A 72,089-nucleotide genomic window follows, 5' to 3' on the forward strand; every position below is an offset into this window, starting at 1 on the left:
ATAATATTTATTGAGGTATTCAGAACATACAGAAACAAAATCAAATACAAAACATGGCAACACACCTATAGACATACAGCCAGACTCAAACATATAATACATAGGCATGTCTTAGAACCTTGAACATCAGTAGATTCTCATCGGGAGAATATGCACAAAGCCATGTGTGGTACCTCATTTTATGTATAGACATGTTAGCTTGGACAAGTAAAAAATAACTGGATACATGTGAATTCTGAGACCTGGCTTTTGTAGATAGGTTTTGAACACGAACATGTAGGTCCTTATGAGTCCACATCATTTAACTTCAGATATCATAGAAAACATCCCTCTAAAATATAAAAAGGGCACATACCCCATTAAAGGGATAAGTGGTGAGGACTACAGGGAGAGGGTGTTAAGTTTAGTTTCTCCATATACCCTTAAGGTTACTATAGGCTTATGTAAAGCCTCAAATTGAGCAAAGACCGGCTGCAAATCTTCCAGCCTGTGTCGGTTGTGGCGTGAGATGAGTTTGTCACTAGTAAGGTAGAATCGGCGTGGCATCTTCAATCTCAGTCTAGGATGAGGGGTTGCGGATGGCGCCAAGTAGTTAGGCATCCCTATTTTAACCGTCTTCCCAGCCTTATTGCATACTGCAGTCTCACCACGTTCCGCTGCAGCGATCATACCCATTACCCTCTCTTTGTCTTCCTCTAGAGGGCCGGCCACATCCCCCTGGGACACAATAGAAGGTAGAGCTCTTTTGCCGGGCTGGAAGCAGATCTGATCTTCCTTCGCAGAAGGGGCAGGTCGCCGTTCTATGGCCACTTCTTGTGGCTCCGCACCAGTCTCTGCTTCATATGTAGCTGCCGCTGCACCTGAGTGGGTATGCTCCATGAGGGACAAAATGTGGTCAAATCTAGCGCACATTGTGCGCTCAAAAGAGTGCATTAGGTCCTGTAGGGTCGCACAAAAATCCTCCATTTTCAATAAGGGTGTTAGGCAGTTAGATAGAGGGTGTCAATACTCTCTGTTCACCCGGTTTCCCGGGGGGGAGCTGAGCTCTCTCTTCTTAGAGGCCCCCAGAGACACTCAGCGGTCCAGTCTGGGAAGACCTGTTGCGATATGAACACAGATTTTTTTTATATGGTTCCTTTCAGCAAAATGTCCTCTGTGTCATAGATTATAAATCTGGAAGAGATTATAATCTCTTCCAGATTACAGGGGGAATGTATTTCTGGATTGCAGAGCTCCCAGTTTTGCGGCCATCTTGGACCATAGCCCGGACACGCCCCATATTATCTTGTTTTATAGTAGTGTAAGTGTACATTTTAAAACTAAAATAACTATTTTGACATGTGAAACATAAGTCTGCTTTTTTGTGTCAGGCTCACAGCGTATACTGTGCCCACTTGTCCAGTGCCACCACTCACATTATCTTGTTTAATAGTAGTGTAAGTGTACATTTTAAAAATAAAAAAACTATTTTGACTGTGAAACATCAGTCTGCTTTTTTTGTGTCAGGCTCACAGCGTATACTGTGCCCACTTGTCCAGTGCCACCACTCACATTATCTTGTTTAATAGTAGTGTAAGTGTACATTTTAAAAATAAAAAAACTATTTTGACTGTGAAACATAAGTCTGCTTTTTTGTGTCAGGCTCACAGCGTATACTGTGCCCACTTGCCCAGTGCCACCACTCATATTATCTTGTTTAATAGTAGTGTCAGTGTACATTTAAAAAAAAAAAATACATTTTTGACTGTGAAACATCAGTCTGGTTTTTTGTGTCAGACTCACAGTGTATACTGTGCCCACTCACAGTAGCTTGCACGTATAGTAGCACTAATTGAAAAAAAATGACAGGCAGAGGCAGGCCAACCCACAGGGGCCGTCGTGGTCATGGTGCTGTGATTCCCTTTGGCCATAGAATAATGCCCAGTGTTAGGCCACGTACCATGAACACGAAAAGTTCTGATGAAATAGTTGACTTTATAACACAGGACACCCAATCTTCTACAGCTTCTGCTCGTAACCTTGACGCACCATCTTCCTCTAGCTTAGCTTCGGGCACCTCTCAACTTACAACTCGCCCGCCTGCCGCCAACACCGACACTAGCACCACAGCCGCCTCACTTGATCTGTCAGAGGAGTTATGTACACCTCAGTGTGAAGAAATGAGTGATGCACAACCATCATTGACAGAGGATGTAGATAACTGTGATATGTCTCAGTCAGGCAGCATTACAGACATGGACGACGCACGGTGTGATGATGATGATGATGTTGTACCCGCTGTTGCTTCCATTGTTGAGTTGTCTGATACAAGTGAAGGGGTTGATGATGACGATGCATCAGTGGATGCCACGTGGGCGCCTGGTAGAAGAGAAGAACAGGTGGAAAGTTCAGATGGGGAGACAGAGAGGAGCAGGAGGAGGAGACGAGTTGGAAGCAGGGGGAGGTCGTCGCAAGGAGCTAGTGGCACAGTCAGACAGCATGCATCGGCGCCCGGCGTCAGCCAGACAGCACGCCAATCAACGCATGCTGTTGCCACCACCAGAATGCCGTCATCGCAGAGCTCAGCAGTGTGGCATTTTTTTTATGTGTCTGCCTCTGACAACAGCAATGCCATTTGCAACCTGTGCCAAAAGAAACTGAGTCGTGGGAAGTCCAACACCCACCTAGGTACAACTGCTTTGCGAAGGCACATGATCTCACATCACAAACGCCTATGGGATGAACACATGAGGACAAGCAGCACACAAACTCAAAGCTGCCATCCTCCTCCTGGTCCAGCATCTTCAGCTATGTCAACCACGTCAACCACTGCTGTGCTCCTTGCCCCCTCTCAACCATCTGCCAATCCATCTCTCTTCCGGAGCAGTTCCTGCTCATCTGCCCACAGTCAGGTGTCTTTCAAGGACATGTTTGAGCGTAAGAAGCCAATGTCACCAAGTCACTCCCTTGTCCGGCGTCTGACTGCTGGCTTGTCTGAACTGTTAGCCCGCCAGCTTTTACCATACAAGCTGGTGGAGTCTGAGGCGTTCAAAAATTTTTTAGCTATTGGGACACCCCAGTGGAAGGTACCCGGGCGAAATTTCTTTGCACAAAAGGCAATCCCCAACCTGTACTCGATTGTGCGAAAGGAAGTAATGGCATGTCTGGCACACAGCGTTGGGGCAAGGGTCCATCTGACCACTGATAGCTGGTCTGCAAAGCATGGTCAGGGCAGGTATATCACCTACACTGCGCATTGGGTAAACCTGCTGACGGCTGCTAAGCATGGAATGCCTGGCTCTGCAGAGGAGTTGGTGACACCGCCACGACTTGCAGGCAGGTCTGCTGCCACCTCCTCTACTCCTCCTACTCCATCCTCTTCCATAACCTCCTCGGCTGAGTCCTCTTCTGCTGCTGCTTCTTTCTCCACATCAACGGCACCCCCCCCCAGCTCCCCAGGTACTATTCCACATCCCGGATACGGCAGTGTCACGCCATCTTGGGGTTGACTTGCCTGAAAGCAGAGAGTCACACCGAAGCAGCACTCCTGTCCGCCCTGAACGCACAGGTGGATCAGTGACTGACTCCGCACCAACTGGAGATCGGCAAAGTGGTTTCTGACAATGGAAGTAATTTGGTGGTGGCATTGAAATTGGGCAAGTTGACACATGTGACGTGCATGGCACATGTGTGTAATCTAATTGTGCAACGATTTGTCCATAAGTACCCAGGCTTACAGGACGTCCTGAAGCAGGCCAGGAAGGTGTGTGGCCATTTCAGGCGTTCCTACACGGCCATGGCGCACTTGTCAGATATCCAGCGGCGAAACAACCTGCCAGTGAGGCGCTTGATTTGCTTGACAGCCCAACACGTTGGAATTCAACATTCCTAATGTTCGACCGCCTGCTCCAACAAGAAAAAGCTGTTAATGAGTATTTGTATGACCGGGGTGCTAGGACAGCCTCTGGGGAGCAGGGGATTTTTTTGCCACGTTACTGGACGCTCATGCGCAATGCCTGTAGGCTCATGCGTCCTTTTATAGAGGTGACAAACCTAGTCATTGGCACCGAAGGCACCATCAGCGACATCATACCATTTGTTTTCTTCCTGGAGCGTGCCCTGCGAAGAGTGCTGGATCAGGCCGTAGATGAGCGTGAAGAGGAAGAGTTGTGGTCTCCATCACCACCAGAAACAGCCTTATCAGCATCGCTTGCAGGACCAGTGGCAACGCAGGAAGAGGATTGTGAGGAAGAGAAGTCAAAGGAGGAATGTGGCTTTGAGGAGGAGGATGAAGACCAAGCACAACAGGCATCCCAGGGTGCTCGTTGTTGTCACCTATCTGGTACCCGTGGTGTTGTACGTGGCTGGGGGGAAGAAGATACCTTCAGTGAGATCAGTGAGGACGAGGAATGGGACATGAGTAGCTCGGCATCCAACCTTGTGCAAATGGGGTCTTTCATGCTGTCGTGCCTGTTGAGGGACACTCGTATAAAAAAGCTGAAGGAGAACAAACTGTACTGGGTGTCCACGCTACTAGACCCCCCGGTATATAAATAAAGTGACTGAAATGTTACTGAACTCCCGCAAGTCGGAAAGGATGGAGCAGTTCAAAAATAAATTAAAAAGTATGCTTTACACAGCGTATAAGGGTGATGTCACAGCACAACGGGAATCTAACAGGGGAAGAGATGAAAGTAATACTCCTCCTCCCATGACCACGCCGGCAAGGACAGGACGCTTTCCAGACGTGTTGTTGATGGAGGACATGCAGACCTTTTTAACTCCTATGCATCGCCACAGCCCTTCGGGATCCAGCCTCAGAGAACGACTCAACCGACAGGTAGCAGACTACCTTGCATTAACTGCGGATCTCGACACTCTGAGGAGCGATGAACCCATTGACTACTGGGTGTGCAGGCTTGACCTGTGGCCTGAGCTATCCCAATTTGCAATCAAACTTCTGGCCTGCCCCGCTTCAAGTGTCCTGTCAGAAAGGACCTTCAGTGCAGCAGGAGGTATTTTCACTGAGAAGAGAAGTCGCCTAGGTAAAAAAAGTCTTGATTATCTCACCTTTATTAAAATGAATGAGGGATGGATCCCGAAGGGACTGACATTGGGCGATACATTTGAGTAAAAAAGGCCTGATGAGATGAGCTGCCTTGGGCTAAAAATAGTCCACACGCTGCTGTATTTTATCTTCGAATGCCGGATGACTTGCGTGACTTATCCGCCAACAACTAGGGTTCAAGCTGCAATGTTTTAGGGCACTTTCTAACTGTCAAACAAATATAAATTTTTCTGGCCGCTGCTATAGCAGCGGTTGCAACAATACCTAATTTTTCAGGCATGTGTACATGCCTAATTTTTCTGACCTCTGGTGCTGCACTGTGGCTTCAAAACCCAAAACAAAAAAAGACACATAACAGGGATTAAACTGCTAAGAATAGTACTACTTAGCACACCACTCATATCTGGTGGCACAGTAGATTGCACGCGCAGTGCCCCAAATTTGAAATAGGAGGACCGACCAAGCATCTTTTTCCATCTCCCGGTTCCTAAAAATAATCTCCAGGTTCCTAAAAATGATGCCATACCTGTACTCGATTGTGCAAAAAGAAGTCATCGCATATGGGGTCTTTCATGCTGTCGTGCCTGTTGAGGGTCGGGGACCCTCGTATAAAAAGGCTGAAGGAGAACGACCTGTACTGGGTGTCCAAGCATCTTTTTCCATCTCCCGGTTCCTAAAAATTATCTCTGGGTTCCTAAAATCGATGCCATACCTGTACTCGATTGTGCAAAAGGAAGTCATGGCATATGGGGTCTTTCATGCTGTCATGCCTGTTGAGGGTTGGGGACCCTCGTATAAAAAGGCTGAAGGAGAACGACCTGTACTGGGTGTCCAAGCATCTTTTTCCATCTCCCGGTTCCTAAAAATGATCTCCGGGTTCCTAAAATCGATGCCATACCTGTACTCGATTGTGCAAAAGGAAGTCATGGCATATGGGGTCTTTCATGCTGTCGTGCCTGTTGAGGGTCGGGGACCCTCGTATAAAAAGGCTGAAGGAGAACGACCTGTACTGGGTGTCCAAGCATCTTTTTCTATCTCCCGGTTCCTAAAATCCATGCCATACACACGTCCCCTGATAGGGGACACCACAGTGGAAGGTACCCAGCCACAATTTCTTTGCACAAAAGGCAATCCCCAACCTGTACTCGATTGTGCAAAAGGAAGTAACCTTACCATGGGTCCCAGAACGCACGTCTTGTAATTCTCTGTCTGGTAAATTATATATCTATCAAATCTATCTATTTATCTATCAAATCTATCTAACTATCAATCGTATCTATCAAATGTATATTGCATCTATTGATCTATGTAATTTGTATCTATCAAATATATATTGCATCTATTGATCTATGTAATTTGTATCTATCAAATGTACAGGGAGAGCAGAATTATTAGGCAAGTTGTATTTTTGAGGATTAATTTTATTATTGAACAACAACCATGTTCTCAATGAACCCAAAAAACTCATTAATATCAAAGCTGAATAGTTTTGGAAGTAGTTTTTAGTTTGTTTTTAGTTATAGCTATTTTAGGGGGATATCTGTGTGTGCAGGTGACTATTACTGTGCATAATTATTAGGCAACTTAACAAAAAACAAATATATACCCATTTCAATTATTTATTTTTACCAGTGAAACCAATATAACATCTCAACATTCACAAATATACATTTCTGACATTCAAAAACAAAACAAAAACAAATTAGTGACCAATATAGCCACCTTTCTTTGCAAGGACACTCAAAAGCCTGCCATCCAATGGATTCTGTCAGTGTTTTGATCTGTTCACCATCAACATTGCGTGCAGCAGCAACCACAGCCTCTCAGACACTGTTCAGAGAGGTGTACTGTTTTCCCTCCTTGTAAATCTCACATTTGATGATGGATCACAGGTTCTCAATGGGGTTCAGATCAGGTGAACAAGGAGGTCATGTCATTAGATTTTCTTCTTTTATACCCTTTCTTGCCAGCCACGCTGTGGAGTACTTGGACGCGTGTGATGGAGCATTGTCCTGCATGAAAATCATGTTTTTCTTGAAGGATGCAGACTTCTTCCTGTACCACTGCTTGAAGAAGGTGTCTTCCAGAAACTGGCACTAGGACTGGGAGTTGAGCTTGACTCCATCCTCAACCCGAAAAGGCCCCACAAGCTCATCTTTGATGATACCAGCCCAAACCAGTACTCCACCTCCACCTTGCTGGCGTCTGAGTCGGACTGGAGCTCTCTGCCCTTTACCAATCCAGCCACGGGCCCATCCATCTGGCCCATCAAGACTCACTCTCATTTCATCAGTCCATAAAACCTTAGAAAAATCAGTCTTGAGATATTTCTTGGCCCAGTCTTGACGTTTCAGCTTGTGTGTCTAGTTCAGTGGTGGTCGTCTTTCAGCCTTTCTTACCTTGGCCATGTCTCTGAGTATTGCACACCTTGTGCTTTTGGGCACTCCAGTGATGTTGCAGCTCTGTAATATGGCCAAACTTGTGGCAAGTGGCATCTTGGCAGCTGCACGCTTGACTTTTCTCAGTTCATGGGCAGTTATTTTGCGCCTTGGTTTTTCCACACGCTTCTTGCGACCCTGTTGACTATTTTGAATGAAACGCTTGATTGTTCGATGATCACGCTTCAGAGCGTGATCATCTCTCTGCAAGATATCTCACTATTTTTGACTTTTCTGAGCCTGTCAAGTCCTTCTTTTGACCCATTTTGCCAAAGGAAAGGAAGTTGCCTAATAATTATGGGGTGTTGATGTCATTAGACCACACCCCTTCTCATTACAGAGATGCACATCACCTAATATGCTTAATTGGTAGTAGGCTTTCGAGCCTATACAGCTTGGAGTAAGACAATATGCATAAAGAGGATGATGTGGTAAAAATACTCATTTGCCTAATAATTCTGCTCTCCCTGTATATTGCATCTATTGATCTATGTAATTCGTATCTATCAAATGTATATTGCATCTATTGATCTATGTAATTTGTATCTATCAAATGTATATTGCATCTGTTGATCTATGTAATCTATGTATCTATCTATCAAATCTATCTATCTCGTGGCCGGACTGTTTTGTGACAGCCACTTGCGTTTCGGCCAAATTTGAAGTAGGAGGACCAACCAAGCATCTTTTTCCATCTCCCGGTTCCTAAAATCCATGCCATATACACCTCCCCCGATAGGGGGAGTAACAGGTATTAAACTGATCAGAATAGTACTACTTAACACACCACTCATATCTGGTGGCACAATAGATTGCACGCGCAGTGCCCCAAATTTGAAGCAGGAGGACCAGCCAAGCATCTTTTCCATCTCCCGGTTCCTAAAATCCATGCCATATACACGTCCCCTGGCGCCACAACTGCCTCTGGGAACCTTACCATGGGTAAAGTCCAAAGAGTATCAGTCAGCACCTGAACCACTTGCACGCCATATAGGGGTACCACCAAACCCTACTCACAACATAGTAGAAATCTAAGAAGTATGGCAGCAATCAGTGGTTTAAACAAATGGTTTTTATTTTGGAGCACAGCAAACAAAGCGACGTTTCGGGAGCTTCCTCCCTTTGTCAAGCATAAAACATTGTGGTCACAAGCCTCTTAATATACCCACCACCACTAGGTGGCAGCAATGAGTAATTTCCTCCTGTATAGGATACATTTTAACTAGTTCATATCCTAAGCACATTACAAAGAGTTTAACCACATCAATATGTTACAAAGATACAGTATACAAATTAAAAATTAAAAAGTATATATATTTTAAATTGTCTCAAAATACACAATCAAAATTGATACATAATTTAACTATATATATACAAAGTGCAAGAATCATTCCTTATAAACTAAGGTGCATTATTATTGGAGATGCAAAAATTGCATTGCAAGAGTAGTTACAAAAATAAAAATAAATTCAGCAAAGAACATCTGTACAGAGAACTGATCCAAATTTATTTATTCTATGTATTCTATAGGAACACAGACAGGTCCCAATCCTTGTTAAGACCTATAGGTTGGAGGGTATTTAATTGAAAGATCCAAAATTTCTCTCTTTGATGGAGCAATAGCTCCCTATTACCTCCTCTCCTAGGAATAGGGACATGATCAATTACTTGAAATCGTAATTGGTTAATAGCATGTCCTGCTGAGTTAAAGTGACAAGCCACAGGGGATTTTTCATTCTTTATTCTAATGGAGCTCTTATGTTCCACAATTCTATCCCTAATGGGCCTAGTGGTCTCGCCCACATAGCTCCGCCCACAGGGACACTTGATTAGATAGATAACGAATTTTGAGTGACAGGTGTAGAAGTTCTTAATGTGGTATTTTTTGCCTGAGCTGGGATGATAAAAAGTAGATCCCTTAATCATATTACCACAGCAAGAGCATCCCAGGCATGGAAAACAACCTTTATTCCTGTCAGTCAAAAATCTATGACCATCCCCACTCCTAGAGCTACCAATGTCAGCTCTAATCAATTTTTGTTGAAGATTATGGCCTCTTTTAAATGCAGGCATTGGGTTCTCCATAAACTCAGAAATATTAGGATAACATTTGGACAATAAAGGCCAATGCTTCCTAATGATATTATTAATCCTATAGCTCTGACAGTTGTATTCTGATACAAAAACCATTCTTTTGGATTCAACCCTTCTTTTTTCTTTATTTTTAGGGGATATATGGTTTTTTGATTCAGTAGACAACAATGAAGCCCTAGGAATAAGAGAAACAGATTGAGCCTCTTTCTCCAACAATGTTTTGGGGTAACCACGCTCTAAGAAGCGATTCATCATTTCCCCTAGCCTCAAATCAAACAGCTTTTGATCAGTAACAATCCTACGAACCCTTAACAACTGGCTCCTGGGTAGAGCTTTTAACAAGGAAAGGGGATGAGCACTATCAAAGTGCAAGATACTATTACGGTCAGTAGGTTTTCTAAATAAATCGATAGTTAAAGATCCCCCTGTATTGACGACTCTAGTATCCAGAAATACAATTTCTTCTTCACTAAAAGATAACTTAAATTTTAAATGTACTGTTGAACTGTTTAAATCATTAATGAAGGTCCTTCATTAATGATTTAAACAGTTCAACAGTACATTTAAAATTTAAGTTATCTTTTAGTCTTGTAATTCTCTGTCTGGGAAATTATATGTCTATCAAATCTATCTATTTATCTATCAAATCTATCTAACTATCAATTGTATCTATCAAATGTATATTGCATCTATTGATCTATGTAATTCGTATCTATCAAATGTATATTGCATCTATTGATCTATGTAATTCGTATCTATCAAATGTATATTGCATCTATTGATCTATGTAATCTATGTATCTATCTATCAAATCCATCTATCTCATGGCCGGACTGTTTTGTAACAGCCACTGGTGTTTCGGACAAATGTCCGTCGGCTAAAAGTCCGGCCATGATTGCACACGCAGTGCCCCAAATTTGAAGTAGGAGGACCGACCAAGCATCTTTTTTCCATCTCCTGGTTCCTAAAATCCATGCCATATACACCTCCCCTGGCGCCGCAACTGCCTCTGGGAACCTTACCATGGGTCCCAGACCGCACGTCTTGTAATTCTCTGTCTGGGAAATTATATATTTATCAAATCTATCTATTTATCTATCAAATCTATCTAACTATCAATCGTATCTATCAAATGTATATTGCATCTATTGATCTATGTAATCTATGTATCTATCTATCTATCAAATCTATCTATCTTGTGGTTGTGCAAATGGACTGTTTGCGGTTGTTTGCAGTGCGTTACACGGGGAGTTTGGTCTGTCACTGTGAAGCAGGCGTAACCCTTACACTACCTGATCGTTACAACATCATACCTGATGTTTTAAAGCATGTTATTCCAAACAATTTAGGAATGTTAGGTGATATATGCCCTTTATGGCTTAAAACCAGACTCTGCATCAACTATGTAATTTTCCGTGGGAGTTTTGCTATGGATCCCCCTCCGGCATGCCACAGTCCAGGTGTTAGTCCCCTTGAAACAACTTTTCCATCACTATTGTGGCCAGAAAGAGTCCCTGTTGGTTTTAAAGTTCGCCTGCCTATTGAAGTCAATGACGGTTCGCCCGGTTCGCGAACAGTTGTGGAAGTTCGAGTCCGCAGTTCGCGAATCGAAATTTTTAGGTTCGCAACATCACTAATTATCAATTGTGACTTTTTTTCTCTAATAATGAAAATATTATAGTTTCTCATAAATGCTTGGGTAAATCATAGCATTGAATTTTAATTAAAAAAAAAATATTCTAAATACAGACATGGTTTCATGTCATTTATTTACACAAGAGCATTATGTGCAAATTCTGACAAGTGTCTAAATGTGACAGAACAAAGGCACCTGTCAGATAACACATTTGAAAAAGCAATGTTGTAGAACATTTTAATAGGAGAATCTGAAAATAGGCTTTAAACAGAAAATTGAAGGGGAAGAAAATGTACATCAGTTAACTGTATGATGACTCATTGCATTATAAAAAGAAAAACAGCCATAAAAATGCTATTTTATTTATTTAAAGTAGTAATTGTAACAAAATGATAGTTTACATTTAAGCTGGATATACAGCCAGATCTATATGTAACATGCTTCAAGCAATTTCCATACGAGTTTTCAGTTAGAAATGTCTCCATTTAAATGTAAAGTGTATCCTGATATTTGACTGTAAAACATTTTGTTTATATATTTTAATGAGCTGGTTCACTTTCCATCAATATTATCTGCACACATCTAAATGATTGCACAAGCAAAGGTAATACAAGGCATTGGGGGATATCTTTCAAGCCGTCAACCGCAAATACGCCGGAATTGTTGCGAGCTTGATCCAACCTAGTTATCAAAGCCTACAGACCTGCAAAAGTTGACATCTGTGACGTAACATACGATCCGCCGGTCTCAATCCGACACAGATCAATGCTTACGTCATTACAGATGTTCCGAATAAACATTCATCACTATTTGACACTTTTTCAAAGTTATCAAATAGTTAACAGGTACGCTCGCGGCTTTTCCGGCCCAGCGTACTTGGTATTCAATCCGCCACCCTGGAGGCCGCAGATGCCATAGGAATCAATGGGAGTCTGAAAACAGCGAAAGCTTATGTTCGATGCTGCCAGATATCCCATTGATTTATATGGTTGAAAACAAGTAACGTTTACACCTAACACCCTAACATAAGCCCCGAGTCTAAACACCCCTAATCTGCCGCCCCTGGCATTGCCACCACCTACATAATGTTATTAACCCCTATCCCGCCGCTTCCAGACCCCGCCGCAACCTAAATAAAGTTATCAACCCCTATCCCACCGCTACTAAATAAACGTATTAACCCTTAAACCTCTGGCCTCCCACATCACTACCACTAACTTAACCTATTAACCCCTAAACCACCAGCCTACCACATCGCCATAAACTAAATTAAGCTATTAACCCCTAAACCTAACAAGCAGCTAACTTTAAATTAAAATTACAACATCCCTATCTTCAAATAAATTTAAACTTACCTATAGAATTAAAATAAACTATTTTTAAACTATTAATTAACCTACCCTAACTATTATACTACACTTAAATTAAACTACCTATCAAATTAACTAAATTACATATTAAAAAAACCTAACCCTACTCAAATGATTTAAATATACTTTTAAACCTTATTAACAATTATTAAATTACAAAAAAAATCCGCTAAATTACAAAAAATAAAATCATTAAATTACCACATTATCAAAATAAAAAAGAATTACACCTAATCTAATAGCCCTATCAAAATAAAAAAGCCCCCCCAAATAAAACCATAGCCAACAATAAACTACTAATGGCCCTTAAAAGGGCCTTTTGTGGGGCATTGCCCCAAAGAAATCAGCTCTTTTACCTGTAAACAAAAATACAAACACCCCCCAACAGTAAAACCCGCCATCCCCCCAAATAAAAACCCTATCTAAAATAACCTTAGCTCCCCATTTCCCTGGAAAGGGCATTTGTATGGGCATTGCCCTTAAAAAGGCATTTAGCTCTATTACCCTCCCAGACCCTACTCTAAAAATAAAACCCAGCCAAAAAACCCTTAAATAAACCTAACACTAACCCCCGACGATCCACTTACAGTTCTTGAAGTCCCGCTTGAAGGATCCATCCAGCCGGGAAGAAGTCTTCATCCGGGCGGCCTCTTCCATCTTTATCCAGCCGGTGAAGTCTTCATCTCGACAGCATCTTCTATCTTCATCCATTCAACGCGGAGCGGGTCCATCCTGAAGACATCCAGCGTGGAGCTCCTCTTCAATACGGTTGCCGCCGTAAACTGGAACTTGAATGCAAGTGACGTCATCCAAGATGTCGTCCCTTGCATTCCTATTGGCTGAAAGGTTCCAATCAGCCAATAGGATTTGAGCAGCTCTCATCCTATTGGCTGTTCCAATCAGCCAATAGGATTGAGCTCTTATATCTATATATATATATATATATATATATATATATATATATATATTTTTATAAAAAATTTTAGGTTTTCTGCATTGTATTATTCCCCCTTACCCCCAAACACTCCTGATCCCCCCCAAACAGCTCTCTAAGCCTCCCCCCTCTACCTATTTGCTGCCATCTTAGGTACTGGCAGCTGTCTGCCAGTACACAGTTTGCAGCAAATTAGGCATTTACAAAAAATATATATATATATCTTTTTTTCTGTAGTGTAGCTGCCCCCCCTCATTACCCTAACCCCCTCACATATCTCTTTGCCTCAATGGAACCCACATAGGATCCCCCTCATTACCCTTCCTCCCTCCTTCCCCTTCACTTCCTGGTGTAACTGTCCCTTTTTTTTTTTGCATGGCGCAGCAGTCCCACCCACTCCTGCCCTCCTCCCGCCTCCTCCAGTGATGGGTCGCCCACCCACCTCCCTCATTACACTCCCACCCACCAAAGATCGGCACCACCGCTGTGCGATGCATCGACAACTCTGGAACTCTATTTCTGCAGTGCCCCACTCATGAAATAACACAATATTACTATTTTGAACGAGATTGCGGCAGAGAGAAGCCCAGGACTGAAGCGACGTACAGGGTATGTCACTGGTCCTTAAGGGCATAACAACCAGCGTGGTACAGGGTACGGCGCGGGTCATTAAGGGGTTAAGAAAAGTTTACAAATTACATCTATTATCAAATTCGCTTCTTTTCCATGATATTCTGTTTTGAAGAGAAACCTAGGTAGGCATTTGGAGCACTACATAGCAGAAAGTAGTGCTGCCATCTAGTGCTCTTGCAAATGGATAACATTCTTGCTAAACTGCCGCCATATAGTGCTCCAAAAATATGTTGGCTCCTAATCTTACGCCCCTGCTTTTCAACAAAAGATACCAAGAGAATGAAGAAACATCGATAAGAGAAGTAAATTAGAAAGTTGTTTAAAATCACATGCTCTATCTGAACCATGAAAGAAAAAAGGGTGAAAAAGGTGCCTGAGGTTTACTCAAAAAAGCTGCCAAATTATAATTAAAAAGAGCACGGGGTCATGGACTCTCCATGTCCGGAAAGAATTTATCAGGTAAGCATAAATTTGCTTTCTTTCCTAAGACATGGAGAGTCCACAACGTCATTCCAATTACTATTGGGAACCAATAACCAAGCTAGAGGACACGGAATGAACAGGGAGGATGAAAAAAAGCCAGGAGGACCTAAACAGAAGGCACTACCGCTTGAAGAACCTTTTTCCCAAAAGAAGCCTCAGCCAAGGCAAAAGTATCAAATTTGTAGAATTTGAATAAAGTATGCAAAGAGGACCACATTGCTGCCTTGCAAATCTGTTCCACAGAAGCTTCTGTTTTGAAAGCCCAAGAAGAGGACACAGCTCTAATGGAATGAGCTATAATTCTCTCAGGAGGCTGCTGTCCAGCAGTCTTTTAAAGCCAAACGAATCATACTTCTTAACCAGAGGGAAAGAGTAGTAGAAGTGGCCTTTTGACCCTTATGCTTTCCAGAGAAAATAAAAAGGGCAGAAGATTGCCTAAAATCTTTAGTAGCTTGAAGGTAAAATTTTAGAGCACGCACAACTTTCAAGTTGTGCAAAAGACGTTCCTTATGACAAAAAGAAAGAACTACAATTTCCTGATTAATGTTTCGATCCGACACCACCTTAGGGAGAAAACTTAATTTAGTACGAAGGATCACCTTATCTGCATGAAGGATAAGGTACGGAGAATCACACTGCAAAGCTGAGAGTTCAGAAACTTTGTGAGCGGAAGAAATAGCAAGGAGAAACAAAACCTTCCAAGATAACTTTATATCTACAACATGCATCGGCTCAAGTGGAGCCTGTTGCAAAACTTTAAGAACTAGGAGGCGCAACAGGTTTAAAAACAGGCCTGATTCTGACCAGGGCCTGAACAAAAGCTTGAACATCCGGCAACTCTGCCAGATGTTTGTGCAAAAAGATAGACAGAGCAGATATCTGACTTTTTAGAGTACTGACTTACAAACTTTTCTCCAGGTCATCCTGAAGAAAGGATAACATTCTTGGAATCCTCACCCGACTTCAATAAAAACCTTTAGCTTCACACTAAAAAAGACATCTACTCTATACCTTATGGTAAATCTTAGAGTAACAGGTTTACGAGCCTGAAGCATAGTATCAATGACTGCCTTCGAAAAAACGCATATAGATAGGACTAGGCGTTCATTCTCCAAGCAGTCAGCTTCAGAGAATATAGATTTGGATGGAGGAATGGACCCTGAATGAGAAGGTCCTTCCACAGAGGTAACTTTCAAGGAGGAAGAAATTACACCTTCACCAGGTCTGCAAACCAGGTTCTACAAGGCCAGGCAGGTGTTATTAGGACACAGAAGCTCTTTCCCGCTTGATACGAGCAATGACCCGAGGCAGGAGAGCAAATGGAGGTAACAGGTAAGCTAGCCTGAAATCCCAAGGAACCACCAGGGCATCTATCAGGGTGGCCTCCCAATTATCCTCTTCTGGAATGAGGATGGCAGATAGCAGACAATCGTGAGCTTCTGCCCACTGCAGAATGCGAATCACCTCCTTCATGGCCAAGGAACTCCGAGTCCCTCCCTGGTGGTTGATGTAAGCCACTGAGGTGATGTTGTCTGACTGGAATCGGATAAACCAGACTAAAGATAATTGAGGCCAAGCTGTCAAGGCATTGAAGATTGCTCTCAACTCCAAGATGTTTAGTGGAAGAGAGGACTCTTCCCGAGACCACAGGCCCTGAGCCTTTAGAGCAGTGATTTTTAACCTTTTTTTTTTGCGTGGCACACTTTTTTACATTAAAAAATCCTGTGGCACACCACCATCCCAAAACTTTAAAAAAATCACACATTGTAGCCTAATACAGCATGGATATATACACATACACACAAACACACACATACTGTATGTATTGTGCTGTTATGCCATGCCTCCTACAAACTACCCCTGCACTGGGAGTAAAAAACAAGCAAAGTTTAAAAAATATGTCACACTGTTGTCAGTCTGCCGTGGCACACCTGAGGATCTCTCACGGCACACTAGTGTGCCACGGCACACTGGTTGAAAAACACTGCTTTAGAGAACCGCAAACAACTCCCCGTCTGACAGGCTGGCATCCGTAGTCACAATCAACCAGGACGGTTTAAGGAAACAAGTTCCCCGAGATAAGTTTTCCTGGGAAATCCACCATTAAAGACAGTCTCTTGATAGGGGGTCCAGATTTATCCTCTGTGATAAATCTGAATGATCTTCGTTCCATTGATGGAGCATGAAAAGCTGCAGTGGTCCAGTGGTCGCAGATGGAACAGAGCAAAAGGAATGACGTCCATAGAAGCCACCATCAGACCAATCACCTCCATACATTGAGCCACTGATGGGCGAAAGGCAGACTGGAGGGAAAGGCAAGAAGCCAGAAGTTTGGATTTTCTGACGTCTGTCAGGAAAATATTCATGGACAGAGAATCTATTGGGTAGATTACGAGTTGTGCGTTAGGGTAAAAAAGCAGCGTTAAGAGGTCCTAACGCTGCTTTTTTTATGCCCGCGGGTATTACGAGTCTTGCAGGTTTAGGGTGACCGCACCCTTCTTTGGCCTTACCGCAAAACGACTTACGTAAACTTTGTAAAGTCTTTTTCCTATGGGACTTCAATAGTGCCAGTATTACGAGTCTGTTCTGGGAGACCAAAAAGTGAGCGGTACCACCCATAAACTACCTATTAACCCCTAAACCGAGGCCCTCCCGCATCGCAAATACTAAAATACAAATTTTAACCCCTAATCTGCTACTCCGGACACTGCCACCACCTACATTATATTTATGAAACCCTAATCTGCTGCCCCCAATATTGCCGACACCTACATTATATTTATTAACCTCTAATATGACGCACCCAATGTTGCCGCCACCTACCTACACTTATTAACCCCTAATCTGCCATCCCCAATGTCGCCGCCACTATAATAAACATATTAACCCCTAAACCGCCGCACTCCTGCTTCGCAAACATTAGTTAAATATTATCTACCGTCCCTAACAGCGCCGCCACCTACATTTATTAACCCCTAATCTGCCGCCCCCAACGTCGCCGCCACTATATTAAAGTTATTAACCCCTAATCAGCCAATAGAATGCAAACTCAATCCTATTGGCTGATTGGATTAGAATTCTATCAGCCAATCTGAATCTAAGGGATGCCATCTTGGATGACGTCACTTAAAGGTACCTTCATTGTGATTTAGTCGTCGCCAGAAGAGGATGCTCTGCGTCGGATGTCTTGAAGATGGACCCGCGGTCTGGATGAAGACTTCTGCCCGTCTGGAGGACCACTTCGCCCGACTTGGATGAAGACGTCTCCCAGTAAGTCGATCTTCAGGGGGTTAGTGTTAGGCTTTTTTTTTTTTTTACTTGTGTATTGGGTGGATTTTATTTTTTAGATTAGGGATTGGGCGGCAAGAGCTAACTGCCCTTTTAAGGGCAATGCCCATCCAAATACCATTTTCAGGGCAATGGGGAGTTTAGGTTTTTTTAGTTAGTATTTTATTTGGGGGGTTTTGTTGTGTGGGTGGTGGGTTTTACTGTTAGGGGGGTTGTTTGTATTATTTATTTTTTTTTTTAGATAAAAGAGCTGATTTCTTTGGGGCAATGCCCCAAAAAAAGGCCCTTTTAAGGGCTATTGCTAGTTTAGGCTAAGGTTTTTTTTATTTTGGGGGGGGCTTTTTTATTTTAATAAGGCTATTAGATTAGGTGTAATTAGTTTAAATTTCTGTAATTTGTTTATTATTTTCTGTAATTTAGTGTTTGTGGGTTTTTTTTTTACTTTAGCTAATTTAATTTTGATAATTATATTTAATTTATTTAATGATAGTGTAGCGTTAGTGTAACTTAGGTTAGGTTTTATTTTACAGGTAAATTTGTATTTATTTTAGCTAGGTAGTTAGTAAATAGTTAATAACAATTAATACAAACTTGCCTGTAAAATAAAAATAAACCCTAAGCTAGATACAATGTAACTATTAGTTATATTGTAGCTAGCTTAGGGTTTATTTTATAGGTAAGTTTTAGTTTTAAATAGGAATAATTTAGTTAATGATAGGAATATTTATTTAAATTATATTTAAGTTAGTGGGGTTTAGGGGTTAATAACTTTACTATAGTGGCAGCGACATTAGGGTGCAGCGGATTAGGGGTTAATAAATATAATGTAGGTGGCGGCGATGTTGGGGGCAGCAGATTAGGGGTTCATAGGGATAGTGGCGGCGGTGTCCAGAGCGGCAGATCAGGGGTTAATAAATATAATAGGTGAATGCAGAATTATAGCGCTAATAACCAAAGTAGACCTAGGCCACTCTAAGAACAATCACCCCTAGATTGTCACAAGTATACAAAAGTAGAAAAAATAAGAGGGCGCTGAAGCTAAGATCCCACCACACTTAGTTAAAATATTAAAGACAATGGTTGAAAAATAAATCACTTTACTTAACATATAATCATATAATACAAGATAAAGATAAAAGGACAAGAGAAAAAAGGGACGTCTCCCTTAATAAAATAGGAAATAAAATAAATTGAATTGCCACCTTTAAAAGATAAAATGTGTGCTAGAGTTAGTAAAAATATTTACTTATATTCAATGAGCGTTATTCATCCACTGATGATGGCTACAATTTAATGAGTAGCTACTTTTTGGAAACAATGTTCATTATATGAGCCGATCAGAGAGGAAGACTTGTTGCTGTCCATAAAACAGTTATAACATAGAAAAATTTGTATTATTATTCCTTGTGTGACTCTCTGTGTTATAGTTCAAACGGTCAGAATACACACCTTGAAGTAAAGATGATTAGCGATCTTTTATAAAAACTCACACTTTCGGATGTATAGCAGGTAAGCGATTTCCTCCAATGTTGTTTTGATTTTTCACTTGCTGGAGCTGAACCAGGTCAGCGTGTATGGAAACTGCTTGTCAGTGCAATGTGCTTAGCTGTTTGTTTCCGAAGGTGAGAAATGAAATCCACAGACCCGCACTTAGCGTGAATCACGCGCGGGTTAAAAAAATTCTTCTAGGTACCTAGATAAGAGATATGATAACAGTCCTTTGTGGGGAACAACTGGAGATCAGTCTACGCGTTTCGCCCGTTAACAGGGCTTTATCAAGATCGGGCGAAACGCGTAGACTGATCTCCAGTTGTTCCCCACAAAGGACTGTTATCATATCTCTTATCTAGGTACCTAGAAGAATTTTTTTAACCCGCGCGTGATTCACGCTAAGTGCGGGTCTGTGGATTTCATTTCTCACCTTCGGAAACAAACAGCTAAGCACATTGCACTGACAAGCAGTTTCCATACACGCTGACCTGGTTCAGCTCCAGCAAGTGAAAAATCAAAACAACATTGGAGGAAATCGCTTACCTGCTATACATCCGAAAGTGTGAGTTTTTATAAAAGATCGCTAATCATCTTTACTTCAAGGTGTGTATTCTGACCGTTTGAACTATAACACAGAGAGTCACACAAGGAATAATAATACAAATTTTTCTATGTTATAACTGTTTTATGGACAGCAACAAGTCTTCCTCTCTGATCGGCTCATATAATGAACATTGTTTCCAAAAAGTAGCTACTCATTAAAATGTAGCCATCATCAGTGGATGAATAACGCTCATTGAATATAAGTAAATATTTTTACTAACTCTAGCACACATTTTATCTTTTAAAGGTGGCAATTCAATTTATTTTATTTCCTATTTTATTAAGGGAGACGTCCCTTTTTTCTCTTGTCCTTTTATCTTGTATTATATGATTATATGTTAAATAAAGTGATTTATTTTTCAACCATTGTCTTTAATATTTTAACTAAGTGTGGTGGGATCTTAGCTTCAGCGCCCTCTTATTTTTTCTACTTTTGTACGTTAATAAATATAATGTTGGGGGCAGTAGATTAGGGGTTCATAGGGATAATGTAGGTGGCGGGGGTGTCCGCAGCGGCAGATTAGGGGTTAATAAGTAAGATTAAAGGTGTTTAGACTCTGGGTTCATGTTAGGGTGTTAGGTGTAAACATAACTTATTTCCCCATAGGAATCAATGGGGCTGCGTTAAGGAGTTTTATGCTGCTTTTTTGCGGGTGTTAGACTTTTTTTCAGCCGGCTCTCCCCATTGATTCCTATGGGGAAATCGTGCACGAGCACGTTACACCAGCTCACCGCTAACTTAAGCAGCGCTGGTATTGGAGTGCGGTAATGAGCAAAATTTTGCTCAACGTTCACTTCTTGTCTTTTAACAACGGGTTTCTGAAAACTCGTAATACCAGCGCTGCATGCAATTGAGCGGTGAGGGAAAATTGCTCATTAGCACCGCACAGCCTCTAACGCAAAACTCATAATCTAGGTGTCTGATTGTCCCTAGGAAAATCACTCTTGTAGATGGAACTAGAGAACTCTTTTCCAGATTTACTTTCCATCCGTGGGAACGAAGAAAAGACAACAACATCTCTGTATGAGATTTTGCTAGTTGCAATGATGATGCCTGAACCAAGATGTCGTCTAGGTAAGGTGCCACCGCAATTCCTTGGGATCTGATCACTGCCAAAAGAGTTCTCAGAACTTTTGTAAATACTCAGATCTGTGGCAAGACCAAACGGAAGAGCAATAAACTGGAAATGCTTGTCCAGAAAAGCAAATCTCAAGAACTGGTAATGATGCCTGTGAATGGGAACGTGTAAATACGCGTCCTGCAGGTCTATGGTCATCATGAACTGACCTTCCTGAACCAATGGAAGAATGGAACGAATAGTTTCGATCTTGGAGGACGGAACCCTGAGGAATTTGTTGAGGCACTTGAAATCTAGGATTGGTCGAAAAGTTCCCTCCTTTTTGGGAACCACAAATATATTTGAATAGAATCCTAGACTCCCAGGGAGAATAGGTCCTTTACGCAATTTATGAAGGCCTCCCTCTTTACCTGGTTTGAAGATAGCCTTGATAGGAGAAATCTGCCCTTTGGAGGACGAGACTTGAATCCTATTTGTAACCCTGGGGAACTATGTCCACAGCCCATGGATCGCGCATCCAAGCCTATCTAAAACGAGAAAGTCTGCCCCCACCTGATCCAGAAATGGATCTGGGGCAGACCTTTCATGCGGATTTAGAATCAGCGGAAGGCTTCTTGTTATGTTTGCCCTTATTCCAGAGCTGGCTGGATTTCCAAGAGGACATGGATTGGTTTGGTTTGAAAGAAGAGGACTTCTGTCCTTTAAAATTCCAAAAGGAATGATCCCTTAGGCCTATTCTTCTTGTCCTGAGGTAGAAAAGATCCCTTTCCACCTGTAATCTCTGAAATAATCTCCGCCAGACCAGGTCCAAAGTCTTACCCTTATAGGCTAAAGCCAAAAGCTTGGCCTTTGAAGAAACATCAGCTGACCAAGATTTTAACCATTGAGCTCTGTAAGCTAAAACAGAGAAGCTAGATATCTAAGCTCCCTGTCTAATTACCTGCATGTTGGCATCACAGATAAAGGTATCGGACAGTTTAAGAGCCTTGATGCTGTCTTGGATCTCCTCTACTGTAGCCTCTTCTGAAATCAGATCGGACAGGGCCTCACACCATTAAGATGCTGCTCCTGCAACCGTGGCAATACTTTCCACAGGTTGCCACTGTAAACCCTGATGGACATACATCTTTTTTAAATAAGTCTCCAGCTTTTTATCCATAGGATCATTAAAAGAACAACTATCCTTTATAGGAATGGTAGGTCTCTTAGCTAGAGTAGAAATGGCACCTTCTACCTTAGGAATGGTGCGCCATGAGTCTCGAATAGAAGTAACTGAAGATGTTCAAGCTTAAATCTAAAATTAACCTCTTCAGATTCTGAAGATTTTACCGCCAAGGAGTCAGTCTGAAATGTCATCTTCAGAAGCTACTGAAGTATTTTCCTCATCAGACAATAGAGAAATGTTGACCAGCGCACATTTAGAGGGGTCAGAAGCCTTACTAGTGGAAAAATGTTTAGATTTTCTCTTACGCTTACTCGAAGAAGGGAAAGCTCACAAAGCCGCTGTTACTGCAAATGTAATCTGAGCAGCAAAATCCCCAGGTAAACACCCCCCAGGAGGTTGAGTGGACACAGAAGGTACAATATTAGAAACAATTAAAGCTTGGGATGTTTGAGGAGAAACCTGAGGCATGTCACGCCCAGCATTATCCTGAGAGACACTTGACTCATGCTTATAAGCATGAGGAACAAAATTGCATTGGCAAGACAATTTGAGCCTCTAAACATAATAAGAATTTGTCTATAGATATGGACTGATCTAATTCTGAATCCATTACCGTAGTCATAGCCACAGAAAGCAGATGCCATTTTTTGTAAAAAATTATTGAACATTAAAATAATTTCAAATTAATAAAAATAAGAGGTTGAACATTTTATTAACACAAACAAATAACCCCTAATAAACTACCTCAGATAGCCTGAGGCTCCTACAGTACAGGAGAAAACACCCCACTAGTAAGAGGAAGGCAGACTCTACTGACGATACAAACCGCTCTTCTCCTCTTAACGAAAAAACGTTCTGTTAGCTGAAGAGAAGGATCCAACACTGAATCTCAATGTGGGGCAACTCCTACGCACTACAAACTCACTGAGCTCCGTTCCGATATAGCAGAAGTGCGGGCATCATGTGAGCTTTAAAGAAAAACAACTACGTCACTAAAAGCGTGGGAGAGAAAAACGGCTTAAAATTAAGACTGTTAAGTAAACTCTCTAAAAACTGTCCCAATATGTTAAAAAAGCTCAGAATCCATGCCAATGATTAAAGTAGTAGCTTAAAATAAAACCGCTAAGCAAACTTTCAGAAATCCTATGCAAAGTATTGGTTCTGTGCAGTCACAATAAAGCTATAATCCCTCAGCCAAGTGAAAGTCTTACTGTCAACGTTGTGTAATCAAATGTTAAGCACTTAATATAAATGATCTGTCCAATAAACGTACACTTAAATAAAAAAGACCAACTTGTCCCAAAAAAGGATTCATGAGGATTAACCTCTTAAGTGCTGCTGTCCTTCAGTACCTAGAAGGCAAAAGCACTTATCTTAGATCCTGCACCTTAGGTGTGGCAGGTAATTACACTCGCTGTCATGGACCTGTAGGAAATAAAAGAACAGAGTAACCAACACTGGCTTTCTGCAAAGGGGTAGCAAATTGTTAAAAGTAAAGCAAAGACTACCTCGCCACCTTTTAACTGCTAAAAGCCACCACTACTCTTACTAAAGAGATTGATGTGGACGCAGCTAGACCCCAATCCTTGCTGGACCCATAAAAGGAATAAATATCTTCAGACACCAACATCCTCCATTGACAGAGTCAAAAAGAATGACTGGGTATCATGCCCTTTGCCTCCTCCTGCTGGCCAGGAGTTGAATATCCCACTAGCAATGACGTTGTGAACTCTCCATGTCTAAGGAAAGAAATAACATTTTCTGAAATAATTTTTAGTCATTAATTTTTTACTCTATATGAACATAGTGTTTAAAGACGGTTAAAATTTGCTTACATCTTTTTTTTTTTTATATGTCTGATACTCAAAGTGCTCCATCAATGTAAGTAAGTATATAAATTAAAAATACATAGATGAAACATTGCATGGTCAGGGCATTAGAGCCAAGGTAAGCCTTTAAACTTTGTGAGTAGATATAAAAATATCCATATACATAAAAGGTGAGAATGCTTTCCACAATTTCTCATATACCTCTAAGCAACTTATTTTTATATCGGAAAGAATATGGTCAAGCACTTCCCAACACAACCTAGAAATATAGTTTTATTAGAACAGCCTTTTTTTCAATCAACAGTGACAGAAATTATTCAGTGCTGACGAACCTGACGACAAAAAAACGAGTTCCAGTTGAAGATGTTTCCAAACAAACATTTAAAAATCTGGAGGGAGAGTTTGGAAAGGGTCAAACCACCACATACATAAACACATACATATGTTTTAGATTATTCATTACTGTAGGATATAAGGCCACAAATTCCTTAAAGGTAGATAAAACAATCATTTTAAACTGGATCCCATCCTGCTCCTACATTCCCCTTACCTCCAATTTTGCACATATATGCCTCATGTTATCTGCTCACCCAATGCATTCAGTTAGCTTCCACAGTAGTGCAATGCTGCTTTTTCAACAAAGGATACCAAGAGAAAGCAAACTTGTTAAGTAAATAAGAAGGTTGTTTAAAATTGTATGTTCTATCAGAATCATTAAAGAAAATTGTTGGGTTTTGTGTCCATTTAAAGAAGCTCACAAACAGGGAACTGAATTAGCAAGACGATAAATAAAATGATTTGTAAAGGTATATAGGAATAGCACAGTACCCATCAGCTCCACAAAAGGATCCAAAAAGCAAGAATGTAAAAGACAAAGTTTTAACTAGAGAGGGAGGTAATAGAACAGCTCTTGAGGAAAAGTGGTTTTGGAAAGGCTTAGACGCATTGACTGATGTGATGATGAACATGAAAGGCAGGGAAATAAGCACATTGGCAAGGAATCTTAGACATCACCCTTAAAAAGAGAGACAATTGTCCTCAACCACAATAATAAAACAGTCATGGACCATAAATGGAATTAATAACTGGAATCCAGAGTATAACTGAGGCATCAGGTACTTATAGGTATGGCTGAAATCCAGCCAAGTATTTGTTCACCAAGATCCTGGCTGCGTAAGATAATAGTTTAACTACAAAAGAAAGAGAAGGCTCCTCTTTATGCACTCATGTGATTTAAACTGATTGAAAGCCCATAGCGAAAAAGGAGTTTGTCTTCTTTAGTTCTCTTACAGAAAGACTTTATAAGAAACTCAGAAAAGAATTCCAGATTACAAGGGTTAATATTGCGGTGGATGCCAGTACTAACACATTACAGCATGTACATAGCCATTCTCATGATAATTTACACTGAGCTTTTGTTCATTGCAGGAAAAGTAATGCCCTTACAAAAGAAGGTGTAGATGGAGAGGAAGATTGATAAATCCAACTATAAAACAGTGTAGATTGCTTGAAATAGAGCACAGGCCAACCTTGCATTTTAAATTAATGGCCCGTTAGATTTAGCTACTTACAAGAAATGGTCAAAGCACTCAAGACGCAGTTTAAATCCATTTTGGGCCTAAACAAGGGAGATTAAGTGACCATTCTTTTAGAAGATGGCACTTAAAAAGGGACATAAAAAAACTAAATGTTTCTCGCCTCCTCTAGTCATGGATGCCACCAATTTGAAATCAAGCCTTCACTGCATTCCAGTGCTAAGTTACAAAAATGGCAGCATCCATAATTAGAGGGAGATGCATGAAATGTATTTACTGTTTAATTGATATCCCTTTAACAAACTGCATGGAGAATATTTCACTTCAGAAATATAAACTATGGTAAAAAGGACAGGAATCTGAATGATTGATTTAAAAAAAAAAAAGAAAGAAAGTATTTTTTTTATTTGTTTCAGGGAATAGACAGCATGGTTCTCCCTAGAACTAGAAATCAGACCAACTGAATATAAAGTGTATTTAGAAACAGCAGCTTAGAAGTCATAGTTTTAATGAAGGGAGGATACATAGCACATCAGCTACAGATGTTGAACCTTGAAGTATGTAAGGCATATACACAAACTTGTGGACTGTGGGATTGTAGAGAACCTGAAATAACACCTGAGATTCTGACGGCTTTTGTGTTTTTGTGGTTGTGTTTTGTAAGACAGAAGTTGCATGTCACAATAAATAACTAAAAAGTCACCACTTGAAGCAGACATTTCTTATCTGAAAGATTTTATGAATTTTGGGAAACACAATTGCCCTCAGTCATGTCACAACAAAATGTATAGGTTTCTAACCTTGCTTATGGGACAGTATTGTGATGACAACTGTTTCTTTATCTGGTATATAAAAAAAAAAAGTCAGGAGAAGTAAGGGATTTAGATTCCAATATTTGATGTTTCTTCCTTTCACCAAGTGGTAGCATAATATTAACTCAATAATTAATAGTCACCTACAACAAATGTGATAATGACAGTGGGAAAAAAGAGCATCTTTATTAAGTACAAACAAAAAATAAGAAGACTATAGATGAAACAAGGGGGGGGGGGGTAGAAAAAAAAAGTATTTAATTTTCCTTGAGAATATCCTGTTCTCTTTCTGCTCTCAGATAATTAAAATAGTTGACATGGACATTCAGATTTCACCTTTTGTATCTCCCCGTTTGCAAAATGAAAAATCTTGTCCACACTACACAAAAAATGTAGATGTAATGCACCCTTCTATACAGTAATTAAAACATTTGCAAATTTCTAATAACCCATGACACTATTATACACAGCACTGTGTATTACACTAAAACATTATGTAGCAATAAATCCTGTCTGGTATAGAAAAAACAAAAATCTTCAAGAACCACCAAAACCCTTTGAACACATTTTCTTTAAAAACGAATAAACATTTGTATTAGTAGTGACTTGAGACTTCAAAAAAGGTAAAACATGAATTACAAGATAATAGGACATGTACTTTAAAATAAAATTCAATATAGAATACAAATGACATGAATCTGCTTTCCAAAACATGTAGATCACTTATCAAATTGTCTAACTGAATAAAAATATAAATAAGTCTTTTTGGACCATGTCTATTTTTTAGCATAAGTAATTTTCATAGCATGAGATGGCGTAATCTTGAATCCTTGAAGTGCATCACGTGCAGATCCAGCCTGCGTTTCATCCTCAAACTCTACAAAGGCAATATCATGTCTACCAGGTACCAAACGTACTTCTTTGAAACCAGGGAACCTATTAAAAAACAAAAAATTACATATTTTTTTAGTTGCACATTTATAAATTAAAATACTAGAAACCTACCACCTTCGAGTTTTTTTGTTTTTTTTTTAATTTAGAGAAAACTGTTCTGCGACACCTAGTGGCTGTAAGGTGGAAATAAATGGAGTTCTGAGATGTCTACTTGAGGAAGAGCTGTTAAACCCAGAGATTGAGGTTTATGACCACCACATATCTGGTATGTTATACATTAAAGATCTACTACCTTTTAAACATACAGCTTTTTATTTAAAAAAAAAAAAAAAAAAAGCCATTTGTGAAAATGTATGCTAAATACTGCATGAAGTAGTGGAAATGGCCATGAACGATACATTTTGGGCCAGATTACGAGTGGAGCAGAGGTTTGCTCTTGTCAGGCTTACTACTGGTATTACAAGTTGAAAGTAAACGCGATCGCTTGAGCTCCACCATGATTTACACGATTTCAGAGATCTGCTTAAAGGGACACTGAACCCAAATTTTTCTTTAATGATTCAGACTTTCTAATTTACTCATATTAGTTTTTCTTCGTTCTCTTGCTATCTTTATTTGAAAAAGAAGGAATCTAAGGAGCCAGCAAATATTTAATTCAGAACCATGGACAGCACTTGTTTATTGGTGCTGTCCAATCAGCAATGACAACCCAGTTTGTTCACCAAAAATGGGCCGGCATCTAAACTTACATTCTTGCTTTTCAAATAAACATACCAAGAGAATGAAGAAAAATTGATAATAGGAGTAAATTAGAAAGTTGCCTAAAATTGCATGCTCTATCTGAATCACAAAAGAAAAAATCTGGGTTCAGTGTCCCTTTAATTGTTTCGCGAGACATAAAAGTTGCACAAAACCCTTTAAAATGCATTATAAAAAAGTACACTTACACTAATAACACCATCTAATAAAATAAAAAATAAGTTACACAAAAAGGTTAAAGGGACATTATACACTCATTTTTTCTTTGCATAAATGTTTTGTAGATAAACTATTTATATAGCCCATAAAGTTTTTTTTTTTTTAATTAATGTATAGTTTTGCTTATTTTTAAATAACATTGCTCTGATTTTCAGACTCCTAACCAAGCCCCAAAGTTTTATGTGAATACGCTCGACTACCTACTCCAGCTTGCTCCTGTTTGTGTAAAGGGTCTTTTCATATGCAAAAGAAGGGGGAGGGGGGAGTGTCTTATTTCCCACTTGCAGTGGGCTTTCCAGCTACCTTTTCAACAGAGCCAAAGTGACAGCTTCTAAGTAAGTTTTTAAACAGTTTTATACTGGATTTTTATATCAGTATCTGTGCATATTATTCTTTATAGTAGTGTCTATTACATGCAGTTATATGAAAATGAGTGTATACTGTCCCTTTAAAGGCTCAAAGAAATGAGGTCTTGGGTCTTAGAGAAAAAAAATAGGAAAAAAAATAAAATAAAAAGCAGGCAAAGGGATTTAACAGAGATACACGTCTATAGAGATAAAGATAGATATAGAGATAGCTTCAGACTTGAAAAAAGGAAGACACTCTTCCGAAAGCTTGTTATCTTATAAATGTAGTCCAGAGATTTAGATATAAAAAGGAGTATTGCATTGAGCAATTATACTTTTTTTATTGGACTAACTATACATTTGTAAGATGGCAAGCGTTCAGAAGAGTGTCTTCCTTTTTCAAGTCTGAAGCAATATATATCTATATATCTCGATATCTCTTATCTGCATTGGAGCCCTTTGCAGTTAAAGGGACACTGAGCTCAATTTTTTTTCTTTCATTATTCAGATAGAGCATGCAATTTTAAGCAACATTCCATTTTACTCCTATTATCAAATTTTCTTCATTCTCTTGGTATCTTTATTTGAAAAGCAAGAATGTAAGTTTAGATGCCGGCACATTTTTGGTGAACAACCTGGGTTGTCCTTGCTGATTGGACAGAACCAATAAACAAGTGCTGTCCAGGGTTCTTAACCAAAAAAATGGCTGGCTCCTTAGCTTAAATGCCTTCTTTTTCAAATAAATATAGCAAGAGAACGAAGAAAAATTAATAGAAGTAAATTAGAAAGTTGCTAAAAATTGCATGCTCTATCTGGATCGTGAAAGAAAAAAATTGGGTTTAGTGTCCCTTTAAGTAGATGAAAACAAAATAAAAGCAGGCAAAGGGATTTAACAGAGATACACATGTCTAAAGATCTCTCTATCTCTGCATTGGAGCCCTTTGCAGTTAAGTAGATGAAAATATGTTAATCATATTTATACAATATTCATAATTTATAAAGGTTTTAACTATTTACTGTAAATAAAACACATTCTGCTATGTGAATTACATTAAATATTTTTTTCTCAGGTTAGCGCAAATGAGATTGGGTTTGCCTGAGTGTGGGGTGTTATTTTTTTTTCCTCCATTGACTTCTAAGGGGGAATATACATGAACGCGTTTGCGATATTCTAACTTGAGTCAGCACGAGAGCGAAAAACAGTTTACTTTCAACTCGTAATGTGAGCACAACCCGACAAGCACAAAAAGTTTACTTATAGCGTAATTAACGATCGAGCAGGATCATTAACTTGGGCTCCACTCATAAGCTGGCCTTTTAGGTTGGTTCTTCAAAGACCACCTAGCTTTTCAACTGACTGATTCTCACCTCTCTGTCCCTTAGGAAAAAGGTATTAAAAACTACAATTTAATTTACATTTTTAAAAAACTTACTGGTTAAATAACATAGAAAGCATGATCTCATTGGTCTCTTCTGGCAAGTTATTGAGGAAAAGAATGTAATTGGGTGGGTTGTCCGGCACCTGTGAGTGAAAAAAGAAAAATAAAGTTATAAATAATATGTAGCGAAATTATTAAAATATAGTTCTAAATAGAATTAAAACAAACAGATATTTGTATAAATACACATTGATGTGGAAATACAAAAAACAAATGCTCACTTAATATGCAGCTATAGTTAAAATTTTAAGGGCCTCCATTGTCGAAAATTGCATGCTCTAACCCCCGCAAAGGAGTCAAACACCCAGTAGATGTTTCGCTCAAGACCCGTGGTGCACGGCAGGACCAGTGCTGAACCTGCCACTGATCCAATCAGCAGCGCTAGTCAAATGTCTGCTTTCTCTTGTGGGTGATGAAGGTTTTTCACCCTATCTACTGCCAAAATTACTTTGCTGTTTCACTTAAAATCTGCCAAGGAAATTGCTTATATGGGTGGCACAGCATGAACCTCTAATTGTAAATAGACATTCTAAAATGGTAAAAATGTGTATATTTTTTTTAACTAGATCAGATATAAAATTATATGTAGAAATTTCAGAATTAGAACATTTAAAAAAAGGAAATTAAATCATTCTTACAGAAATTTCTATACCTTGGTTGATGGATTTTACGAAATTGTTTCCAAGGGAATGAAGCCTAGTTATAGAAATGTCCATAAATTATACTTTTTGTTTAGTTTGGCTCATCCCCGTGGTACTCACCAACAGAGAACTACGAAAACAGTAAATACAAGTGCTGGCAGAAGAAAAAGGAAATGTATGCTTACCTGATAAATTTATTTATTTTACGATATGACGAGTCCACGGATTTCATCCTTTCTTATGGGATATTGCCTCCTGGTCAGCAGGAGGAGGTAAAGAGCACCACAGCAGAGCTGTATATATAGCTCCTCCCTTCCCTCCCACTCCAGTCATTCGACCGAAGTTAGGAAGAGAAAGGAAAAGCCAAGGTGCAGAGGTGACTGAAGTTTAACAAAAATAAATACATACCTGTCTTAGAAATGACAGGGTGGGCCGTGGACTCGTCATATTGTAAAATAAATAAATCAGGTAAGCATAAATTTCCTTTTCTTTTACAAGATATGACGAGTCCACGGATTTCATCCTTTCTTATGGGATACAATACCAAAGCTATAGAAAACGGATGAAAGGGAGGGACAAGACAGGAACATAAACGGAAGGCACCACTGCTTGAAGAACCTTTCTCCCAAAAACAGCCTCGGACGAGGCAGAAGTGTCAAATTTGGAAAAAGTGTGAAGAGACAACCAAGTTGCAGCCTTGCAAATCTGTTCAACAGTACCATCATTTTTGAATGCCCATGAGGAAGCCACAGCCCTAGTAGAATGAGCCGTAATTCTTTCATGAGGCTGCAGTCCAGCAGTCTCAAATGTAAAACAGATGATACTCTTCAGCCAAAAAGAAAGAGGTAGCCGTAGCTTTTTGACCCCTACGTTTTCCAGAGAAAAAAAACAAATAATGAAGAAGATTGACGAAAATCTTTAGTCGCCTGCAAGTAAAACTTCAGGGCACGGACCATATCCAAGTTCTGTAACAGACTCTCATTCTTAGGAGGATTAGGACACAATGAAGGAACAATAATTTCCTGATTAATATTTTTGTTGGAAACAACCTTAGGAAGAAAACCCGGTTTGGTACGTAACATTACCTTATCGGCATGAAAAATAAGGTAAGGAGAATCACATTGTAATGCTGAAAGCTCAGAAACTCTGCTAGCAGAAGAAATAGCAACCAAAAACAAAACTTTCCAAGATAACTTAATATCTATGGAATGCATAGGTTCAAACGGAACCCCTTGAAGAACCTTAAGAACTAAACTCAAACTCCAAGGAGGAGCAATAGGTCTAAACACAGGCCTGATTCTAGTCAGAGTCTGACAAAAAGATTTAACATCCGGAATATCTGCCAGACATTTGTGTAGCAAAATAGATAAAGCAGAAATCTGTCCCTTTAAGGAACTTGCTGATAACCCTTTCTCCAATCCTTCTTGGAGAAAAGATAAAATCCTAGGAATCCTAAGCTTACTCCACGAGTAGCCCTTGAAATCACACCAATAAAGATATTTACACCATATCTTATGGTAAATCTTTCTAGTAACAGGCTTACGTGCCTGGATCAAGGTATCAATGACCGAATCAGAGAACCCTCGAAAGGTCCTGCCTCATTGGAAGCTTCCACGGCGGCAGAGAGGACATGTCCACCAGATCGACAAACCATGTCCTGCGAGGCCACGCAGGAGCGATGAGAATCACCGAAGCCCTCTCCTGTTTGATCCGTGCAATCACCCGGGGAATGAGAGCAAACGGTGGAAACACATAAGCTAGGTTGAACGACCAAGGCACTGCCAAGGCATCTATCAGTTCGGCCTGAGAATCCCTGGACCTGGATCCGTATCTCGGGAGCTTGGCATTCTGACGAGATGCCACCAGATCCACCTCTGGTCTGCCCCACCTGAGAATCAGGGTGGCAAAGATCTCCAGATGGAGTTCCCATTCCTCCGGATGAAACGTCTGTCTGCTCAAAAAATATGCTTCCCAGTTGTCAACTCCTGGGATGTAGATTGCCGACAGATAAGAGTGAGCCTCCGCCCACCAAATTATCTTGGATACTTCTGTCATTGCTAAGGAACTCCTTGTTCCTCCCTGATGATTGATGTAAGCCACAGTCGTGATGTTGTCTGACTGAAATCGGATGAATTTGGCCGAAGCCAACTGTGGCCAAGCCTGAAGCGCATTGAATATTGCTCTCAACTCCAGAATATTTATTGGAAATAGAGAATCCGACCGAGTCCAAACACCCTGAGCCTTCAGGGAATTCCAGACTGCACCCTATCCTAGTAGACTGGCGTCCGTTGTCACCATCACCCATGAGGGTCTGCGGAAGCACGTCCCTTGGGACAGATGATGCTGTGACAACCACCAAAGAAGAGAGTCTCTTGTCTCCTGATCCAGATCTGAGGAGACAAATTTGCATAATCTCCATTCCACTGTCTGAGCATGCTCAGTTGTAGAGGTGTAGAGATGAAAACTAGCAAAGGTAACGATGTCCATTGCCGTCACCATCAATCCAACTACCTCCATGCACTGAGCCACTGATGGCCGAGGATTGGACTGAAGGGATCGGCATGTATTCGGAATCTTTAACTTTCTGACTTTCGTCAAGAAGATTTTCATGGATATAGAATCTATTAGAATTCCCAGGAAAGGAACCCTTGTCTGTGGAATTAGTTAACTCTTTTCTAAATTCACCTTCCACCCGTGAGTCCTTAGAAAGGAAAGAACGTCGGTATGAGAGACTTTGTCAGCTGATAAGACGATGCCTGTATCAGAATATCGTCCACATAAGGCGCCACTGCAATGCCCCACGGCCTGAGAACCGCCAGCAGAGACCCTAGAACCTTCATGAAGATCCTGGGTCCCGTGGCCAGCCCGAAGGGAAGGGCCGCAAACTGAAAAGGTTTGTCCAGAAAGGCAAACCTCAGGAACTGGTGATAATCTCTGTGGATAGGAATATGAAGATAAGCATCCTTTAAGTCCACGGTAGTCATATTGACCCTCCTGGGACAATGGAAGAATTGTCCGAATAGTCTTCATCTTGAAGGATGGAACTCTGAGAAACTTGTTTAGACTTTTGGAGGTCTAAAATGGGTCGGAACGTTCCCTCTTTTTTGGGAACCACAAAAAGATTTGAGTAAAACCCCTGTCCCTGCTCCTGTATTGGAACGGGACAAATTACTCCCATAGTGGAGAGGTCTTTTACACAACGTAAGAACACCTCTTTTTATTTGGTCTACAGACAATTGTGAAAGAAGAAACCTTCCCATTGGGAAGGAATTTTTGAACTCCAACCGATACCCTTGAGACACAATTTCTAGTGTCCAGGGATCCTGAACATCTCTTATCCAAGCTTGGACAAAGAGAGAAAGTCTGCCCCCTACTAGATCCGGTCCCGGATTGGGGGCCGCCCCTTCATGCTGTTTTGGAAGCAGCAGGTTTCTTGGGTTGTTTCCAAGCCTGGATGGGTCTCCAAATGGACTTGTGCAAAATTCCCTTCCTGTTTAGCGGAAGAGGGGACACCCTTGAAATTTCGAAAGGAACGAAAATTACTCTGTCTACCCCTTTGCTTAAATGTCTCATCCTGAGGTAGGAGATGACCCTTACCTACCGTAACGTCAGAAATGATCGCTTTCAAGTCAGGCCCAAACAGGGTCTTAACTTTGAAAGGAATAGCCAAAAGCTTGGATTTTGAGGACACATCCGCAGACCAAGATTTTAACCATAAGGGTCTGCGCACTAAAATGGAAAATCCTGCATTCTTAACAGCCAATTTGGCAATCTGAAAGGCAGCATCCGAAACAAAAGAATTAGCCAGCTTAAGGGCCTTAATTCTATTCATTATTTCCTCTAAAAGGAGTCTCAGTCTTAAGAGACTCTTCTAAGGCGTCAAACCAAAAGGCAGCAGCAGTTGTGACTGGCACAATGCAGGCCGTCGGTTGTAAGAGAAAACCTTGATGAACAAAAAGCTTCTTTAGAAGACCCTCCAACATTTTAACCATAGGGTCTTTGAAAGCACAACTGTCCTCAATAGGGATAGTCGTACGCTTAGCAAGGGTAGAAATAGTTCTCTCCACCTTAGGGATCGTTTGCCAAGAGTCCCGAACGGTGTCAGCTATAGGGTACATTTTCTTAAAAATAGGGGAAGGTGAGAACGGGATACCCGGTCTTTCCCATTCCAGAGTAATAATTTCCGAAATTCTCTTAGGAACCGGAAAGACATCAGAAGAAGAAGGAACTTCTAAGTATTTGTCCATCTTACACAATTTCTCTGGCGGTACCACGAGAGAGTCACAGTCATCCAGAGTCATCAAAACCTTCCGCAGCAACAGACAGAGGTGTTCAAGTTTAAATCTGAAAGACATGACATCCAAATCTGTATGGGGCAAAGCACTCCATGAGTCAGATAGTTCCCCCTCGGACAGGTTCTCCCTACCCCCCAACTCAGAGCCCTGGGAGGGTACATCAGAGATAGCCATCAAGGCATCAGAAGTCGCAGGGGCCACATGGGCTTCTGCCCTGCTACGCTTGCCTTGTAACACTGGCAACTTAGATAACACTTCTGTTTGGATGGGATGTGTAAGAGAGCACTTTGAGCTAAATAGGTGGAGATCACAGTGTTATAGTTATTTTAACTATAACACTGTGATCTCCACCTATTTAGCTCAAAGCGCTCTCTTACACATCCCATCCAAACATTGCTTTAACTGATAGTCCACTAGGGGACTTTAGTAAGCGAGCTTTAGGGGAAGCGCTCAGTTTACTATCCATTTTTAGATAACACTTCTGTAAGGGCGGATGACATAACTGCAGCCATGTCCTGCAGAGTGAATGAAGTGTTAGAGGTTGTGGCGCTTGGGGAGAAAGTTGCGGCATACCCTGCGTCTCATCAGTCTGACAAACATCTTTAGATAATTTTGTATTAAAAAATATCTGGTCTTTAAACTGTAAAGCCCTCTCAGTACATGAGGGACAAATAGTAAGAGGGGGTTCCACAGTGGCATCTAAACACATAGAGCACGTGACTTCCAGTAGATCATCCCTGACAAGGCAAAAATTGGTCGTGGTATATAATAATTTTGCAAACGAGTGTACTGTGTCTTTAAATTTAAAATCCTAGAATTGTATGGTCTATAAACCAACTTATGCAATACTAGCAATCACTATAGGGACTTTACTCCCCTTATAAAAGTACACTCTAACTTTCTTTTGCCTTGAATACGTATGACAAAATGAAAACAAAAACTGCACCTGCTCTGCTGTGGCGCCTACCTGCCTCGACAAGCCAACCAAGGATACTCCGTGACTGCATGCCTAAGACCGCTTGTAAACTCTGTTGAAATACAACAAGCGGACCTAGGAACACCAGAGCCTCGATGAACACTGTCAGGACCTGGATACCAACTGCGCGATGAAGCGTGCGACGGTAAGCCCCGCCCTTCGTGGGCGGTAGTCTAACTCCCAACAAGGAGAACCACATGGCCTGCACCTGTCGTAGTATTAAAACGACTCAGGCAGTGACATGGTAGTCACAAAAAAATGACCCCCTTGTCTAAAACTTGTTAGAGTATAAACACCCAAATAAGCCACAACTGACCCCAGCGTTCACAACACAACAATGTACCCCGCAATGTGACCGGGCGAGCTATTTAACAGCCCACACGTCGCACAGCTGAATTCAGCACACATAATACAGGGGGGAAAAACGTTCATGCACACCATCACCCCTTCCTGTGGCAGCAAAGTATGGCCAGTCTGTTCTGAGCTTGCATCGATTCCCCAGAAAGCAAGAAAAGACTGCACATACCCCAATGCTGGTGCAGTCTGCACTGGTCCCACACGAATAAGAGGTCCTTCTTTTATCTCCTCTTGCAACTCTGTGGGGACAAATAGGGCCTTAGATAATAACCGCTAAGACCATCAGTAGGGCAGCAACAGAATGGGAGACACGGAACACAGCAGCCTCTCCTCAATTCCCACTGTTTAAAAGCTTGTAGCTTTGCCCCTGAGAAAAAAAATAGTACTCACTGGTACCATTGTAAAATAAACTCTTGATTGAAGAATCGTGGACTCGTCATATCTTGTAAAAGAAATAAATAAGTACACTGAAACTGATCAAAGACAAAGCAGAATGCAGAGCCTTCCTGCTGAATTCTGCACGCAGTGATACAGAAATCCAACAAGAGTGCTTTACAAACATGAGGCAAACTCAGCAGATGTTCTCAAAATAGATATCATTTAAACTACCCATGAAGTACAAACTGCCCAGTAGAATGAGCATTCAGAATGTGAAAAATGAAGTAGTGAATCAAAAAGGACACTATGTGTGACACCAGCATATTACACTGTAGCCTAAAAAAATGTAATTGGAAAAAACAGATCACAGCTTGCAAATAACCCCCCATGCTGACCAGATTCATGGTTTTGTCAGCATCTAAAAATGCAGTTCTAAAATATTTTTGTATTTATATTAGAATGTTGTACAAAACACCGAACTCTTAAAAATACATAATATGAAAAGCTTTTCTGATAGCCAAGATGAACTGGGAAAACCAGGTCTCACAAAGCCTGGAAGCAATAGATAACCACCACAATAGCCCACGGGTGGGGGGGAATTAATGCTAGAAAAAGGAAGGATGTTTTTAGATCAATTGAAAAAAAAAAAAAAGCAGATTCTTTGGGTTATTGTCAATTCACTTCTCTTCATGGGGAGTGCTAATAAGTGAACACAGATATATAGAGTACAAGAAAAATAATTTTCATACATAGATCATTAAAGGGACATTCCAGTCAAAATTTAAATGCACGTAGATTTATTACATCTTTGAATAGAAACATTTTCAATATACATGTATTGGCAAAAATGCTTCTAGTAAGAGTTATCACTGTTTTAGTGTTAACATTTTTCTCTGCACGTGCATGTGAAGCATATTGTCACTGCACCAACATTTTAAATACTGCAGCTGCTCAGATCATAAGTGGGGCTTGTATCATGTTAGCAATTAACAAATTGAGTCATTACCAGATGGTACAAGCACTTTAGGTACTCTGAGCAAGTGTTGTGTTTAAAAATGTTGGTGCAAAGTGCATACTTAAATACATTTTTGAAACAGCTATAGCTTTTATTAGAAGCAATTTTGTTAATACATGCATATTACAAAAATGCTTCTGTTCTTTACCAAAATGCACCCATGTGGTTTCCAATTTTGGCTGGGATATCCCTTTAACACATTTCACTGAACATACATATGGTTAAACCTCATTATGAAAATGCTACAGTGCCAAGATTAGCTTTGAGATAACACAAATGATCTGTGGTTAATGGCCCTGGTTCAATTACCACTGAAGAAATTGTATCTTTAAAAAAAAAAAAAAAAAAAAAAAAACCACAATATGGACATTGTTAGAACATTTCAGCAAGATTCAGACATACCTTAAAGTGTTGCTACATACTAATCTACTGGGGGAAAGTAGAAAGATATTTCATTCTCAGGAATGCCTGCAGTACCCTGATTGTCCAAACAGAGCAACATTTCTGAATCCCTTAAAGGGACATTATACACTATTTTTTTCTTTGCATAAATGTTTTGTAGATTTATAAAGCCCATAAAGTTTTTTTTTTTTAAAAAATGTATAGTTTTGCTTAATTTTAAATAACATTGCTCTGATTTTCAGACTCCTAACCAAGCCCGAAAGTTTTTTGAGAATACCGTCAGCTACCTACTCCAGCTTGCTCCTGTTTGTGTAAAGGGTCTTATCATATGCAAAAGAAGGGGGAGGGGGGAGTGTCTGATAATTCCCACTTGCAGTGGGCTTTCCGACAAACTTTTCAACAGAGCTAAACTGAGCGCTTCTAAACAGTTTTATACTGGATTTTTATATCCGTATCTGTGCATCTTATTCTTTATAGTAGTGTCTATTACATGCAGTTACAGTATATGAAAATGAGTGTATACTGTCCCTTTAAATAATCTGATATTCTGACTCGTCATGAAGAGGAAAGTGTAAAGCTTTTACATTTATCTATTTTATCGCACTGAATGAGAACATTTCCCCTTTCATGATTTATGAAGCACAAACCTACCGGTTCAGTCGGTGGCAATTCAGGTGAAACGTTATTTTCATTTGGTGTCGGCACCTGGAAGAACATTAATCAAGAACAGAAAGATAATTACATGGTACAATATCATTATTCCATTTTCATATCCTGTAATATAAATTATAATTACTATTGACGAGTCCTTGCAAAAGAAGTTAAAATTATTCTTCTCTTTAGTCAAGTCACCAAATGAGGCGCGCTTCTCACACTATGAACTCAAATCGATAGAAACATGATAATGTATGTATGAATGAATAAAAAAAAAAAGTTACCTACTTGCTCAGATATTGGTTTTTTTTTTTTAAATATATTTTTTATTGAGGTTTTACAGAGCAAACATATGACAGAATTCACCTGTTAACAACATAAATAAAAGGTACAATTAAAATTGCGTAAGTTATTCCAAAAATTGTAACATATACAGTAAGTAGGCTAATATAAACCTCGATTTTATGATATGTAGCGGAAATGGCTGACCAGTTAGGAACCAACTCTCAGGCCATACGGCCTCTGGAAATAGAGGAAAACTGGTGGACAGATAAACGGCTTTTTTATGAGCTTCAAGATATGAGGGGGTGGGGGATATTCAGTGGATAAGCACCGCTAAAAAGAGAAAAAGGGGGGGGGCGTGTCGCAATAAAATTAAAAGTAAAAAACTTAAGTGGCAATATAGTGTATAGTAGGGTGGTTACTTGACCCTCAATTTTGCAATATTTTCCAAGAGGCCTTTCTCCTAAATTATCTAATGGCTTTCTCAGGTCTCCCCCATCTTAGAGACAGAGTATATAAGGATACGTTAATTATGTAAAATGTACTCAGGAGCTAGATAAAAATAGACAGACAGTAAGGATACCTAAGAGTACTGGCACACACATTCCATGACCACATAATAAACCACTGAACTAAGGATTGGCTATATATACAGTCGTTGATAGAGCACAGTATGAAACTGACATCAAGTACCTGAACACTAAGGAAATTTAGAGTCTAAGATAACATGTGATAGCTTATAAATTTAGTTCATAGGAATATGTGTACTGTGGATTGTTACGGTAAAGAGAGTACACTTAGCGTGTCTTGGCTTTTATTGCTGAGTGCAGATAAGGGAGAGGAGCTGGGGTAAGAAGTGATCGTAAATTCAAAATGTTTTGGAAGATTTAAGTAAATAGCAAAAGTTCCCACCTGGTAACTTCTAATCCTTTGTGGACTATAACTCTCTAGTTAAGTGCTATAACCCTGCCCACAAAATTAAAGACATGAAGTGAAGTAAGGTACAACATTCCCTCGAAAAAGCCAGACTATATTGTGTGCTAAGGTGGATGTGATGTTGAAACATAAGGGTATACACTTATAACCAACTAAAGAGTACTTTATATATTGTGCAATCTGTAGTAACCCTTTTGCTGTAGCTTCTGAGTAGAGAGACTCAATGCATAATTAGTTCTAGAGACACTGATTGTTTTTGCCCTAAAGAAACACTCTAAGTAATATATAAACAAACAGTGTCCTTGACCAGTTTCTTAAGTTAAATGCATTATATGAATGCAATCAGCTGGGATAATATTAGTGAGGATACTGGAGCCTCTATATAGCAGGGTAGAGACAATGATTACCCATTCTAAGCCCATATACTATTTGACTGCGCCTAGTAAAATAAAACAATAGACTCTATATACCCCATAACTCGCTGGTTAATAGTGGGCGTCCGGATGGGAAGTACCAGAGGTTCTATATTGTAGGTTAGAAGTGTCAATTGTTTAATAGGACAATTGACCCTACAGGACAGAGAAATGCCTAAGGAAACCGTCTCTGTCATTTGAACCTAAGTGCTGTTGAGGTGTATGTGGGCAGTCAAAGGCGATAAACAGATAACTACAAATGACTATTGAGGTGTTAAGTATAACAGAGCCAACGTATAAGTTTCTCCGTAGAGTCAGGGGTATAGTGGCGTTGCTAATAATAATTAAGCAAAATGGAGGTCATGAGATATATACACTAAACTAGGGGTTATTTAATTCCTCAATCATAAGGTATAACATAATCTTGTAGATACCCTGATACATGTTATGAAACTTAATACACAAGTATATACAGACCGGCAATAACTTTTCCCCTCCTCCCAAAAATCACCCTTAACACCTGACTCATAGAGCATAAACAAAGTGTAACATGAAACATGGTAACAGTGGGGTTAACAAATCTTTAGCAGTTCTTAAGATATGCCCAACGATGATGTTAGGAATGTTGCTTAATACAGTCAGGTTAGATATTATTTTAATAGCATCTGCAGTGTAAGTTACCAGAGGCTCTGAATAAAACCAAGGATGAACCCTTCAGGGCACTGTCCTTGTCCTGCACTTATCTGTTCTTAATGTCAGCTCCATGTAGCCAGTGTCACAAAATATAGGAGTAATAAGCAAGGATCCCAACAGCGAGTCCAAATTAGGAAGTCCAGTACATAAGAGTGGCTAGTCTGTATGTAGGCTGACTTTTGTGGCTACGGTGCCTCTCTAAGAAATAAAAACCCTAAGGTATCTAGCCGACTCCTCTTCTGGAGGAGATGGGGGTCTGACGCCAAGGATGATCAGGCTCTTGATGTGGGACATTAGGAAATGTAGAAAGACCCAATAGGCATACAAAGGTTGTTGTGGCTAGACAGGTTACCTTCTGTAGGACTATGTCGAAAGAACACACAAATTGCTCTGCATTATATCTCCGTATCGCCATCACACTGCACCACTTGAAGCTAAGGGGCCTGTGAAGGGTAACGGAGAGAGGTTGAAGTGAGGGGTAGGAATAGTATGGTAGGCTACTCCTGTATCCCGTAGTATTTGGAAGCGCTGTGCGTGAGCTGTACTCCATACCCTCATATTTAATGCCCGCGTTTGATGTATGCCCAGCTACTACTCCTCCCAACCGGGTGCTGGCCGCATCTCCCACGGCAGGGGCGGAGAGCAAAGGACTAGGGCTGATTGCGGTGCTTCTTAGTGTGGAGGTAGGATTGTCTCCTCATGAACGGTTTAGCTTGAGCGGTCTCCTTAGAGCTAAAATCTTCAGTAGATATCTCAGATTTTAAGATGGCAGACTCCACGTGGCCCTCATTTAAAATAGCCACCAAGCTATCGAAGTGCCTGTCCATCTTCTGGTCAAGATCCAGTAACAGCCGATATATGATGAAGCTGGTTTCCTCCATGTTTATAATTTATGAATATCTAGGGTGTTAGCAGTATCAGCAGTGCACCGGGTGTATTCATAAGCTAGGAGTGAGCAATATAGACAAGTTGGTAGGCCGTCATTTAGTGCTTTGATCCGTACCGGGTCTCTGGGGTCATACATGCGGCAAATTCAGATTTGATGTATATAACACCTTCATGAGTGAGATTGCTTAGTTTCTGTGGTGTGATTGAAGCCGCTTAGTGGGAATATTCCAAGTTATATCCTAGAAATCTCCCGGAGCTCCAGTATATGCAGCCATTCTTGTTCGCTGCTTAGACACGCCCCCCAGATATTGTTTGTTTAATTGGTTGCAAGATGTATTCTTTAAGTATTTCATTTACATTTCCCTTTTTTATAAAAAGGAACATTTAAAGTGATTATAAAGATTAATAAATAAGTGCCAGTTTCTAAAAATAAATCTTAAAAACAGGGGCACTTTTATTCATTAAACTTTACAAAAAGACACTTAAAAAATAAATATATAATATACATACCTTTGCATTATGGTAAACATAAAGCTGAGCTTCCACCCGCAGCTCCTGCTTTCTTTAGCATATCGATGAAGATCCGGCTTCCTCCAATTATTGTGTGCCTCAAGAGCTAGACGCCAAAGGGGGCACACAACAATTGGAGGAAGCCGGATTAGTCATCAATCTGCTAAAGAATGCAGGAGCTGCGGGCAGAGGATCGGCCTCATGTTTACCATAATGCAAAGGTAAGTATTTTTTTTTTTAAATAAGCGTCTTTGTAAAGTTTAATGAATGAAAGTGCACCTGTTTTTAGGATTTTTGGAGACCGGGCACTTATTCATTAAACTTTAATACAATGCTAGAGAGAAAGATTTAAGGCAAAGATTAACAGAATTTGTTGTATTTTTTTACAAACTAAATGAGTTGTTTAAATATGGGAGACATACGTAAAGGTTAAGTGCTTATAAAAGCAATGGGCACCACCATGTTCTAACCTAGGTTTCCTTTATATAATCTTCTCTGCAGGGGACAATTGGGGACAGTTTATATATGTATATATATAAAAAAAAAATCACTAGTATTACATTGCCATGTGCAAAGAGTAGTGTTAAGGGGATATTTAACCCAAAAAAATTATTTCATGACAACTTTTTAAATTTACTTCTTTTATCTAATTTGCTTAATTCTCTTGATATCATTTCCTGAAAAGCATATCTAGGAGGGATTGGCTCACTCATGTGCATTGTTATTTCTTCAACAAAGGATATCTTAAGAAAGAAGCAAAGTAGATAATAGAAGTAAATTGGAATGTTGTTTAAAATTGTATCCTCTGTCTGAATCAAGAAAGAAAAAAAAAATTGGGGATTAATGTCCCTTTAAAGTGATGGTAAACTTTAGCTAATCAAATGGAATACGTAACCTTTGCCAAAATAAAAAATAATTAAAAAAAAATCTTTGTTAAAAGGGTTAAATCCATTCCAATAGTAATTATTCTGTTACAATGTTATGCTGGCCCACTGGGATTTGATTTTTTTTTTTTTTAATGACAATTCCAAAGAACATTCAATCAGGGTGTGTGTCATATGACACTTGAAATCCAGCCCTTTGAGAGCCTTTAGGAAGCCTACGTAGCAAGTGGGTGGGACTGCTATCTATCATACCCCAGCCAAAAGGAGGAAATGAAAAGGGACAGAGGAACAGAAGATACCAAGTAGGATTATAAATTTTATTATAATATATACACTTTCTAAAAAATGAAAATGATGTGGTTTTGCTTGTACACTAGTTACTATATTTTTAATTGCAACATTCTTTAAAGGGACACTCTATTTAAAATTAAACTGATTGATAGAGCAGCAATTTTAAACAACTTTCCAATTTACTTCCATTAACAAAATGTGTACACAGTCTTTATATTTACACTTTTTGAGTGACCAGCTCCTACTAAGCATGTGCAAAATCTCACAGAATATACGTATATGCATTTGTGATTGGCTGATCTATCACCTGATACAGGGGAAGTGGAAAAAAAAAAAAAAACCTACTACTCATTTGAAGTTTAGACTAAGTGCGATTGCATTGACTTTTCATCATGCATTTATTGATTATGCAAATATCCTGTATTTACAATCACTTTAACCCTTTCCTGCCGAGGTTAAAGTGACTACATCGGAACAACCGTTCTGATGTAGACAAAGTGAAATCACACGATCGTGCAAGCGATCGTGAGATTTCAATTATTGGATCGGGTCTGGGGGGCGTCCCTATAATGCTAGCAACGCCCTCCAGACCGCGATCAAATCCAGGAAGCGCAGTAGGCTTCAGGACAGCCGTTGGCTATGACATTGTATTCCGTCATAATGGCGCTAAAGCCCAGCGCCGTTTTGACGGAATACAATGGCATAACGGCGGCAAAAGGTTAAGAGTTCCTTGAAATTAGTAGATATACCGAAGAGCTAAAGGGACAAAACCCAAAAGGTTTCCTTTCATGATTCAGACAGAGCATGTAATTTTAAACAACTTTCCAGTTTATTTTGAATATCCAATTTGCTTCATTCTCTTGGTATCCTTAGTAGAAAAGCATACCTATGTAGGCACTACTGGGAGCTAGCTGCTGATTGGTGGCTGCATACAAATGCCTCCGTTTACTAGAGATGTTCAGCTAGCTTCCAGGAATAGAGTAGCTGTTTCTTCAACAAAAGGATACCAAAAGAAAGAAGCAAATCACAAATGCTCTATCTGAATCATTAGTTTGGGTTTTATGTCCTTTAACCCCTTTTGTGCTAACGAAGGCTCTGAGCCGTCACAAAGTTTCCCACTCAGGTGCTAACGATGGCTCAGAGCCGTCGCAAGCACTCACCCAGCTTGAGGGAGGTCTAGGGACCTCCATCCACACCCACTCCGGCGTTCTGGTCTGTATAGTGACAGGCATAGACGGGGCTTCACCTTTTGCGCGGTGACATCACGCGCAATGATGTCATTGCACAACTTATTTAAAACTGACAATTGTCAGTTATAGGAAAATGGGGGCATGCTGCTTAGATGCCTCTATCTCAGGCATCTAAGCAGCTACAGACCCCTAAGACCATTGGAAAGGTAATAGTCTACTCTTTCCAATGGTATAAGTCTTTAATATAAAATAAGATTAAAAACACACATTTAAGGATTTGGAGGTCTCTAAAAGCACATAAAGATCAAAATTGCCTAGAGACCCCCAAAATACATTTTCTAAAAATAAACTTTTATTTTTGAAAAATAAATATCGGTTTTAAGTATTATAGCTAAATGATCACTGTGGTAACCAGCGTTACCGCAGTGATCACCTAGCTGAGAAATGTTGCATTCCCTTTTACAATACGGACCGTAAATTATATTTGTAATGCCATGATCATATGGATAATGTTGTTACAAATGAATAAATGGAAGAGGAATGCTATTTAAAAAAACACCACTACATTTTTTTTTTTTATAATCAGTCTGAGCATGCTAGGAAGAGGAGTAAAACATCCTCTTTACGCAGCTCTATCCATCTTTCAAAACGTATATATTTTTCCTGCAAAGAAGCTTATTTTTTGCAATAAAAAAAAAAAGTTATATATTTTCTAGTGACATAATTCCTTTAAAAATACCTATTTATTTTGTAAAGAGAATAATTATGGCTAAGAATCTCAGTGCTGAACTCAGACTTTGGTATATAAAGCTAAATATTTCTAGAAAGTACACACCAAGCCACATCAAATGAGGTGCCACATGTATTTCTAGCATGAAATAGCAATGCACATCAAATAACTAAACCTGTTGCTTTGCTTAGAAAACAATATTTTCTCAGCAAAGTGCCATATTCCTTTACTAGTTGTGCACTCCAATTTTGATATATGTAGCCTCTCATTTGATGCGCCAAGGGGTGTTGCATTTTACAAATGTGCTCTTTGTAGCAAATTTTAACTTTTGGTTACAACTGTTTAGTTGCAGACATGGCAATCTTAAAATCTTCTTTAAAAAAAAAAAAAAAAAAAAAAAAAAAAAAAAAGTCTTTCAACTTTACCGGGTTATGTCTGCAATCAGACAGCTGTAGCCACCTGGGAAATTAAGAAACATTAAATAACGTACACATTTTTGGAAAGTGCACCCTTTGACGCATTAAATGGGGGGGTGCTACATGTATTGCTAGCAAAAAATAGACTGTAATAATAAGTGAAATATGGCTTTTTGCTAAAAATAAAAACTTTTATGCAAAGCACCATATTCCAATTGTTTCGCACCTCAATTATGTGCTAGAGATACATGTAGCCCCTTATTTGATGCGCCAAAGGGTGTACTTTCTACAAATGTGTGTTTTGTGTACCATATTTTAAATTTTCAAGGGGCTAGACATGGCAATCTTGAAATAGTCTAAAAAAATTGCATTTTTAACTTTTATGGGTTATGTCTGCAATCAGACAGCTGTAGAAACCTTGGAAACTAAGATAAATTAAATAAAGTACAGATTTTTGGAAAGTATACCCCTTGGTGCATCAAATGAGGGGCTGCATGTATTGCTAGCACAAAAATAGACAATGTAATAAGTGGAATATGGCTCTTTGCTTAGAAATTGTTTTTTTGTTTGTTTTTTAAGCAATGCAACTTATTCCATTAATTGCTGTGCATCCCAGATTCATGCTAGAAATACTTGTAGCCCCTCATTTGATGCACCAAGGGGTGTACTTTCCGCAAATGTGTGCTTTGTGCACCACATTTTTATTTCTCTGGTTGCTAGAACTGAAGGGAGCACCACTAGTGTAGGCTATGTGCGTATTTTTCAACAAGGGATACCAACAGAACAAGACACATTTGAAAATAGAAGCGAATTTAAAATTGTATTAAAATGATATGTTCTATCTGAATCATGCAGGTTTCATTTTGACTTTCCTATCCTTTTAATGTTAATGGAACAAACATTTAATACATTCTGGCTAAAATAAAGGCAGCAGTGCAACCATATAAGGCTTTAATATTCCTTTACTATTTTCCCCAACTTAAACAATAAAGGAGAATCCTGAATGGGCAAAAAAAAAAAAAAAAAACACAACACACACAACAGTCACATTTCTGCCTTACCTGCGCAGGCTTTTTATTTGCTGCGTTAGCTGCCTGTTCTTGAGCTTTAGCCTTTTTCTTCTCTTTCTTCTTGTCTTTATCGGAGAATGTGCCACGCATCTTGGCAATTACATCAGAGTCTGTTTTTGCATACTGAAGGCGCTACAGACAAAAGCAAAATACTCAATACAATTGAGTTCATTGAAATAAGCAACATTGCTGTTCTAATATCTAGCACAGTCATGGGTCTTTTTCTGATCCATGGTAGCATTCAAGTTTTCCTTTAGTCATACAGTTGTGCTCATAAGTTTACATTGGACATACTTGAACATTCCAACATGACAATGATCCTAAACACAAGGCCAAGTCGACCTGTCATTGACTACAGCAGAATAAAGTGAAGGTTCTGGAGTAGCCATCTCAGTCTCCTGACCTCAATATCATTTAGCCACTCTGGGGAGATCTCAAACATGCAGTTCATGCAAGACAGCCCAAGAATTTACAGGAACTGGAGGCTTTTTGCCAGGAAGAATCGGCAGCTTTACCATCTGAGAAGATAAAGAGCCTCATCCACAAATACCACAAAAGACTTCAAGCTGTCATTTAGGTTAAAGGGGGCAATACCGGGTATTAAGAACTGGGGTATGTAAACTTTTGATCAGGGTCATTTGGGTAGTTTCTGATGTCCTTATGATTTTAAAAAAAAGAGTAAACAGTTGATTTTATAATAAATGGCTTCAGCCAAACACGAACCATGAGTGAAAGAAAAGTTTTTGTGTTATTCATATTCTCTGATCTATGAAAAATAGCCAAGAATAAATTCTATCAGGGTATGTAAAATTATGAGCACAACTGAAAGTTGGCTCAGACCTTATTACTTACAATAAGACTCCTTTCTATATTAAAATATAACAAAAATAGTACAAGTGATCGGCTACTGAAATACTTCCCTTGGTGGGGGGGGAATCTTCATGATGTAATGTATGCCAGTGTTTCTCGGCACTCATGAATTTATATAGTATATAATTAAAAGTAAATATCTAGTCTATCAGCGTGTTGGATTTTAATAAAATTTTAGAAAAAAAAAAAAGTGCACTATTCACAAATATCGTTAATCAGCAAACAAGTGCAATCGTTAATCTGCAAGGAAATTAGATTAGAGTCTTCTATTACAGATGAATGTAATAGCAAAAGTGTAACTTATACGTTTGGTATTTTACAGGTCTATTATAAAAGAGCACTTAAAGGGACAGTAAACACCTTGACATTTTTATATAAAATGTTAATGATTTAGTTATGTGTTACAAAACAACTTTGCAGTATACTTCTATTTTAAACCATTTCATGTAACTTAGCTCTGAAAAAATTAAGGATTTTCTAATTCTCAGAATTTAATATATATGAATATTTATAGTTTAACATGCAAATGGTGGGTGGATCTTTGCTATTGATAAAAAATTGCAGTAAAATGTATGCCAATTGGTCTTAAAAAAAACATTTACACTTGACAGATGTTATTCTGCAACAGCAGAAATGTCTTGTAACTACAAGGTGTTTACCATCCCTTTAATCTACACCATACATAAGAAATATTTCTTTAAATCGCTCAATGGAAATAGGGAAGCCAGATTTCAAAATGAGTGCTTCCCATACAGCAGACATACAACATGAGCAATAGCAATTTAATCATTTATTATTTGTACAGAATGTGTAACGTCTATAATGAAAAGAATCTATAATCACACAGTAAGACAACACAGTTAAATGCATGTTTCCTAAATACAAGCATGTTAATCCCTGCCACATCCCAAGCTATAGGCCTACCCGATTGCTTTCGCTTCAATTCCACTTACTATTGCTTTATTATAAAAAGGGAATCCTTGTAACTGCCTTAAAGCATTTGTAGCAGAGGCAAGTTCCTTAAATATCACAAAAGCTTGTCCTCTCATCTTCATGGTCTTTAATGCCACAATATCCATGACATGGCCAAATTGTGAGAACAGCGCATACAAAGACCTCTTCAGTTCTGTGGGAATAAAACATTTACTGATTTTAGATGTGATATAAAATAAAAAGTAAATCGAATGATACAAATCTGCAAACACTACATTTTAAGTTGGATTAACATGCTTTTAATGAGGTAGGGGTTATCAAACCAACAATAAACATTTCAAATGTATACTTAAGGACATTTAAAGGGACATTAAGCACAAATTGTAAACTACATGATTATGAACCTTCATTATAAGAACATTTTTGCAATTAAAACTGCAGTTTTGTTTTGTCAAATGCATATTGTTTTAGGTTTATTCTTTTAACTGATTTCCTGGTCCCTCAGACCAAAATAACCCCTGCAAAACCAATCACAAACTAATATTCAGATATAGGACAAACTTTTTGCACGAGCAGACTAGGGTAGCTCACTCTCCTGTAGTCCCTTATGGTGGTTTTGCACCAATTAAACTTAGTTACTATTGCAAAGAATAATTTTCCTATCATGATTATTAATGCAAAACTGATAATCCACCTTTTGAAAGCATGCGACACCACAGAAGCTTAGGGAAAGAGGGAAAGGAAACAAAAGCTCATATAAATTGCCTAAAAAAATATTAACCCATGCCTCCCTGGGAGAAAGTGAAATGAGCACAATGTTTAGATATATTTTAGAGCAAAAGAAAAACAGTAATAACTTTTACTAGAAGCATTTTTGCTAATGAAAGAATATTGCAAAAAATACTTCTATTTTAAATTAAAATGCACCCATGCACAATTCTTATTTTACCTTTCTATCTCTTTAAGTTAGTTTAGCATTGATTCAATTTAGTAATAATTTAACAGGTATTAAAAAAAAACACGACACACAAACAGCTCAAATAAATTGCCTAAAAGTATCATGCTATGGGAATTCTCTCTATTCTCCTATGCGCTCACCTCAGCACGTCTTTGGAGAAGCGCATCTGTGTGCTCAAATTTATATATTAAAAATGTTTTATATATTTTTTTAGCGCTTTTTCGAAGGTGAGCTAAGGTGAACTAATAAATTTCTCCTGTCAAATAAGTAATATGCGCCTAATTTATCATTGGAAATAAGTTTAATCTCTAGTTATGAGTAAATCTTGTTTACAGAAATACCCATATAAATAAAGCATGTTAATTACTTTAACGTGTTTATTTTTAGCTTCCCCTGGTCGTCGCAAGTCATTTCTGACGTCAAATGATGGATCTGTCATCCTCCAGTCACGGTCCCCCCCCACACACACTGGGGGAAATCAGTGCTTGATTGAATGCCGGGATTGGAGGAAGCCGGATTCCTCATTTTAGACCCAGGAAGAGGCTTTGCGACGGGCGGAGGAAGCTGGAGAGGCTGTCAAGATTAAAAGTTATTTTTTCACAACACGAGTGAAATGGAAATTTTGATGAATTAAAGTGCCCCTGTTTTTAATCAAATTTTTAAAAACCGGGAACTTTAGCATCAAAATTTACATTCACTTTAAAGCAAAATAAGTCAATGTATATTGCAATAATGTTTCACTTGGAACAATGAAACATTGTATGTGCCGTTGAAGGAACTAAACTGAAAATTTCCCATTCACTTTATATTTTGCTCACTTTTCCCTTAAAGGGACAGTCTACACCAGAATTGTTATTGCTTTAAAAGATAGATTATCCCTTTATTACACATTCCCTAGTTTTGCATAACCAATACAGTTATATAAATACACTTTATCTCTGTGATTATCTTGTATCTAAGCCTCTGCAAACTTCACCTTATTTCAGTTCTTTTGACAGACTTGCATTTTTGCCAGTCAGTGCTGGCTCCTAGGAACACAACATGCGTGAGCACACTGTTATCTATCTATATGACAGAAATGAACTAACACCCTCTAGTGGTGAAAAACTGTTAAAATGCCCTGAGAAGAGGCGGCTTTCAAGGACTTAGAAATTAGCATATGAACCTCCTAGGTTTAGCTTTTAACTAAGAATACCAAGAGAACAAAGCAAAATTGGTGATAAAAGAAATTTGTTTAAAATGACATGCCCTATCTGAATCATGAAAGTTGATTTTGGACTAGACAGCTCCCTTTAATTTAAAGTTAGGGGTATTTATTCCTGATGCTGGAGTGAATACTGCTGGACACAAATCCCTGATCTTATGACAGTCTATACGATTATGATGTAAGAAATAAGAAGATTTTTAAACATTTAAAGTGATTGTAAAGTTTCATGAATGAGTTTTTTTTTTTGTTTTTTGTTTTTTTAAATACTTAACTTTTTCTTTAGCAAACACAGAACGCAATCCTCTACTCGCAGCTCGTCTGCACTTCATTGACCAAACCTTCCTCCAATCCATGCAGTGGCCTCACGAGATGGACACTCTGGGGTGCATGTCATGATTGGAGGAAGCCTGTTTCGTCATTGCCGAGGTAAGTACAGAGGAGCTGCAGGCAGAGGATTGCCGGTCTAGGTTTGCTAAAGAATAAGGTATTAAAAAAAAAAAAAACACACCACACTGCAATTGTAAAGTTTAATACATAAAAGTGCCCCTGTTTTTAATAGTATTTTTCAGAACCGGGCACTTATTCATGAAAGTTTACATTCACTTTAACATGCAGATAGAGTTTACAAAATAGTGCCTTATTTTGTATACAGGAGATAGATAGATAGATAGATAGATAGATAACTAATCTGGACACGTGTGTGTATATATGAAATTTCCATTAGTCCCAGACGAATAAAATAAAAAATATTTTTTTCTTTAACATTGAGTGGATTATTAACTTACACACACACACAAATTAATACACTTTATGTTTCACCTACCATCTTTTTTAACTTTATCACTCAGGTTGTTGATGTATACTGTATGATTCGGTCGAATATCCATGACTAGACTAAAAAAAAAAAAAAAAAAAAAAAAAAAGACAAAATGTGAAAACATTTCACTGAACTTCATTCAGCTTAAAAAGAGAAATTTAACAGAAAATACATGCTAGACATAATGATGCAATCAAAGCAAAGATTAGCCTTAAACTAAATATGTAGGATTGTTTTTTTGTTTCTTGTTTTTTACACAATTATATTAGTTGTTTAAATATTGAAGTTATAAGTGTAAAGGTTTCATTTTTATGAAGTACTCTAGATTATCGGGCACCATCTTATTTTCTATTTATATCCGTCTTCTGCAGAGAATAATTAGGGACCAATATAAATCAGGCAATAAAGTACAGTTTGTGCAAACAAGATGGTGCAAAAACCCTGGTACATAGAAACATAGAATTTAATGGCAGATACGAATAAAATAGGCATATCAAGTCTACCCATCTTTTTTCTTAGGACAGCCTTATGCATGTTCTAGGCATTTTCTAATGTACTAATATTTATTTATCTTTGTATCTTTATTTGAAAAGGCAAGAATGTAAGCTTAGGAGTCTGCTCAGTTTTGGTTCAGCACCTGGGTAGTGCTTCCTGATTGGTGTCTACATGTAGCCCCAATCAGCAAGTGCTACCCAGGTTCTGAACCAAAAATGGGCAGGATCCTAAGCTTACATTCTTGCTTTTTCAAATAAAGATACCAAGAGAACAAATAAAAAAATTCATAGGAGTTAATTAGAAAGTTGCTTAAAATTGCATGCTCTGAATCAGGAAAGTTTAATTTTGACTAGACTACCCCTTTAAGATTGTGACACCTTATTTTGACTTTTTTGTGCAAAATGCTTTTAGCGTCCACTAATTTTCATATAGTTGAAGGTTTACATCATGTCCCCTGTTTCCCTTCCATTCTCTCAACTATACATATTTAGGTCAGAGTGTCTCTCTTTGTACGGTTAGATATTCGCCTTGTTTGGACAGTCTCTATCATTGCCTGTTTTATATCTGTCCCAAATTGCACTCAGCAGAAGAAGAGCGAGATAACAGGCAAACAATTTTAAGAATTGCATCGTACTTTCCCTTATAGAAATTCAGTGGAATTACAGTAAAACAGGGGAAAATAGTATGTTGCAAAGCTTTTTAACTGCACACATTACAATAACATACAACATAACATCCTACTTTACTGTACAAGGAATATAGTCTATACTTTACAATGCAGCTATAAAACGAATGCCCTTTTCTTTTACAGCTTCGGCTGTAATGAAACATACTGCCAGGAAAGAACCCGCGTTTACCCACGGCATAGTAAATAATATTATACAAAAGCAGACCAGTGCCTTCGCCATACTACCTCCCACTTTATGAAAAGTACATCTGTTTGTATTGATATTCTACCTGCAGTACTAGGCGCACAAACGCGTATCCTAAAGTCAAAATGAAGTCAATTTATTTAGCAAACAAACTCAAGCAGTCACTGGAATGAATGGTTTGCAACGCTGCGTAGTAACTAACAAATTAAAAACTCCGCTATCAAGCCGAAGAGGATGACACTATACAGGTATATGTTACCTATTGCAATCATATAAATAAAGAAACCAGTATTTACCAAACACACACGTTTGCTCCTACTGTGCGACGCCAAGTTACAGACGCACAGTATTTTGCGTCAGTAGTAAGTCACATGAGAGATGATGCGGCGGCTATCTTTAATAAGGGCGTCAATTTCGTTTGCTGTATGGCATTTTTGTTTGGGAGAATGACCTATATTTATTTAGTGAACTAGCAATATGTTTCTTTTTAAAAATTGAAAGAAAGTAATCGTCAGGGTAGAATGAATAATCGATTAATCCAATGCAGGTTGCGAATCTGTGTGAAATATTGGTTATTAAAGTTTTGATATTTTGAACGCTTTTGGTTTTTACAGAAATGTATTGTTCTCCGGTAGCTAAAAATGCATTCTAGAAAAGACTGGCGTATACTGCTATTCCTTCATTTGCAAAAACGGTTTTGTTCGGCATGATCTGCAGTATACATGGTGCAGGGTGTGCACAGTGCTGCTTATGTAACTCAACTTTTGAAAAAACTGTAATGCACACTCTTTTTTTTACTTAGTAACACCTTTTGGCTCCATAAAAATCATCATTTTATTCTTTCATTACCTGTTTAAATATGAACAAAGTGTAAAGTTTTAGTATCTATAGAAGGATGGGAGCTGCCATGTTGTAACTTAGGCTACCTTCTCTGCGCTGGCCAATTAGGGACAGTAATAAATAGGTGACTAGGGTGTGCAGCCAATGGCTGTGTAGAATGTACCAGTGGTCTGCATCTTCATTTCTAACAGGAACTGAAAAGCTCACAATTTTAGAAAGGAATTATAGGAAAAGGGGACAAAATAAATATCAGACATCCCAAGTCTCCCTGAAGTTCAGGGAGTCTCCCTGATTGTAATAGGGGCTCCCTGATGCCAGCAAATGGAGTACAATCTCTCTGAAATTCCAAGTACTATGATCCAATGTGGCCCAAATCCGGAAAAGGGTTTCTTTAAGGAATGCCTTTAGTTGCTGGGATATTGAAGAACCCTTAAAGCATGCATCAGTAACCAAAAAGCCCCCACTGATTTTAATAAAACAAAACACAAATACTACCTTATTTACTGCACGTAATTAAACTTCTTATATATTTAAGCATTAAACAAGCGTACGATCACTGGAAAATAGGTTTGTTGTATGTGGTTGTGCAATAAAGCTACTTTTTTTAATGTGACTTTAGTGGGAAGCTACTTTAATGATAAGTCTCTATCTTATTTAGGGTTTCAAGGTGTCTAATATATAACTGGGAGGGGGGGTAGCGGCGCAGTAGCGGGAGAAGCCACCTTCCTGAAATTAGTTTTTGCAGGTTGGGATGTCTGAAATATTGAAAGTATATTGCAGACTTGTTTTTATATGCACAATTTATAATTTTATATTACTATCTCAAAGTGTTTAATGTCTCTGGTATTGCAGGATGCCTCAATATCGAGGCATCACTGCAATACCCTAAAAGCGTCTGGAAGCGATCATGATCACTTCCAGCACTTTAGAACCCTGAGGACGTACAGGGTACGTCCTTAGTCATTAAGTGACAGTTTTTGTAGGACGTACCCTTTACATCCTTGGTCCTTAAGGGGTTAATGTAGCTACATTTTGGATCATTATATTCTATGGAGCTTCTGGTTGAGCCTGAACAATTTGTATTTTCAATAAGGGAACTATACCTTACTGCATTGTGTAGTATAGTGTTTGCTAACTGCAGGGTGTGGTTGTCTAATTAACTGTTTCACTGCTGGACTACTCACAAAATGTGTCCTTAGAGGGAATACTGAGTAAGGAGAGATTGCATGTTTTTGCTTTTGGTATTTCTACTAAGCATGATGACATGTTTTAGGAGATATTTTATCCTTTGAATAAACATCATTAAAACACATCTCTCCCCTCTGTTTTGCTCTCTCTCCCCCTTCTCTTTTGCTCTCTATCCCCCTCTCTTTTGCTCTCCCCCTCTCTTTTGCTCTCACTCTCTCCCCCTCTCTTTTGGGCTCTTTCTCTCCCACTCTCTTTTACACTCTCTCTCCCCCTCTCTTTTGCGCTCTTTCTCCTCCCTCTCTTTTGCTCTCTCCCCACTCTTTCTCTGTCTCCCCTCTCTTTTACTCTCTCTCCCCCTCTCTTTTGCTCTTTCTCTCTCCCCTCTCTTTTGCTCTTTCATCTCTCTTTTGCTCTCTCTCTTCCCCTCTCTTTTGCTCTCTCTCTCCCCCCTCTCTTTTGCTCTCTCTCTCCCCCCTCTCTTTTGCTCTCTTTCTCCCCCCTTTCTTTTGCTCTTTCTCTCCCCCTTCTTTTGCTCTCTCCCCCTCTTGCTTTCTCCCCCCTTTCTTTTGCTTTCTCTCTCCTCTCTTTTGCTCTCTTTCCCCTCTCTTTTGCTCTCTCCTCTCTTTTGCTCTCTCTCCCCCTCTCTTTTGCTCTTTATCCCCCTTTTTTGCTCTCTCACTTCCCCTCTCTTTTGCTCTCTCTCCCCCTCTCTTTTGTTCTCTCTCTCCCCTCTCTTTTGCTCTATTTCTCTCCCTCTCTTTTGCTCTCTCTCCCCCCTCTCTTTTGTGCTCTCTCCCCCTCTCTTTTGCGCTCTCTCTCCCCCCCCCCCTCTCTTTTGCTCTCTCTCCCCCCTGTCTTGCGCTATCTCTCTTCCCCCTCTCTTGCTCTCTCTTTACTCCCTTGGTCTCTCTCTCTTCCCCTCTCTTGCTCTCTCTTTTCCCCTCTCTTTTGCACTCTCTCTCCCCCTCTCTTTTGCTCTCTCTCTCTCCCCCTCTATTTTGCTCTCTCCCCTCTCTTTTGCTCCCCCCCCCCCTCTTGCTCTCTCTTTGCTCTCTTGGTCTCTCTCTCTTCCCCTCTCTTGCTCTCTCTCTTCCCCCTCTCTTTTGCGCTTTTTCTCTCTCTCCCCCTCTCTTTTGCTCTCTCTCCCCCTCTATTTTGATCTCTCTCTCTCCCCCTCCCCCCTCTCTTTTGCTCTCTCTCTCTCTCCACCTCTCTCTCCCCCCTCTTTTGCTCTCTTTCTTCCCTCTCTTTTGCGCTCTATCTCTCTCCTCTCTTTTACGCTCTCTCTCTCTCTGCCCCCTCCCTTTTGCGCTCTCTCCCCCCCCCCTCTCTTTTGCGCTCTCTCCCTCTCTTTTGCTCTCTCTCCCCCCCCCTCTCTTTTGCGCTCTCTCTCTCTCCCCCTCTCTTTTGCTCTCTCTCCCCCTCTCTTTTGCTCTTTCTCTCTCCCCCACTCTTTTGCTCTCTCCCCCCTCTCTTTTGCAGTCACTCTCTCCCCCTCTCTTTTGTAGTCTCTCTTTCTCCCCTCTCTTTTGCTCTCTCTACCCTTCTTTTTTGCTCTATCTCCCCTCTCTTTTGCTCTCTCTCCCCTCTCTTTTGCTCTCTCTCCCCTCTCTTTTGCTCTCTCTTCCCCCTCTCTTTTGCTCTCTCTTCCACCTCTCTTTTGCTCTCTCTTTCTCCCCATCTATTTTACGCTCTCTCTCTCTCCCTCTCTTTTGCGCACTCTCATCCCTCTCTTTTGCTCTCTCTCTCCCCTCTCCTTTTTTGCTCTCTCTCTCTCTCTCCCCCTCTCTTTTACTCTTTCTCTGTCCCCCTCTCTTTTGCTCTCTCTCCCCCTTCTCATTTGCTCTCTCTCCCCCTTTCTTTTGCTCTTTCTCTCTCTCCCCCTCTCTTTTACTCTTTCTCTCTCCCCCCTCTTTTTTGCTCTCTCTCCCCCTCTCTTTTGCTCTTTCTCTCTCACCCCCTCTCTTTTGCTCTCTCTCTCTCCCCTCTCATTTGCTCTCTTTCCCTTCCCTTTTGCTCTCTCCCCTCTGTTTTGCTCCCTCTCCCCCTTCTCTTTTGCTCTCTATCCCCCTCTCTTTTGCTCTCTCTCCCCCTCTCTTTTGCTCTCTCTCCCCCTCTCTTTTGGGCTCTTTCTCTCCCACTCTCTTTTATGCTCTCTCTCCCCCTCTCTTTTGCTCTCTCCACCCTCTCTTTTGCTATCTCTCCCCCTCTCTTTTTCTCTCTCCCCCTCTCTTTTACTCTTTCTCTCTCTCCCCCTCTCTTTTGCTCTCTCTCTCTCCCCTCTCTTTTGCTCTCTCATCTCTCATTTGCTCTCTTTCCCCTCTCTTTTGCTCTCTCTCTTCCCCTCTCTTTTGCTCTCTCTCTTCCCCTCTCTTTTGCTCTCTCTCTCTCTCTTCCCCTCTCTTTAGCTCTCTCTCCCTCTTTTGCGCTCTCTCTTTCCCCCTCTCTTTCTTCCCCTCTCTCTCCCCCCTCTCTTTTGCTCTCTCTCCCCCTCTTTTTTGCGCTCTCTCTCCCCTCTCTTTTGCTCTCTCTCTCCCCCTCTCTTTTGCTCTCTCTCCCCCTCTTTTTTGCGCTCTATCTCCCCCTCTCTTTTGCACGCTCTCTCTCCCCCTCTCTTTTGCTCTCTCTCTCTCCCCTCTCTTTTGCTTTCTCATCTCTCATTTGCTCTCTTTCCCCTCTCTTTTGCTCTCTCCCCTCTCTTTTGCTCTCTCTCTTCCCCTCTCTTTTGCTCTTTCTCCCCCTCTCTTTTGCTCTCTCTCTCTCCCCCTCTCTTTTGCTCTCTCTCCCTCTTTTGCGCTCTCTCTCTCCCCCATCTCTTTCTCCCCTTCTCTTTTGCTCTCTCTCCCCCTCTTTTTTGCACTCTCTCTCCCCTCTCTTTTGCTCTCTCTTTCCCCTCTCTTTTGATCTCTCTTTCTCCCCATCTCTTTTACGGTTTCTCTCTCCCTCTCTTTTGCGCACTCTCATCCCTCTCTTTTGCTCTCTCTCTCCCCCCTCCTTTTTTGCTCTCTCTCTCCCCCTCTCTTTTGCTCTCTCTCCCCCTTCTCATTTGCTCTCTCTCCCCCTTTCTTTTGCTCTTTCTCTCTCTCCCCCCTCTCTTTTACTCTTTTGCTCTCTCTCCCCCTTCTCATTTGCTCTCTCTCCCCCTTTCTTTTGCTCTTTCTCTCTCTCCCCCTCTCTTTTACTCTTTCTCTCTCCCCCCTCTTTTTTGCTCTCTTTCTCTCTCACCCCCTCTCTTTTGCTCTCTCTCTCTCCCCTATCATTTGCTCTCTTTTCCTTTCGCTCTCTTTCCCTTCCCTTTTGCTCTCTCCTCTCTGTTTTGCTCTCTCTCCCCCTTCTCTTTTGCTCTCTATCCCCCTCTCTTTTGCTCTCTCTCCCCCTCTCTTTTGCTGTCTCTCCCCCTCTCTTTTGGGCTCTTTCTCTCCCACTCTCTTTTACGCTCTCTCTCCCCCTCTCTTTTGTTCTCTCTCTCCACCCTCTCTTTTGCTCTCTCTCTCCCTCTCTCTTTTTCTCTCTCCCCCTCTATTTTGCTCTCTCTCCCCTCTCTTTTGCTCTCTCATCTCTAATTTGCTCTCTTTCCCCTCTGATTTGCTCTCTCCCCTCTCTTTTGCTCTCTCTCTTCCCCTCTCTTTTGTTCTTTCTCCCCCTCTCTTTGCTCTCTTTCTCTCCCCCTCTCTTTTGCTCTCTCTCCCTCTTTTGCACTCTCTCTCTCCCTCCTCTCTTTCTCCCCCTCTCTTTTGCTCTCTCTCTCCCCCTCTTTTGCTCTCTCCAACCTCTCATTTGATCTCTCTGTCACACGCGCTCGACCACGCCCACTTCCTACGCTCACACCCTCACCACACCCACCCCCACCACGCCCGGCCCCGTGCCAGTCACACCTGCTCCCGCCTGGCCCCACCCACCATTCTCACGCGGGCCGTACAGAAGATCAGGTAGACTCTAAGGCCAGGTGTGTTTGTCCTTGCGCTGTCTCTACTGCGCATGACAGGTTCAAACAAACACACTTGGCCTTTTATATTATAGGATGATGAAAATAATGTTATCTTTAGAAAGTCCATTTAATGGCGAGAAAAACTGTATATAGTATGTGTGGGTACAGCAAATGAGTAAGCAGAAAATTACAGCTAAACACAAACACCGCAGAAATGTAAAAATAGCCCTAGTCCCAAACTGTAAGAAAATTGAAAAATGGTCTGGTCACTAAGGGGTCAAACAGAGCTCTTAACTTTCGATATCCATGGCTGTTCCCTTCCTGTGCCCCACACACCCATTGTGGCTAGTGGTTGCGGCGGCACAGCCGCATGTGTGCCGCATACTGATTGACAGTGCCTTTCCCTTGGCTGAGCCACACCAGCTGTGGGTGAGATGGTATCTTGGTAAGGGAAAGTCCTCGGGTTGGACCTGTGAGTGTCAGCAAGAATAGCAGGCAAACTGGCACATGACTGCTCAGAATCAAGGTAGGATGTGTCCTCTGGGATATACCACAGCGTATAGAGATATGACTGCTGAAAGATAATGCATAGGCCTTGATGTGTTGCAGCAAACAGCCAATAGGGTTGTGTTATGTCACAGCTCATTGAGAGTGGAAAGTGGAGGATGTGACAGCTCTGAGAGAGGATGCCTTACCTGGCGGGTGTAACAGCATAGAGTTAGCATTGGTGGCAGAAAGATACTGAAGGAATTGACAGAGGTCCAATGGTCTGACTGAAGGAAGTGTCAGCTAGGGGAACAAAGGTAGGGCTGGTATACATGACAGCTAGGAGATAGAGGAACAGGCGTGAGGTTATTACTGATTAGGATATTTAGGAAAGGCAAAGAGGATAAATATATAACCAAATATTTATATATAGAGAGAGTCTATATATATTATATATATATATATATATACATACACACAGTATACAACAGAAGTGAGTACACCCCTGGGCAATATCATTTAAATATCAAATTATTCAAAATTGTATCACCTCTCAATAATTGTTTTATTTCTAAGTTGACAAGTAGAGTATTTCCTATTATAAACAATCAAAAACAAATACTTTAGAAAGATTATTTTGAAAATACAGGCACCAAAGTCACTGACACACAAGTTAGATCACTGAAACAAAATTGAGTACACCTATGATTTCCAATTAGCCTAATTGCATGAGCATAGTTTGGTAACTACAGTCTAGAACAGTCTAATTTTTTGACCAATGGGCTGTGTCTATCTGCAAGTTTGCATCATGTCTCCACATGGAAAAGAATTGCCAGAGGAATTGAAAAATCTTATTGTGAGACTTCACAAAGATGGAAAAGGATAGAGGGAGATTTGGTGACCAACTAAAAATCAGTCAAAACGCAGTTGCAGTAGTAATCAGGAGGAATAGATCGGTACAAAGTTCCAAAAATGTCTTCCTAAAATGTCGCCACGGACTTGCACAATCTAGCTCTGAAGAAAAAGGCAAAAGGCAAGTGCTTCAGATTGCATCAAAGCAAGTGCTTCAGATTTGGCTCAGGGAATATCAATAGAAATTGGAGTTTCTGTGACAGCTCAGACAGTGCTAAGGACATTGCATAATGTCAACTTCTATGGACAGCATCCAAGGAAAAAACCCTTGCTTGCTCTTCGGCACAAAACTGCAAGATTAAACTTTGCTAAACAACATGAAAAGCCTGATGAATACTGGGAGCACATTATTGGGAAAGATGGCCAAGACCAAGATACAATTTTTTGGCTCAGATGTGGTGCAGCATGTGTGATGTGAACCTGGTCAGGATTATTACAGTGAATGCGTAGTCCCAACAGTGAATCATGGAGGTGGGAGTGTGACGATATGGGGCTGCATGACTGCAAAAGGTGTTGGGGGACGTGACATTTATAGATGGCACCATGAATGCCTGCAATATACCAAAATACTGGTTGACAAGATGACTCCCAGTCTCCAAAAGTTTGGCAGAGGACAAATATTTCAGCATGATAACGATCCAAAGCACACTGCCAAAATCACAAAGGAGTTTCTAAAGGAGAAATAAGTGAAAACTATTACCTGGCCAAGTATGTCACCTGACTTGAATCCAGTAGAACATCTTTGCTGTATTTTAAAGAGAATGGTAGAGCAACACAACCCCTTCAGCAAAGAGCAGCTGAACATTTTTTATCGCTGAAGAAGGGCAGAGCATCTTTCCAGAAATTTGTATGACATTGGTTTCCTCCATGCCAAGGAGGATTGAGTCTGTCATCAAAAATAAAGGTGGACATGCAAAGTACTGAAAAAATAACAGATTTGAATCTCAGTAATGAAATGTGCACTGACTTTTGTTGCATTGATTTCCTGCTTTGGGGCCAGTATTTTTAATATAGTAAATCTAAACTGTTAGTTTTTAATTTTATATACAAGCAAATACCCTACTGTAAATAAGTAATGCAGTTGCTGATAGGTTATACAATTTTGAATAATTTGACATTTAAGTTATATTGCACTGGGGTGTACTCACTTCTGTTGTATGCTGTATATATGCACACTGTTCAGTTACATACAGGCCCATTTATCAAGCTCCGTATGGAGCTTGAAGGGCCGTGTTTCTGACGAGTCTTTAGACTCGCCAGAAACACAACTTATGAAGCAGCGGTCTAAAGACCGCTGCTCCATAACCCTGTCCGCCTGCTCTGAGCAGGCGGACAGGAATCGCCGGAAATTAACCCGATCGAATACAATCGGGTTGATTGACACATCCCAGCTGGCGGCCGATTGGCCGCGAGTCAGCAGGGGGCGGCGTTGCACCAGCAGCTCTTGTGAGCTGCTGGTGCAATGTTAAATGCGGAGAGCGTATTGCTCTCCGCATTTAGCAAGGTCTTGCGGACCTGATCCGCAGTGTCAGATAAGGTCCGCAAGACCTTTGATAAATTGGGGCCGTAATCTCTAAAGTAGTCAAACATAAAAAAAAATCTTTTAGACCTTCACACCCATACCCCCTCCCCCAGTAATCTGTTTGGCTGTCCAGTATTTATTGGAGGGGCAGCTGGCAACCCTAGGCGGAACATGTATTGTGCCTCTAGACATTACATGAATAGTGCTGTTGAATAGCACAATACATGTTCCCACCTGCACACCCTACAGCATGTGTAACTCACATGGCCGAGGTGGCAATACTATATGTATCACACTATACCTAAGTGCTTTCCAATCTCCAGCATTCAGCTGCTTGAACTAATTAAAAAAATGTCTGTACTTTAAAAGTTACTCTTTATTTTAAATACATATATAAAACTGAATGGAAAAACAATTATACACACAAATGGCTGGTTATCTGATTTGTTTTGTGCTCAACAATTATGTTTTCTTAAAGATTCAGAACTCCCATTATAGTTAAATATTTAAAGGGACAGGAAACCCAACATTTTGCTTTCGTGATTCAGAAAGAACATGCAATTAAAAAATACTTTCTAGTTTATTTCTATTATCAAATTTAATTTGTTCTTTTGGTATCATTTGTTGAAAGGTAGGTAGGCTCAGGAGAGTGAGAGCGTCTGGAGCACTATTTGGCAGCAATTTTGCAAAATGGTACAAACAATGGTACACACTTGAGCACACTTTGCAAAACTGCTGTCATGTAGTGCTCCGGCCGGGCACATGCATGTTTTTGAGCCTACCTAGGTATGCTCTTCATCACAGATACAAATAAAACAAAGTAAATAGGATAATATAAGTTTTGTTTTTGTTTTTTAAAAAGAACTATACGCTGTATCTGAATCACCAAAGAAACATTTTAGGTGTCACGTCCCTTTAAGGTTCTTTCTCCTCTTTTGGGTAGAGATTTCTTATACTGCCTTAAATAATGGAGTATAACATTTCACAGTCTAAAATTAAAAGGGACATAGTGCAGAATTATATAACATTATCTTAGGGAGAGCTTTTAAAATCAAAAGATTTTTGAGATTTTAGCTCTCAAAGCTGCACTTACCTGGTCTTCTTTCCAGGCTCTTCTAATCTGGTCTGCTTTTTTCAAGAGCGCTAAAGTTAATATCTACATCCATATCGAGTTTGCCGTGTGAATGACCTTAGAGACCCGGTCCAGTTTTAAATATTCAGAGATGTCCTAACAACCTGACCAGGCTAATCCCCCCCTTTCAACAACATCTAGTACACTGCTGACACTTTAGATATCCGCGAATATGGAGGAAGCCAACACTACCATCTACAAGATGCTATTTGATCTAGAGCAGAAGATGACCAAAAGCATAATTTATGTAAGAACTTACCTGATAAATTAATTTCTTTCATATTGGCAAGAGTCCATGAGCTAGTGACTTATGGGATATACAATCCTACCAGGAGGGGCAAAGTTTCCCAAACCTCAAAAACCTCAAAATGCCTATAAATACACCCCTCACCACACCCACAATTCAGTTTAACGAATAGCCAAGTAGTGGGGTGATAAAGAAAGGAGTAAAAAGCATCAACAGAGGAATCTGGAAATAATTGTGCTTTATACAAAAAATTCATAACCACCATAAAAAAGGGTGGGCCTCATGGACTCTTGCCAATATGAAAGAAATGAATTTATCAGGTAAGTTCTTACATAAATTATGTTTTCTTTCATGTAATTGGCAAGAGTCCATGAGCTAGTGACGTATGGGATATCAAATACCCAAGATGTGGAACTCCATGCAAGAGTCACTAGAAAGGGAGGGATAAAAATAAACAGCCATATGCTGAAAAATTAATCCACAACCCAAAATATAAGTTTTTCTTATAAAGAAAAGAAAAAACTTAAAACATCAGCAGAAGAATCAAACTGAAACAGCTGCCTGAATAACTTTTCTACCAAAAACTGCTTCTGAAGAAGCAAATACATAAAAATGGTAGAATTAAGTAAATGTATGTAAAGAGGACCAAATTGTCGCTTGTAAATTTGATCAACTGAAGCTTCATTCTTAAAAGCCCACGAAGTGGCGACTGATCTAGTAGAATGAGCTGTAATTCTCTGGAAAATAGCAGAAGTTTTTCTGACCTTTCCTAGGACCAGAAAATATAACAAATAGACTAAAAGTCTTCCTGAAATCTTATTCAATATAATATTTCAAAGCTCTCACCACATCCAAAAAATGTAAAGATCTTTCCAAAGAATTCTTAGGTTTAGGACACAAGGAAGGAACAACAATTTCTCTACTAATGTTGATATAATTCACAACCTTAGGAAAAAATTTAAATAAAGTCCGCAAAACCGCCTTATCCTGATGAAAAATCAGAAAAGGAGATTCACAAGAAACTATTCTAGCAGAAGAGAGGGCCAAAAGGAACAATACTTTCAAAGAAAGTAATTACATGTCCAAAGAATGCATAGGCTCAATATGGAGGAGCCTGTAAAGCCTTTAAAACCAAATTAAGACTCCAAGGAGGAGAGACTGATTTAATGACAGGCTTAAATATGAACTAAAGCCTGTACAAACAGTGAATATCAGGAAGTTTAGCAATCTTTCTGTGAATAAAACAGAAAGAGCAGAGATTTGTCCCATCAAGGAACTTGCAGACAAAACCTTATCCAAATCATCCTGAAGAAACTGTAAAATTCTTGCAACTCTAAAAGAATGCCAAGAGAATTTATGAGAACACCATAAAATGTTGATCTTCCAAACACGATAATAAATCCTTCTAGAGACAGATTTATGGGCTTGTAACATAGTATTAATCACTGAGTCAGAGAAACCTCTATGACTTAGCACTAAGCGTTCAATTTCCATACTTTAAAATTTAATGATTTGAGATCCTGATGGAAAAACGGACCTTGAGACAGTAGGTCCGGCCTTAACGGAAGTGGCCAAGGTTGGCAACTGGACATCTGAACAAGATCATATACCAAAACCTGTGGGGCCATGCTGGAGCCACCAGCAACACAAACAATTGTTCCATGATGATTCTGGAAATCACTCTTGGAAGAAGAACTAGAGGCGAGAAAATATAAGCAGGTTGATAACTCCAAGGAAGTGTCAGCGCACCCACTGCTTCCGCATGAAAATCCCTGAACCTGGACAGGCATCTGGGAAGTCTCTTGTTTAGATGAGAGGCCATCAGATCTATCTGTGGAAGACCCCATATCTTGAACAATCTGAGAAAACACATCTGGATGGAGGAACCACTTCCCAGGATGTAAAGTCTGACGGCTGAGATAATCCGCCTCCCAAAGTCTATACCTGGGATATGCACCGCAGAAATTAGACAGGAGCTGGATTCCGCCCAAACAAGTATCCGAGATACTTCTTCATAGCTTGTGGACTGTAAGTCTCACCCTGCTGATTGACAAATTCCACTGTATGTGATATTGTCTGTTTGAAAACAAATGAACAGCTCTCTCTTCAACAAAGGCCAAAACTGAAGTGCTCTGAGAATAGCACGGAGATCTAAAATATTGATTGGTAATCTCGCCTCTTGAGATTTCCAAAACCCCTTGTGCTGTCAGAGATCCCCAAACAGCTCCCCAACCTGAAAGACTTGCATCTGTAGAGATCATAGTCCAGGTTAGCCGAACAAAGAAGCCCCTTGAACTAAACACTGGTGATTTACCACCACGTCAGAGAGTGTCAAACATTAGGATTTAAGGATATTAATTGTGATATCTTAGTATAATCCCTGCACCATGGATTCAGCAAACAAAGCTGGAGAGGTCTTATGTGAAAACGGGAAAAGGGAAATGCGTCCAATGCTGCAGTCATGAGACCTAAATTTTCCATGCACATAACCACTGAAGGGAATGACTGAGACTGAAGGTGCCGATAGGCTGCAACCACTTTCAAACATCTCTTGTCTGTTAGAGACAGAGTCATGGACACTGAATCTATCTGGAAACCTAAAAAGGTAACCCTTGTCGGAGGAATCAAGTAACTTTTTGGTAAATTGATCCTCCAACCATGTTTCCGGAGAAACAATACTAGTTGATTTGTGTGAGGACTGAGCTAGTACCAAAATATCTTCCAAATAAGGAAACACCGCAATACCCTGCTCTCTGGTTTCCATAAAGCAGGGCACCAAAAACCTTTAAAAAAGATTATTTTGGTAACGCTTGTCTAGAAAAGAGAATCTCAGGAACTGATAATGATCTGAATGAATCCGAATATGAAGGTATACATCTTGCAACCATTTGAAAATTGGTACTCTTACATAACGATTAAAAATTTTCAGATCCAGAATTGGTCTGAATGAAATTTCCTTCTTTGAGACAATGAATAGAATTGAATAAAAACTTCAGACCTTGTCCCTGAAAAGGAACTGGCATGACTACCCCTGAAACTCCAGGTCTGAAACACACTTTAGGAAAGCCTGAGCTTTAACTGGATTTGCTGGGATACGTGAGAGAAAAAAATCTTCTCACAGGAGGATTTATTCAGAATCCTATTCGAAACCCCTGAGAGACAATACTCTCAAACCATTGATTTGGACCGAATTATCCAAAACATTCTTGAAAAAAACCTTAATCTGCCCCCTACCAGCAGAGCTGGAATGAGAGTCGCACCTTCATGCGTACTTAGGGGCTGGCTTTTTGGTTTCTTAAATTGGATGGAATTATTCCATTTAAAGAAGGTTTCCAATTGGAAACAGAATCCATAGGGAAGGATTAGGTTTTTGTTCCTTATTTGAAAAAAAGAACGAAAATGATTTAGAAGCTTAATATTTACCCTTAGGTCTCTTATTACCTTGGAAAGAAGAGATAGCAATCTAGACTTAAAAAGGTCATATTAGCATTCCAAGATTTAAGCCTCAAACTCTTGTAGCTAAAAATAGCTAAATACATACAGTAGATCTAACATCAATTTTGATGATATAAAAAAATGGCATCAGAACTGATTAGTATGTTGCAGAAAGCGAACAATATTAGATAAATCAGAATCCACTTCTTGTTACGCTAAATCTCCAACAGAAAAGTTGATGCAGCTGCAACAACAGCCAAAGAAAATGCAGGCCTGAGACGACCTGAACATAAATAAGCTTTCCTTAGATAAGATTCAAGTCTCCTATCTAAAAGAACTTAAGTACTATCTTCCATAGGAATAGAGGTACATTCAGGAAGAGTAGAAATAGCCCCGACAAGTTGAGGATCTTTTCCCAAAACTCTATAGAAATTGCTGGTAAAAGGATGCAATTTATTAAACCTTAAAGAAGGAATAAAATAAGTACCCGGCTAATTCCATTCCTTAGAAATCATAAGAGAAATAGCACCAGGAATGGAAAAAAACCTCTGGAGCAACCACAGGAGGCTTAAAAACAGAATTTACTAGTTCTAATATCAAGAGGACTAGTTTCTATGATATCCAAAATAATTAACACTTCTTTAACAAAGAACAAAAATACTTCATTTTAAATAAATAAGTAGATTTGTTAGTGTCAATATCTGAGGAAAGATCTTCTGAATCAGATAGATCCTCATCAGAAAAGGATAATTCATTATGTTGTTGGTCATTTGAAAATTCATCAACCTTATGAGAGGTTTTAAAAGACCTTTATATTAATTAGAAGGCAGATAGCAGACATAGCCTTCTGAATAGAATCAGAAACAAATTCTTTAAATTTCATAGGTATAACATGTACATTAAAAGTTGAAGAAACAACAACAGGAAATGCACTATATTAACTGATGGATACAATATCTGCATGTAAAAAGTTTATCATATAATAACATTCGGAAATAAAATGCACTTAGCTTTAGTAGAACCTACATCAGGCAGCAAAGTTCCAACAGATACTTCTGAGGCAGTATCAGATTGAGACATCTTGCAAAATGTAAAATAAAAAACAACATATAAAGCAAAATTTGTCAATTTCCTTATATGACAGTTTCAGGAATGGGAAAAAATGCAAATAGCATAGCCCTCTGACATAGAAAAAGGTAAGAGGCAAAAGCAAGGGGGCAAATAAATAATGAAAAAAATTTAGCACCAAGTATGATGCACAACGTAACTGGAAAATTTTTTGGCGCCAACCATGTCCGGAAATGACACATTCGCGTCACTAACGACGCAACCCTGTATGAACCTCTGCGTCAATTACAGCGCCGGAAATGACGAACTTGCGTCACCGGACGTGCCTTTCGCGCCCAAAAATTCTCGTGCCAAGAATGACGCAATAAAGTGTAGCATTTGGCGCAACCGCAAGCCTAAGTCAGCCCGCAATTTGAAACAAAGTAGTCAATTGAAAAAAAAGACTAAACCCCAGATAAGAAAAATATTTCTTAATATTAACTTTCCCCAAATATGAAACTGACAGTCTGCATAAAGGAATTGGAAATACATGAACCTGACTCATGGCAAATATAAGTACAATACATATATTTAGAACTTTATATAAATGCATAAAGTGCCAAACCATAGCTGAGGTGTCTTAAGTAATAAAAACATACTTACCAAAAGACACCCATCCACATATAGCAGATAGCCAAACCAGTACTGAAACAGATATCTGTAGAGGTAATGGTATATGAGAGTATATCGTCGATCTGAAAAGGGAGGTAGGAGATGAATTTCTACGACCGATAACAGAGAACCTAAGAAATAGACCCCCGTTAGGGAAATCATTGCATTCAATAGGTAATACTCTCCACGTTCCTCTGACATTCGCTGTACTCTGAGAGGAATCGGGCTTAAAAATGCTGAGAAGCGCATGTCAACGTAGAAATCTTAGCACAAACTTACTTCACCATCTCCATAGGAGGCAAAGTTTGTAAAACTGAATTGTGGGTGTAGTGAGGGGTGTATTTATAGGCATTTTTAAGTTTGGGAAACTTTGCCCCTCCTGGTAGGATTGTATATCCCATACGTCACTAGCTCATGGACTCTTGCCAATTACATGAAAGAAACTTTGATAGCCTAGTGTCTATAGTGAAAGATGCGCACGTGGAATCAGCCATCTTAGAACCAGAGGCATCTGCTAAAGTCAACAGCCTGAAGAGAAAAGCCCAAATAAGTGCATCTCCAAGAGAGGATGAGCCTGCTTACATACCGAGGAGCTCAGATACAAGTCCTAACCTTCTTCCCCCTAACTCCCGCTGCGGGAGATGCGGCTGGCACCCGGTGTGAGGATGGAGGAGATGGAAGCAGAGCAGACAAATATTCCAGATCTAATGAGGCATATAAAAACTTACCTCCAGATCCCTTAATTACGATAGGGTATGAGTGCTGTCTATACCATCCTCTACCATCCCCTACGATCAAGCTTCTTATGTTCGCCAACACAGGCACCTTAGGTACACATTGGGAGGTGCGATGGTGACTTGGGGATATGAGAGAGAGTGGTACATTTGCATGTTGGATGCTAGAATACAGTTGGCCGCAGCCGGACTTGACCTACAGTCTTGTGAGACACACTTCATCTGCGGTAACTTCAATTGTATGTGGCCTTTTACATTTGCCCCCATGTCGGTTCGATTAAGAACCGGAATAGGTTACCCTCCTATAAAGACTGCACTCTTTTCATCGCCCTAATCAACAGTTCATAGCGATGCAGGAACTTTGGACTGACTCTTTTATGAGAACAACCCAGAAATAGTGAAATGCTTACCTATGTTTAATGTTCTACATAAATGTAAAACTTTACTGATTAGTGTTTATGGAGGGGTGACTATGGCAGTGGCTTTAGCTCTCACTATCAAGGCCTTCTAAATTATGTATGTACATTAAGCTAAGCACTCTTACTTGTATCTAAGCCAAATATGAGTTCCAACCCCACTCCCTTATTTGCTTGCTGCAGCAATTTCAACCAGCTAATTTCGTTTGTCTTAGATATTATTATACTCTGAATTAGCTTGGGACTCAAGGGATTATAGTCTCTAGTGTAAATAGCTAATATATATATATATACGTACATGGTTACTCACAGATTAGTTAGCCACATATGCTTTGGGATATTCCACATATATATCACAGAGCTATATTCTCCTGATGTAGTACAGGGGTTTGTGATCACTCTCTCAAGTATCTAATTAAAAAACCTAGCTTGACACATATATAACAAGTGCTCATAGCTAATTTCTGGTAGTTTGTGTCTGGAGAAACCTTATATGCTTGATACTGTCCTACTTATGAGATTATTAGTTATAACATACTTGTTTACCAACTCACTAGACATTCCTTTCCAAATATAATGGGATATGTCAGTTTCTTACAATCAGCCTGGGCGGCTGTCTTCATATAGCCCTAGACATGTGCAGTCTGTTTTGCTACAGTGAGCATGTCTCAGCTATCCCTATTCACTCTAGCATTGACCTTTATAATAAGGTCAAACCTCAGTAAATAAATAAAAACATTATTTATTATCTAGCCCTAGAACATCTCCTCATAATGTTAATATTAGTCAGGTTATCTTCTAGATAATCTTTGCCTAACCCAGGAATCCTCTAAACAGGGTGCTTCCCCCTAAATAGTATAAATACAGTCAGTTTGTGTACAGCTAAGGTTTTCATGCTAGTTCAATGTTCTCTTTAGTATATCATGGTCCAAAAGTGGCCGTATACATCACTCTAGTTCCTCCCTCTTTTATTTATGTGTTCAAGGTTCCAAGAATTGCCCATTGTAGCATATGAGGAGGTTTCAATCTATATTATTCATTTTCTCAATTTACTAATTTGCTTTCCAATATTATGTTTATTGATCTTTAATATATAGCATTTAATTGTAAAGTCCAATTCATGTATGCAATTCTTTTGATATTACTATAAATGATCTTCTCACTTTGTAATTGTCTAAAAACCTCAATAAAAAACTATTACCTAAATTACAAGTTTTGCGCTATAGAGGGTGCGAAACGAATGCAACAAAAGTTGCGTTATTTCACCCTCCATAGTGCTGCCATTAAAAGTTTCTAAAAAGCTGCCTTGTGCGTGCGATATGGTGGCGATGAGCTCCATACCGCACATAATCCAAGGGCTGCTTTAATGTGCTAGTGCACACTTTCCCCATATACATTAACTCCGGAAGCACTATGCCCGTAACGCAACCCCATTGAAATTTTATTGGCTTTTTAAATCTGCCAATAGAATTACAGTAGCTCTCATCCTATTGGCTGATTTGAACAACCAATAGGATTTCAGTAGCTCTCATCCTATTGGCTGATTTGAATTTCAAAAATCAAATCAGCCAATAGAAATGCAAGGGACACCATTTTGAAAAGGCTCCCTTGCATTGAATATTCGACTGTATGAGGAGGACGCTCCGCACCGGATGTCTTGAAGGATGGACCCGCTCCGAGCCACCGGGATGAAGAAGGAAGACACCGCCATGATGAAGATAGAAGATGCCGCCTGGATGGATGAAGACCTCGCCGCCTGGATGAAGACTTCTAGCCACCTGGATGTCTTGACTTCAGAAACTGTAAGTGGATCGTCGAGGGTTAGTTTTTTTTTTTACTTTTTTGGGGTTTTTTTTTTTAGATTAGGGTTTGGGCTTTTTTAAAAGAGCTAAATGCCCTTTTAAGGGCAATGCAAAAGAGCACAATGCCCTTTTAAGGGCAATGCCCATGCAAATGCCCTTTTCAGGGCAATTGGTAGCTTAGGTTTTTGTTAGAGTTTGGGGGGTTGGTTGGGTGGTGGGTTTTACTGTTGGGGGGTCTTTGTATTTTTTTCAGGTAAAAGAGATGATTTCTTTAGGGCAATGCCCTACAAAAGGCCCTTTTGAGGGCTATTGGTAGTTTATTGTAGGCTAGGGGGTTTCTTTTGTTTTGGGGGGATTTTCTATTTTTATAGGGCTATTAGATTAGGTGTAATTGTTTTTATTTTGGATAATTTCGTTTGTTATTTTTTTAATTTAATGTTTGTTATTTCTCCAACATTGG

The 72,089-nt window shown here is 39.8% G+C and overlaps 1 protein-coding gene across 1 annotated transcript; it reads right to left on the reverse strand.

Moving 5' to 3' along the window:
• Window positions 1-26,592: 26,592 nt before the first annotated feature.
• On the reverse strand, window positions 26,593-53,616 carry SNRPB2 (small nuclear ribonucleoprotein polypeptide B2). The gene is made up of 7 exons (XM_053709328.1): window positions 53,565-53,616; window positions 51,908-51,978; window positions 48,940-49,112; window positions 47,095-47,248; window positions 33,802-33,833; window positions 30,090-30,178; window positions 26,593-27,373 (listed from the first exon to the last, which is right to left on the reverse strand). Exons 2-7 carry the CDS (start codon window positions 51,969-51,971, stop codon window positions 27,214-27,216), a joined length of 672 nt encoding a protein of 223 aa, XP_053565303.1. The 5' UTR covers window positions 51,972-51,978; window positions 53,565-53,616; the 3' UTR covers window positions 26,593-27,213.
• Window positions 53,617-72,089: the final 18,473 nt, after the last annotated feature.

This window comes from Bombina bombina, chromosome 4 (genome assembly GCF_027579735.1).
Source record: "Bombina bombina isolate aBomBom1 chromosome 4, aBomBom1.pri, whole genome shotgun sequence".
NCBI classification, from domain to species: Eukaryota; Metazoa; Chordata; class Amphibia; order Anura; family Bombinatoridae; genus Bombina; species Bombina bombina.

Coding starts and splice junctions, on each gene's coding strand:
- SNRPB2 (XM_053709328.1), bottom strand. CDS start 51,971: ATGGATATTCGACCGAATCATACAGTATACATCAACAACCTGAGTGAT. Junction 47,249..48,939: donor CTTTTTATAATAAAGCAATA/GTAAGTGGAATT, acceptor TTTTGTCTGTAG/CGCCTTCAGTATGCAAAAAC. Junction 27,374..30,089: donor CTTTCTATGTTATTTAACCA/GTAAGTTTTTTA, acceptor GTTTTTTAATAG/GTTCCCTGGTTTCAAAGAAG.